This window comes from Hyaena hyaena, unplaced genomic scaffold (assembly GCF_003009895.1).
Source record: "Hyaena hyaena isolate Hyena2069 unplaced genomic scaffold, ASM300989v1 scaffold_215, whole genome shotgun sequence".
Taxonomy (NCBI): domain Eukaryota; kingdom Metazoa; phylum Chordata; class Mammalia; order Carnivora; family Hyaenidae; genus Hyaena; species Hyaena hyaena.
Genome location: NW_024080846.1, coordinates 2,155,374 through 2,227,462, shown reverse-complemented (window position 1 = coordinate 2,227,462; position 72,089 = coordinate 2,155,374). Strand labels below are relative to the sequence as shown.

The following is a 72,089-nucleotide window of genomic DNA, read 5'->3' as shown; positions in this document are numbered from 1 at the left end:
GTGCTGATTTTTTTTTTCTGCCTCTGGCAACTATATGAGAATTGGAGACTTGAGTGAAGAAGAAATCCATTCACTTGTCATCACATAAAACCTCTGTGTTCCACAGAGGAAATGGCAAAATCTCACCCTTAACTGGATCTGTGAATTCTTACAGGGGTTGTAGGGGTTTGGGGGGGTTGAGCAAAGGGTAGAGAAGGTCAAGCTGCCCTACGTCCTGGGATACTTGGTGACCTCACTCTGCCATGTGATGGAATGACGGGTCCTCCGAGGCCCCGTGTCAGCAGGCGACAAAGGCAGAGAGATGGAGCAATGAGTCAGGAGGGACAGGACAATGAAGAGGCCCCCACCCAGGCCAAGACGGAGCCATTCCATCGTGTATCACCCAGAGGGTTCCACTGACACTTGTTCTAAACAACCAGAGCACCGGGGACCTCTGCCTTCCCCTTGGAGCGTATCCCACAGCCTTTGTAATAATGACTGTTTGGAATGATTTTGCTTGTTATTAAGCTCAGCACATTCTGTATTCAGACACTATGCTAAGCACAGGGTTCATTTCTTCCTGCTCCCCTCTCCTGCAAGTGAGTTTTGTCCCGCCCCTCTACCCCCTGCCCTACCAGACTCCTCCCCATCAGCGGACATGGGGAAGATGGCAGACAGAGACTACAGGGCATGCAGTCCACCCTCCCTCCACCCCCCTGCTTATCAGGTCAGATACCTGTGCAGACCCTTGACAAGGCTCTTCTCCTTCTTTCCCAAGTTCTCTTTCGCCCACTCTATCTTCCAGTTTGATAGTAAAGTCCAAGTGCGGCAGCTGCCCTGCGCCTAAGAATCCCTGTATCAAATTCCCTTGAATGTCAAAGTGCCGAGGTCAAGATCCAGAAAACTGGAAACCAGAGGAAATGAGGTTGCTAGGATGCCGGGATTGTTTATGATGCTCTCAGCCTTAATTAGGTGTAAGTAACATCTTGTCAGTATTGTGCCACATATGCTAAAGCTGTCGGGGCAGTTTTACTGAGTCTGACAGCTTAAATCAGAAACAAGAGAGTCGACATGTCAATGATGGGGCTGGACATGATGGATATATTAAGAGGAGTCTGGAAAATTCTGGACTTCATTATATCGACTCCACTTCTCAAAAGTTTCTGTCAAAAGAATCGCAGCCTCATTGGTAAAACTCCTCTGGGATCCGATTACACCCAATTATAGGGCCTCCCACAGCCACCTGGACACAGGAGGATTTCTGCAAGCCAGTTCATTGGCGGGGTGATGAGGGAAGAGGAGAGCAGGGAAATTGCTGATTTTGGTATAATTTCTACAAATAGATCCATTGAGATTTAAGAGGTGCAATAACTTGACATTTTTGGTAAGCTAAAAACTGCTTAAAAATTGGTTTGCGGGTTGTTGCTTTTTCCATCTTGGCCCCAGGCTGTTTTTAAAATGAAAAGAATGGGATCAAGTGCTAAAAACCAAGGCGGAATTGAAGGCAATAATAAAACTTTAAAGATGATGAAGAGGAAAGTGATACTCTTCTGAAAGTGTTGGAGGCGCACTTGACTCAGGATGGCAGGTTTCTCAGGGGGAGGAAACGAGGTGAGGGAGAAGGAACATTTTGCTAAGGAGACTGGCCCATTAGCAGGTTGGTCTGGATTCAGGGCTCTCCTGCCCAGTCCCCAAGGGGCCACCGCCAGGAGTCAGGTGCAGCAGACACCCCACATACTGTCACATCACAAACTGCCACGTGCCTGTCATTTTAAGTGGAAGAAAATGTTTGCTCCCTCGGCCAGCCGTAAAGGAAAGAGGTGCAGCAAGTAGGGGCTTACCTGGGCCTGCTGACCCACACCACATTCCGGGCAAATTAAGTATCTAAACACCAGACCAGGCTCAGGCTCACAGCCTATCTGCAGGGTGTAGGGCTCAGATCTAAAAATATAGCCTTGAGAGTGCTTACAAGAGACTACCTCCTCACCCCCGCCCCTTTTAAGGGGAAGAGCTGTCACTCAGCGGTGTGTGCTTACCTTGCTGAACTACAAGGTTTTAAACCGCAGACCTGCTGTAAAGACTCACGTCTACACAGTACAGTGAAGGGAAGACTCACAAGAAGGAAAAACCTCCATGGATTTCAACAGATAGAACTTCCAGCTTTGCAGTGGGCCTTCTGTCTGGCCATTTGAGCTGACAGTCCACATGCACTTTTTGTGACTTCAGGCAGAATCCTTGTGGCCTCACGAGGTGGACATTGCTCTGGTAGTTTACCACTGTTGCCTGAGTTTTGAAGAAACAAATAAGCTCCAATGAAATGGCTTAGAGTCCGACGGCGGGAAGGAAAAAGTACTCGTAGATTACTTAGTAAGGAAATGATCATGTCTTCAGGTTTGTTTTGTTTTGTTTTGTTTTATGAAAAAAAACCTCACCCTACATTCAGCTGAAAAGCTACGGGTCATTTTTCTTTCTTTCTTTTTTTTTTTTCTTTCTCTGTGTGTTAATGCTAATTGTTTTTCCCTCTGTCTCATACTGAATTGGATTGAAAACCTCTTTCCCAAATCAATTTGGAGGCAATGAATCATCCGCAATGGTGACTAAACTGCTCTTTTATCAGCCCAACAAGTGTATAACAATCTTCCTCCAAATGGCCTTCCCTCCTGGGCCTTTTACAATACCAATGAAAGAAATCAGAAATATATGAGAACTCAGAGCGTCTCATTCCAGATTCTCTGTTCCCATTTTCCCCTTTAGAGAAAACATGAGGTTCCCACGACCATGGAGACTCACATTTCAGGTTATTTATGAATGCTGTAGACCAAGATTATGCCCTATTAAAACTCCTCACTACTTTTCTGGTCTGTCCTCCATCACTTGAGCAAAGCATAATGAATTCACCCAGAACAACACTATTTTTCTGTTGCCTAACTCAAGAAATATCCATTAAGCTCAGGGGCGCCTGGGTGGCTTAGTCGGTTAAGCGTCCGACTTTCGCTTAGGTCGTGATCTCGCGGTTCGTGGGTTCGAGCCCCGCGTCGGGCTCTGTGCTGACTGACAGTTCAGAGCCTGGAGCTTGTTTCAGTCTGTGACTCCCTCTCTCTCTGACCCTCCCCTGCTCACGCTGTCTCTCTCTCTCTCTCCTAGAAATAAATAAAAAAACATTAAAAAAAAATTTAAAAAAAAAAAAAAAAAAGCTCAAAACCCATGTCATGGCCCATGCTCGATTCTGGGGGAAAAGTAAACTGATGCAATGGCCAACATCGATGGACTGTTTACTTTGTCCTCAGCACTGGTCTAAGTGCCTTACAACCCACTTGATCCTCGTATCCAGAGGTAAGTACTATTATGATCACCTCCATTTAATAGATGAGAAAATTGAGGAATAGAGAAATTGAGTAACTTGCTCAGGTAGAGGAGAGGGTTCGTACCCAAGCGGGGTGGCTCCAGGGTCTATACTCTTGGCCACAAAGCTATCCTGCTCTGCCCTGCCCGCAACACAAAGACACAGTCCCTGCTCTCAAGGGAATCACAGTGTGCTGGATGGATGTTATCTAATCATGCACTGAGCAGATACCTACATATAAATGAATCCTGCTGCAAAACACCAAGGCATAAAAGCTCATCAGACATTTGTTGAAGCCACATCTCAGCCAGATCAGGTCTGTGCTGGTTAATATATGAAACACGAAGCTCCCGGAACCCCATGACCTTCTTTTTAGGAAAGCTGCCATTAGCTAACTGTTGCCTGTTCGGAGCTGCCATGGTTTGGATTACATGGATTTCTACTCTGGTAACAAACAACAAGACTGGAAAGCACATCTGTATTTGTTTCCTAGGGCTGCCATAATGCATGGCTTACATGCATTTAACTGCATGGGTTATAACAAGAGAAATCAACTGGCTCATAGTTATGAAGGCTAGAAATCTAAAGTCAAGGTGTGTATGTATGTATGTATCTATCTATCTATCTAACACACATATATGCATACATATATATCTTCTACCTCATTCCAAATAGGATTTGTGGTGATTGCATTTATGAACACGGATCCTTGCAAGTAAATTACAAATTCATGGTATGTCCCTTTGGTATCATAAATAATAATAATAATGACCCTTTATTCCATGTTTAACATGTGCAAGACACTTTGTTATCGATGTGTATTTTCTACTTTAGCCTTTGCAACAATATGGACAGGAAGGAATTATTATGTCCCTTTTACAGATGAATAAACTAAGGCTCAGAGAATTCAAGTAACTTGCCCTATGTGACACAGCTAGTGGGTGGAAGATCTGAAGAGATTGAAACTCATGGGGCTATTGTAGAACTAATCACCCTATAGTCCCTGTGCCTTAACCAATGTGGTCTCATAGAAACCTCGAGCTAAAGGGGACACTTCGGATTATTTGATCCAGCAGCTTCATCTTATTTATGGGAACACTGAGCCACTGAGGGGTGAATCGTGGGGTTCGATGGCTCAGTTGTCAGCAGAGCTGGAAATGGAATTCCGGTCATCCACTTTCACAGCTAATGCTTTTCTACTTCAATTCCAGCCCTTCTGTGCTGTATCAAGATGAAATTTCTTCAAGTGTTTCCCACGTGGATGACTTCCTTCCTCTGTTTCCTGCACTGAAACGGGGTTTTCCTATTTTTAGATTATGTTGGTCATTTCAATTAAAATCAGAGCGAGAGAGAGGGAGCTAGACACCTATGCCAAGGGTTGCCTTCTCTCCAGAAAATCTGACCAAGACTTTTAGAAGAGTTGAAACAAAAATCATTACAGTTCATAAAGGGTTCACAAGGAGCTCACCTGAAAGCCTAATTAATCAGAGCGTGCACGTCCCAAGCATTCAAGTTCATCGAGGGTTTCCTGGACTCTCTTTCTATTGCCATCTCCCAGCTCAGATGCGGCATTCAGCTTCAAGTGGGTGCTCAGTTGATATTTTTGACTGACAAAAGCAATTAAAAGCATAATATGCATTCCTCGCAAACCTTGTTATTATTGTGAAGGTGTTTCACATATGTAAGGCAATTTTAACAATCCTTTTGATTAGTCATTCATGTAACCATTTGAATAAACATTTCAAATCAAGTCAAAACAATCACAGAGGATAATAGCACTTATGGCGTTGCTTAGAGAAATTGTGGCCACAGTGTGTCTTTCCTTTTTTTTTTTTTTTTTGAACTGAGTAAATAAATGTAACTCCCTTGCCTGCTCTTTTGGTCTCAAAGTGCAAAATAACTTGATGTTTTTCCTCTGGGTAACGATGTCTTCTAGCTGGCTATAACAGGAAGGTGGAATGCATCCCCTTTAACAGATGTGGCCTCACCAAGAAAAGGTCGAATTTCTCCAACAGCAGAGGTGAAAAGCAGTGAGTTCCAAGGATCTCTTGTTGGCTGACATGGAGCCCATGGAATGTGGGAGAAAGCCGAATGGGCATATAGAGGCCTGGGCACATGGCTTCCTGGGCTGCCATCCTCAGTCACTCCTATTTTCTCCTGAATGTGTTTGTCAGTAATTATCATCAGTGATTTCCTACTTAGCACATGGTCTGTTAACTAACCTCTATGTCCTCCCCTGCGTATTTGGCACAAAGCCTTCCTCTCTTTCCCTCCCAGTTTCTCCCTCGCCCTGGGACTTCTATTTCCTACCTGATGTTCTTCCTTGGCCTGCCCAGTTGCACAGAGGAACCCCAAGCCTGCCCTCGGGTCCCATTTTCACATTCCAGGCTCACCTTGGAAGCCAGCAGCTGCTAAATATCCACAAGCACCACCTGACAGACCCCCTCGGTCCCTCTCACCTGCCTGAGGCCCACCCTCCTGCCGTCGGGCCGCTTTCCACCCCACCTCACATGACCCTTCTCTGCTGGGACTCCGAGGCCTCAGTCCACTTCTGACGAAGTCTCCAGCATCTTCTTCATCTTAAGAAGAGAATTCAAAATCCTTGGAATGTTGCACAATCCTTCACAATCCAGCCCTTGTCCGTCTCCCCGGCCCTGTCTCATCACCAGGCCACCCACCAACATTCCCACCTGCAGTGTCGTGACCACAGCAGGCCTTCCTGGTCTCCTTGACTATTCGTGTGATCTTCAGCCTGTTTGATTCCTGCCTCCCTTCCTCCCTACACCACCGTGCTAATGTCTGCTGGCCCTTCAAAGATGCCATTAAATACCACCCCCTCTGGGGAATCTTCCCTGACCAGCCTCCATTCCAATCTGGGCTCCATGGTCTTTCACACTTGCAGCTTCTGGTATATATTTCTGCTTGTTCTGCTTGCTGTTGTCAGAACACATGGCTGGCTCAGATTTTACTTATTTCTCTACCACTGCATGCACACACACACACACACACACACACCACGGGACACAGTACATGGCATATACCTACTAAACATCAGAGGATGTGTACAGTCACTCTATAAGTAGTGAACCATCCATTCAAATCCAAATAATTCCAAACCTATGACATTTTTTATTACACAGTGTATCACCAGATAAAAATGGAGATACCATACGCACCAGCAGACCAACCTCAGTCGACATTTAATATACATCATGATGAGAGACTCAGGAGTTTCTACCATTAACAGTTTTATTGACATTTTCTATGGCTTAATCTCACAAATGACAAGTTCTTTAAATATACACAAGTTTTTAAACTTATTTCCCCCTGTGTGGCACTGGTTAGTACCAGCATGGTACAAAATTCCCTTTCGAAGCCAGCTGCTTCCTTCTTGCCAGTGGGTTATGAGGGTTAGGACTTGCTGAGGTAAGTGTGAACATGGACGCAGAGGCTAAGGATTCTAAGACTTCTTCCACACCACCTGCCTTCCTCGGCTTATTTCTGTCACTGATACTACTGTCGAAAGACCAAAGAACTCCAGCGTTGGCAAGATGCTTAAGAACTGGTCCAGCCTAGAACCCTGGTAACCCTGTTTGCAACAGCGAACATTCCAGTCGGAAGTTCATAAGGTTTCACAGACCGGAAACTCTGCAATGTGGTTTGGAAGAACTTCCCAGTGTTTTATCTGTTGTCTTAAAAGAAGCATAAGCTCTATTTAGTGACCAGGAAGCTTCTGTAAAGGATGTGTCCCGTTCTCCAGAAAGCATTTTTAGGAGACAGTAACAGGTGGCAGAGAGCTCTTCTCGTGCTGGACACCAGCCATCTTCTGCTTCTCTGTTGATTAGCTGCCAAGCTGGAGGAGGAAAAAACAGTTTTCTAACCTAGGCTGCTTGTCTTGGTATTATCCTCTGAATTTTCAGGGTAATAGGAAAGAGAAGCACAAATATTGGATGTTTTGACCCATCAGTGGAATTAAGGAGACATTATTTATGTGCATGCTCAAATATTAGTCAAGAACAGTTTCATAATTATTGAAAAACCTTAGATCCCATAATTCTTCCCCTTCTAATGAATGATTTTTTTTCTTACCTGCTTGTAGGTAGATGTGACTTACCTTGGCCATAGTTACATCTTTCCCAAGGAAGGAAAATACATTTTGGAGTCATCGACCAGCTGAATGTTCTCCTATTTCACATTTAAAGCAGCAGCAACAACAAAAATAATCATCATTGCAAGTATCTCTATAGCCTTGACTATGTCCCTTTCTACCCCCCTCCTCTCCCTGCCCACCGACAAGCCAGGAGATAACACATTAAAGAAAAAAGAGACAGATGTCTAAGAAATCCTTTCTTTGAACCTAGAAATGAAGACATGATTTGAGCTTGGAATCAGAATCAAACATAAAGGAGAAACAAAAAAAAAAATTATTTGGTGCCAATAATATGCCAGGTCTTGCAAAAAGAATTTTGTTTACATTTTCTTATTTAATCTCCAAAATAATCCTACGGGGTAGGTGCTATGCTCCTTGTTTACAGATATGGGAACAAATTCTAATCAAGGGGAAAACAGATATTAACTCAGCTTTGATTTCCAAAGTCTAAAATGTTCCTACACCATGTTACCTCCAAAAATAAAAGTACTTTTAAATGGTAATCATCAAAGAATAATTATGTTTTGATGAATTTATTTTATTTGGAGAAAAGCCCTAACATATAAACACATAAGACTGAATATATCTATGGGACTCAACCAAGATTGAATAGAGAAATTTCCAGAGCTACCCTTGTTCTGCACTAAAGTGCTGACTGTGTTTTGAGTTATTTCTTTATAAATAGTGACAATACACCCACCCTGATTTTTCCTGGTCTTCCATCCCACCCACCCAGATCCGGAAGTACTTTGAAGGCAGGAAAGAAGACAGAGGACCAACTTTTGCAAGTTGCTCTTCACTTGTTAACAGCTTTTTCTAAACAACTACGATGGCCAATGAGAGCAACTTAACAGGATTTAAATAGCAACTTAATAGGATTCAAAATTGGAATGGGTGCCCATTAATATCTGCGCTAAAATCCACTGAAGAACAAAACAAAACAAAACAGAACTGCCTTTGTGCAATGTATCCTAGGCTAGGCAGTTAACCCAAAGCTTTACCACGCTGCCTCCAGACAGCAGAGGGCGCTAAATGGCATGAAGACTAGTCAAAGGAAGAAGGAAATAGTACTTAGGGTCTGTACTCAGTAGTTCTGATGTTAGCAGCTGCTGTTCAAGTTACATTTACTGCCCTTAAAAAGAAGTAATATCGTAGTCTAATTCTCAACATCCCTTACACAACAAAGAACACTTGAAATATGAGACCAAAAATGCTTTAGGGTTTGACATAATTAAATATGCAGCCATTTGTTCTGAGTAATACATTTTATTCCCTGTAGTAAGAGCCGCTGTAAAAGAAGAGAAATACTAAAGGCATTTTCATGGCTCAGTGATTTACACAGCCCCCCACCTTCAGTCCAATCCGGAAATTCTATCACGGAGCTGTTTACCGTGTAGGAAAAAAGAAGCCAGCTAGCACCTGTGTTGAAATTTGGAAGGTAGGCACACTTGATAAGAAAGAAAATGTGAAAGAAAATTACATCATAGTTTTGTAAGCTGTTCTATTAAATTTCTCAGGGAAAAAAAATTTCTCAGAGACTGGCTCTGATTCAGTTCAGCTACTTCCTGATATGCTTCTGGGTTTAGTTTCTATAATAACACTCCATTTCCATAGCATGCCTTTTGTTTAAAGACCTCAGAGCACTTTTAAATGCATCATCTCCATCCTCCCAATATTTTCCACGAAGTGGGTGGGCGTCTGTAGGTGGGCTCATGTGTCTTTCCCTGATGAGCCACCCAGGGTCCCAGCTCAGGGCTCTAGCCACTGGTCTAGACAGTCTCTCATTCAGCAGTATCATCTGCACAACTTCATGTCCCTGCATTAAACACTTTTTTTAGTTTATTCATTTATTTTGAGAGAGAGAGAGAGCACGCAAGTCAGGGAGGGCCAGAGAGAGAGAATCCCAAGCAGACTCTGTGCTGTCAGTATGCAGAGCCTGATGCCAGACTCAATCCCACAAACCACAAGATCATGACCTGAACCCAGATCGAGACTCAGATGCTTAACTGACTGAGCCACCCAGGTGTCCAATACTTCTGCATTTTTAAACCTATGTTTTCCCCCAGATAAACCCAGAGGTATTAAATCCCCAGGAATTCTGATACTTCTCAGATAGGAACATCCACAAAAATTGTATACATAGGAGAGTAAGCGTCCATTCATTCAGGAAGATATATTGAACACCCTATGTATGCCACACATTGTTTTAGGCACTGCACAGGGACAAAAGAGAAACAAAAATCCCTGGTCTTTTGGAGCTAACATTCTCATGGGGAGATGGACAATATGCATAGAAAGTAAGTTAATTAAATGGTGTCCCAGAGGTGATCATGGAAGGAAATAGAACAAAGTAAGGACAATTGAGAGAAAAGTGATTTGTGGCTGGGCGGTGGCCAGGCGGGGGGCGCCGGGGGGGGAGTCATCTCTGGCTTCACCAAGAAGGTGACATCTGAGCAGAGACATAAAGCAGTGAGCTAGGAGGTGACCTGGGGCAAAATGTGCCAGGCAGGAAGAATATCCTTGTAAGAGCAAGGGGATGAGACTTGGCTGGTGTGTCTGAGGAGAAAGGAGGGGGCCAGTGTGGGTAGAGGGGAACAAGCAAAGGGGACAAAAGTAGGGCATGACGTCAGAGAGGCACCCGGGGTGGGGGCGCTTGGGTGGCTCAGTTGGTTGAGCATCCGACTTCCGCTCAGGGATTGAACTCACGGTTCGTGAGTTCGAGCCCTGAGTCAGGCTCTCTGCTGTCAGCACAGAGTCTGCTTCAGATCCTCTGCCCCCCTTCTCTTTCTTCCCCTCCCGCACTCCCTCTCTCAAAAGTAAATAAGTAAATAAAAGAAAGGCACCCAGGGGTAGGACAAGCAGACCTCGGAGGACACGAGGACTTCAACTTCTAGGCCAGAGAAATGAGGGAACATGGGAGGCTTTGGGCATACAGCCTAGAAGAATGTGTGCCACCTTTCAGAGCAAGACAGGTTTTCTTTCTTCAAAATATAAAACTATAGCAATATATCGAATACACATTTTTTTTTGTTTTTTTTCCCCCAGATTATGTCTGTGAACCGGGTTCCCAGGGCTGCGCAAAGTACAGGCTGGTTTGCATAAAACGATAGAACTTTTGTCGCCAATGGGAACGTATTGTCTCACAGTTCTTGAGGCTCAAAGCCCAAAATCAAGGTGTCAGCAGGGCCTCGATGGTTTGAAACCACAGAGGGGGGTCCTGCCTTGGCTCTTCTTAGCTTCCAGTGTTTTGCTGGCACCCCCGAGTTCCTCGGCCTGGACCTGCAGCCATCGGTCTCTGCCTCTGTCATCATGCGGCACTGTCCCTGTGTGGCTCTCTCGTCTTCTCGTAAGGACACCGGTCGTACTGGGTTAGGGGCCCACCCGACTTCACTATGACCTCATCTTAACTAATTCTATTAGCAATGACCTATTTCTCAATGAGGTCACGTTTTGAGGTACTGAAGGTTAGCACTTCAACATATCATTTAGGGAGGAGGACACGATTCACCCCAGAGCGCTACCCTTGCCCCCCAACAATTCTGAGTCTGACCTCTGGGTTGCCCACCTGCCTAAAGAGGATCGGGTCCTCATCTGGGGGAATGACAGACAAGTTAGTGAGCATCCACTGTGGAAAACTAGTGCTGAGAATCGCAGCAAAGGATTAGGGATGGTACCAAGCACCTGATCGCGAGAAGCTTACCCTTCATTCTCAAGACCCAGCCAGGTGTGGACTGCTGCAAAAGTCCAGCTGTGCTTCTCTTCTGGACTGGTCCTTGCTGTGAGTGTCTGTGCACACACGTGCATGTGTGTATTTGTGTTTGTATATGTGACTGTTTGGGGATGTATATGTGTGTCTGTGTGTGACTGTGTGTGTCTGTGGTGTAACCATGTGCATCTGTGGTAAGTCAGGGTGTGAGTATTTGTGACCAAGTACATGTGATTGAATGCATTAGTAGGGGGTATAGGTTTGTGTATGTGTGTCTATGTCTGTCAGTCTTTATGAATGTGTTTATACACATAAGGAACAACGCCCCCGTTGAAATCCTAGATGCTGTATTAAGCACAATGAAATACCAACAGTTATGGATTATCTGGGCCCATCAACCCCAAAGTTGCTTCAACTTTCCAGAATCCATGGGTAGTTACATTCTTTTGCTGCTGAGAAGAAAGCAACCCACTGACTTTGCCCTCTGCCCTGAATCTGGAGGGAGAAGGTCAGGACCATTCTTAAAAGTCAGTCCTTCTAAACTCACAGCCCCAGTGATCATTTGAAACAATATGGTAGCAGGAAAAAGAAAAGGCCTGAGCAGAGGCTTCCAGCTTACCAGAAGAACCCAGAAACTTCCCCATCAAGGCTAGCTAATTGGAAAAGGAAAGAGAAGAATGACTGGCCTAGGGTAATCAAAGCTCTCAGGAAACAAAGATAATTTATGAGAAGGTACTCAAGAAAGGGAAATGTACTATATAAAGGTGGGATATTTTTGACTTTGGACATCAAATTCTCAGTGAGGTAGCCTAATAAGGGGAGAAAACAGGCCAGTGCTCCATGATTGATGTGGGAAAAAGAATGATATTCCTTTCACCATAGCACTGACCAGAGTGCAGAAGGCCAGGTGGCCTGGGTGGCCGGTGCCAGCATCCATAGTCTCATGTTTGGTATCATGGAGAATTCTTCCCATCAATGTCTAGTTGTAACTCATAGAGCCAGAGCACCATCTAAGACCTGTAGAGCCAATAAGGAGTTTAAGGGCATCGTGGAGAATCAACCCCACAAGAACATTAACTAACACTTAGTGTGAACTATGTAGTAGGCCTTGTTCACAATACTGATCTGATCTGCAGACAATTTATGAGGTCAAGTGATTGGTATTCCCCTTTACAGATGAAGAAACCAACATTCAGAAAGATTAAGTAACTAGCTCAAGGTCAACAGCTAATCAGTCACAAAGAAACCACTAACCATTTCTATCCTCCAGAGGTTGGCTCTATTGTAAGTTCTCTTCATTATCTTAAATACTAGACTAGGTTACCATTCTTCATTCCTGGCAGCTAGAGAGCGTGGAGTCTTTGCTTTAAAAAATGTTCGGCTCTAGGGGCGCCTGGGTGGCTCAGTCGGTTAAGAATCCGATTCTTGGTATCGGCTCAGGTCATGATCTCAACGTTTTGTGAATTTGAGCCCTGCATTGGGCTCAGAGCCTGCCTGGGATTCTCTCTGTCTCCTACTCTCATGCCATATCTGTCTCTCTCAAAAATAAATAAACTTAAAAAAAAAAAAAAAAGAACAAGTTCAGCTCTATATCGTTGCCGTGCATCTGGGTAAGGTTGGATTGGAAAAAACTCGAAGTTACTCAACTCAAATACACCCCAATATCAGAGCTGGAGAACTTACAGATGAGGTATGTTCTCTGAGACAGGGCAGAGAAGATGAGCAGCTGGTTCTGCGGAATTCGACAGGTAGGCTTTGCATTACCATCAGTTTCGTGATATCCCACAAATTATTTAGCCTTCCTGACCTAACTTTCCTTATGGGAGATCTGAGGAGTTTGGGATAGACTGCATTCTGCCTACCCTCTAGGATTCTATTGCTGTATATTAGGAAGAAGTGTCATTAAAAAATATATATCAAAGGTACTCTCATGAGGACCTAGGATTCTCACGGAGCTTTGTAAACAAAAACCAGTGTACAGTTGTCAGGCATTATGATAATTTTATGGCTCTTATAAACCATAGCCAGGAAGCACTTACAAATTTAACAGAAGCAGCATCAAAGCCCTGGTTAGGTAAATCTTACCACAATCTTTGGTAATAAAGAATTCTATTTCCCTAGGGGAGTAAAGGAACAACCCAGGAATGCTAACTCCCATGGTCTGACTCAGTGTGCCCCCATGCTGCAGCCATTCAGAAAGGATCCCTAACACACACACACCCCCCACTAGCTGTGCGCCCCTCCCTTTCTCCTTCATGCTGATCTCAGGACCAATCCCCTCCCCCACCCAGCCCCTTGCATTCAGCCTACAGTTTCTAGGATAGCCTTCTGAGCTTATGATCTCAGAGTACGAAGACAGACGGGTGTGGGGCCACGTGAGGATTCCAGCCTCAACAGGAAGCCGAAAACAGGGGCTCTTCCCCATCTTCTTCCCAAACTGCCATTCCCTCAGATATTGTGAACTCTACTGGGGAAAAAAAACAAAACAAAAAAAAGCAACTAAAAGAGGCAGCCTCATCAAAAAGAGGGAGATTTATGAGATTGGCGCCTGCAGAGGCTCTCCTCCTCTTTCCGTGGAACCATCAATATTCCCCAGGCTGCGCCCTGCAACATCCAGAGCTGAACTCTGTGTTCTGAGGAGCTCCTGTCACCACTCCGGCTTTTCCTGGACTCCCTCCCCAGTCTGTGCTCCCAGACTCCTCCTCTCCTAGCTGTTGTTTACAATGAGCTACCTCCTCTCCGTAAATTAAGCCCTCAGCAGTCTCCCACTCTTAGAGGCCATGTGTTGAGCCCCATGAGCCGACTTGTGGCATTTATTAGCGCAAGAAGGAAAGTGCTTGCCTCATCAGAGAGAGCAGCTGGAGGTAGAGCACTTTCAAAGGCATGTAACTGACCTCTAGCTCAGCTCCTGGATGCCTGGGTATTGCAGACTCAGATGATTCTCTCCCTCTCTCCATCTCCCTTTCTCCCTCCTTCCCTCCCTCCAGCCTCCACCCACTCTTTCCAGTGGAGTCCTGACCTTGCGAGGCCCAAATCCCCCCCATCCATCTCCTTACATTGTGTCTCTCTGGTGAACTCAGGCTGGGAGATTAATTGCCGCTATCACCCCTCATCCATCACACTTCCCAAAGATTGTTTTGACATCTAGTTAATTTTTGGCTGATGATTTATCAAATTCTTATTACCGTGCTCTGAAGGGGCTCATTTATTGTGTTGATTCATGGTAATGATAAAGGGGAAGCATTTTGAATTTTAACTACATTTCCCTCATGCTTCTTCTACCCAGTGTAGTTAAAAAAAAAAAAAAAAAAAAGGGAAAAGAGGAGGGGGTGCAAACTGTAGCCAGGAAACTCTTAAACAATTCAAAATGTGAAAGAGAAGGCAAAGAGGAGAAAATTCTTCCATTACGTGAGCAAAAGCCAAAAGTCCAAAAAAGGTTATATATGAGTGTGTGTGTGTGTGTGTGTGTGTGTGTGTGTGTGTGTATGTATATATATTAAATATAAAGCATTTTTGGCATCTGGGTCTGAACTACCTTTGGAGAAAGCTCGCACCCCCAAGACTCTTAAACATTTATTGGCCTGTAATATTACCTAAATGTCTACTACCATTTTATTCAAAGAAAACTTAATGGTAAATGATTTCAGTCATGTACCAGTAGAAATGTAAAATGAGTGTCTTTGCCAGGCCAGATGGCCATCCACCTTTTAAAAGTGCAGAGAGGCTTTCCTCTGCCACTCAGGCCACTCCCCAGACCTCACAAATGCCTCATTTGCCACTCAGCTTTATTTTATAAATCCAGATGGTAGGAAGGAGTCCAGGGCCAATGTCCACACTTTTCTGGGCATGAGAAGAGCTGGTGTCTCAGGGATTGAGCCGAGAGGTGACAGAGAGTCCCGAGGGAAAGGCACTCAGCTACAGTCACAGGGGTGGCTGTAGGGGTCGCAGTTAATCTGGACAGAAGGACTAGGGAGGGCCCTGCCGTGTCACCCACCTGGAGGACACACTCTAGGCCATATGCTTCCAAAAGCAGGATTTCTGACCAAAGAAAGGGAAGAAATATGAGAGAAGTAAAGATAGACTAACCCTTTCCATCAGGAGTCTCCAGCAGGAAGGAGCCAGCAAAAGAACTCTGCGTACAGGCTTTCTGGATCTAGAGCAGACTGCTCTTCAGTTTGTCTTAGTGCTGAGATTGAGTTATGGATGTGCCCACTTCACCCTTTGTCCACATACCACCCACGATGTGCCCTGAGTCCCTGTATGGCCCACCTTCCTTCTGGAAGTGTCGCAAAACCCAGCCCATCACTGCAGGAGGTCAGGATCACCCCAAAACCTTTAACCCAAGGGTAGACATTGCTGGCCTGCACAGAAGCATTAAGGGGTTGTACAGGTAAAAAACCATTTGGTGTTGGGGCGCCTGAGTGGCTCAGTCTGTTGAGTCTCCAACTTGGCTCAGGTCATGATCTCGCAGTTTGTGGGATCGAGCCCTGCGTGGGGCTCTGTGCTGACAGCTGGGAGCCTGGAGCCTGCTTTGTATTCTGTGTCTCCCCCTCTCTCTGCCCCTCCCCTTCTCATGATCTGTCTCCATCTCAAAAATAATAACTAAACATTTAAAAAATTATAAAGGGGCACCTGGGTGGCTCAGTCGGTTAAGCTTCCGACTTTGGCTCAGGTCATGATCTCACAGTTCATGGGTTCAAGCCCCGTGTTGGGCTCTGTGCTGACAGCTAGCTCAAAGCCTGGAGCCTGTTTCAGACCCTCCCCTCTCTCTCTGACCCTCCCCTGCTCACACTGTCTCTCTCTCTCTCAGAAATAAATTTAAAAAAATTAAAAAAACTTTTTTTAATTATAAATAAAAAAATGATTTGGTGTTTAAGATAGTGAGGATAGAAGCAGATATTAACTACTTTCCCTCCATCCTTACAATTTAATTGGGCAATTTTCTTTCATTTTCCAATTTTCCAAAAAATACAATTCTTTGTCTTTTGAAAGTACTAAAATTCATAAAGAAAAGAATCCAGGCCTAGAAATAGATTTAATTACATATCTATTATATATACATATATATGTATGTTTAGACATATTTTTATAAATAAAATAAAAGTATAGACCAAAACCCTAAAGTAGACAAAGGCCATTGCAGTCATAAAGGCTAGAGAGATAAAACAGAGGCAAAAGCAGTGGAGATTGAAAGGAAACCATTCATTTCAGATATACTAAAGTCACCAATGGTAGGTGCATACATAAAATATATGTGTGTCTAAACATACATATATATGTGAGGAAATAATGGAAATTATGTCAATTCTAATTAAAGTAGCTACTTCTGGGGTGCCTGGGTGGCTCAGTCGGTTAAGCGTCTGACTTTGGCTCAGGTCATGATCTCACGGTTCGTGGGTTTGAACCCCACCTCAGGTTCTGTGCTGACAGCCAGCTCAGAGCCTGGAGCCTGTTTCAGATTCTGTATCTCCCTCTGACCCTCCCCTGCTTTCTCTGTCTCTCTCTCTCTCAGAAATAAATAAAACGTTAAAAATTTTTTAAAAAATAAATAAAAAAATAAAGAAGCTACTTCTTTTTTTGTCATATTTTAATTTACATTTTATCAATTTGATATTCTTTTCCAAACATTTTTAACTTTACCTTAGTTTACTAATATATTAACTGATAAGTTACTTAAAATTTTCTTCTAACACTTAAAATATCTATTTTACTTTATCTCTTCATTTAACTTTGTATTGTGGGTATTTACATCTTCTCTACTTTTCTTGTTCAGTCTTACTAGAGGTTCATCTACTTTCTTAACCTTTTCCTGTCTCAGTAATGGCCCCACCATCCAACTAGCTACTCATTCTGGAATCTTCTGTACCATCCTGGCCTCATCTGAGACCTCACATGGTTCCATCTACAAGTCACAGGCATCTGACTTGCCACCCCCCTTCATTGCCCTAGACATGTCTTTCTTGGACCTTTGTCACCCCCATCCATAGGATCTGAACCCATGGGATCTGTCACCCCACTTTACTCCCCTCTTACCACCCTGTGACCACCCTGAGCTCCTTGCCATCTTCCTACAGGCCAGCAAATCCCTCTCTTAGAGCCTTTGCCACAAAGGCTCTTCCCCCAGATAGTAAAATTGGTATTTAGTTTTTTAAATCTTCTCAAATTCCATTGCACACCCCAGTCTTCCATTTCAGTAAACTAGTTCAACTCCTACTTCACAATGAAAATAGAAGTCAACATAGTCATGATGTAACATGGAGTAGGAGAGAGGGAACCCTAAAAGGTACCACAGTTGGTTGTTGAAGATGGGCAGCCAGGTTGTGGTTCATGCTCAGGATGGGAACCTCTGGGGTGGGGGTGGGGGGACGGTGGGCACACCAAATGCTGCCACTCTTTGTCTTTAGGAATCTCTTGGGGGTGCCTGGGTGGCTCAGTTGGTTAAACGGCCAACTTCAGCTCAGGTCACTATCTCATGGTCCGTGAGTTCGAGCCCCATGACGGGCTCTGTGCTGACAGTTCAGAACCTGGAGCCTGCTTCTGATTCTGTGTCTCCATGTCTCTCAGTCCCTCCCCTTCTCTCTCTCTCCAAAATAAATAAATATTAAAAAAAAAAAAAAAAGAATCTCTTGGTCTGGTAGCCTTATCAATGGTTGACCCTAGCTTTCATGAAGCATCTTTCTGCTTTACCTTTTAAAAGGTACCAACCACATATGGAGATTGTGCTGTAGGAGCAACTTCTCTGCCCCCCTTTCCAAGATAAGACCACTGCCCAGTCCCCCCACCCCCAACACAAACACACACACACATACACACACACACACAGCCTCCCTCCATCATGTCTGACATAAAGCACATCCCACCCGGGCATAGAATTTCCTCACTTCTGCTCTTTCCCTAAGGAAGTTCACCTCTGGGCTCCCCACTGTCATCCCCAAAACCTCTCCCCATAGGCCCTTTCTCTCATCAGCATTAAACAAGGTCAAGTTGGATGCAGCACAGACATAAATATAGCTCCTTGTCCTTGTGGCTTCCGCCCTCTCTACCTGCACCCTATTCACAGCCAGTGTTCTCAAAAAAGTTATCTCGTTGTTGTCTGCACCTCCTCACCTCTGTCTCACCCCTCCATCTACCTGGGTCAGGCTTCCCCTCCCACTCCATCTAACTAGCTCCTGCCCAAAGCCTGACCACCTTCACCTTCTTGTCTTCTTGACAGCTTTGGAATGACCAACCTGCCCTCTTTCCTGACATGCACACCCTGCCCCCAACCTGGCCTCCTTTCCTCAGTGGCCAAGGGTGGAATTTTTAAGGAGTTCACTGCTCTTACCCTCTCCCACCTCTCCCCATTAGATCTTGAATGTTTCTCCTCCCCTGGATTTCATGACTGCACTCTCTTGATTTTCTTCTTACCTCTCAGACTTGTTCATAGTATTTCCTCTTCCTCAGCCTGCCTTCAGCATCCCTTAATGTAAATGTTCTCCATGTTCTGGGATCAATCTTCTCATCTGTAAAACCTCCCTGGGTGACCCCATCCTGGCTCTAGGAGTCATTATACATTGATGTCTTCTAAAGAGAGAGAGAGAAGGGAGAGAGAGAGACAGACAGACAGAGGTGAAAGAGGAGGTTTCCCTCAGATCTTCCTTCCAAATTGTAACCTCTTTCCTGATAGGAGGGCAATAGGTACTTCAAACTCTGCATCCCACCAACAACCCAAGCCTAGTCCTTCCGATTCTACCTCCGTGAGCAACACCACCATTCCACCCAGTGGCCCAAACAGAGCTGGGAATGTCTCTTTGGCTCCTTATCTTCCCTTTTCTCCCCTTCCCCTGGCACCCACCATTGGTGACTTTAGTATTTCTGAAATAAATGGTTTCCTTTCAATCTCCACTGCTTTTGCCTATTTTATCTCCCTAGCCTTTATGACTACAACGGACTTTGTCTACTTTTGTCTTTTGGTTTATACTTTTATTTAATTAATTAATTTATTTATTTATTTATGTTTTAAGTGGGCTCCACACCCAGCATGGGGCTCAAACTCATGACCGTGAGATCAAGAGTCACATGTCTCTACTGACTAAGACAGTCAGGCACTTCTGGCTTATACTTTTAAAATCCATTCTCCACATATGCCCATGTTGATTTTTAAAATATTTTTCTGATTACAAAAGTCATACATCTATTGCAGAAAATGTTAAAACCACAGAAAGATAGTGAGATAAAAACTAAAATGGCTCATAATTAAACTTTCTAGAGGTAATCACTGTTAACATTTCACAATATATGTGCATGTGCCTTTACATATGTGTGTGTGTTTCACAGTTTAAAATAAAATTGAGTTCATATATTACACAAATTTAGATACTACTATTCTCCATTAAATAATTTACCATAAAAATTTTGCATATTAAGTATTTTTTCCTTTGCCAATTTCTTAGGTAACATAAAATATCATTATTTTAATGTGCATTTCCTTGGTGACAAGTTAAAAATAATTTCATATGTGTATTAGTTATTTGAATATACTTTCCTTACTGATTGATTCATAGCACTTAGACATTCTGCTTCTGATGTTTATTTACTATTGATTCATTTTGCATAAAACTTGATATGGATGTTATGTGTCTCAAACATTTTCCAGGAATTATAAACTTCCTTTTAATTTTACAAACTACATTTTAGAATATTTCTAAATTTAATGTCATGATATCTGGCAACCTTTTCTCTTATAGTTTTTCCCTTGCTTTAATGCTTTACTTCTACTCTTTCATGCTCCCCAAATTTCTATTGGAATTTTTATTGTAATTACATTAGGGTTATAAACTGATACTTTCTATCAGTTGAGGGACACAGCATGCATCCATACTAATTAAAGTCACCTTTCATGTCTTTCAGTAACACTATGATATTTTCTTCATGTAAATTTTCTGTTTATTTCCCTGAAATTGAATATACTCCTGATGCTATATGAATGGGATTTTTCTTAAAATATTTTCTAGTAAGTCATTAGTGTAGAGTAAACCTATGAATGCTAGTATATTTATTTTGTAACTAGCCATCTAATTAAATACTCTAATGCTAACAGTTTTCCAAATCCTTCTTATATATTTTCCAGGTTATCAAATATATAATCTATGTATTACATAATTTTCCCTCTCGTTTCCAACATATAAGTCTCAGATTTTCTTGTCCTATTTTGGTGACTCTTAGAATACTATTAAATGATAATGCTGGAAGCCAGTATGTCTCATTGGCCTAGACTTATATGAGACTGTCTATAATGTTTTATTATTTAAATATAATCATGGCTCTTTATTTAGTATACCTGTCATTCCTTATGTTAAAGTACTTCATACATCAAGTTTAGCAAGAATTATGTTTGTAATTAATCAGGAATGAAAATTAAATTAAATTCAATTATAAAATCTTTTAGGGCATCCTAAATATTTAAAATAGATTACTGCCTGGATGCCTGGGTGGCTCAGTTGGTTGGGTGTCTGACTACAGCTCAGGTCATGATCTGTAATTTGTGAGTTTGAGCCCCACATCAGAATTCCCTGCTTCGAATTCTGTGTCTCCCTCTCTCACTGCCCCTCGCCTGCTCATGCTCTGTCTCTCTGTCTCTCTCTCTCTCTCTCTCTGTCTCAAAATTAAATAAACATTAAAAAAAATTAATAGATTAATGCCAAAGGATCTTTGTATCTCTTAAATAATCCTTTTTTAGCCATCCATAATCATCCTTCAGCATTCTGTTTGTTACAATTTGCTAATATTTGAAGGATTTTTGCACTTCTACTCCAAAATAAGGTTGACCTGTGGCTTTTATATCTAATGTATTAACTGTCACGTTGGGTTCAACACTATGACAACCGGTCCATTGAGAAGATTTCCATCTTATCCTGTGCTCTGAAATGGACTTAAATAGCATAAGAAGTATTTCCTCCTTGGGTATTTTTTCATAAAATATTTTGGGGAGATAATTCTTTTATTAATTTTGCAAATGTATCCATACTTATTGGTTATTTTCTAAGTGGTCTGCATTTGTAGATACTATCTGTTTTTCATTCAATTCTAAACAAAAGTTGTTTTTCTTTTTTCTTCTAATGTCCAGGTGATTCATTGTGTATATACTTTTATTTGAATTTTTTATTTTTGCATCATGATTAGACAGTGGGGCCTGTTAGATTTCTAGTCTTTCGAATTTACTGAAGATTCCTTTGTAGCCAGGAGTACGATTAATTCTCATAAACAGAGCATGGATGTTTCAGAAGAAGACATATTTCTATTTAGAGGGTACGTGATTCTGTATATGTTAGGAGATATGACATGTTTCATTAGATCCAATGTCATTATTTACTCAAATTTTGTTGAACTTACATGCTGGATCGTGGACAACACCCTTGAGAGTACTGGGCACAGCTGTGTGTTGTACTTACCTTTTTTTTTTTAATTGTAGTGATCATTTTCACAGGATTCTAGGAGGCAGAAACTAGACCTGCAGCAGTACAACTCCATTTTACCCAGAAGGTCCCAGATAAATCTTTCTAAAATGCAAATCGCATAATACCTTTTTGTCTAAATACATATATTTCTAAATATTCCATTTCCACTCCCCAGTCTCCATCCCTTCCACTATCGTCCTGGGGATAAAGCACAAACTCCTGAAAATGACCAATAAAACTCTTCAAGTTCTGCATCTTGCTGGCCCCTCCCTCCCACTTTCTTGCCCCTCCTCGTAGACTGATCAGTTCACGTTCCATGGTGAAGCCATTGACTTTCTTCTCTTGTGTCAGGGTTTTTGTACCTTCTATTCACAAAGCTCATAACATATTCCCCACCCTCCATGTTTATTTACTTGGATTCAACTTATCCTTTAAGACTCTGCTTAAATACTGCTTCCCACCCTGGGCCTGAAATGAAGTTTCTAGCTCCCTCAGTATTCCAACTTGGCCCTTGTTGCTTTGGTTTGTATATCTTGGGATTGCCTCTTTTTCTAATTAGTCTGTCCCCAAAGATTTGGTGACTTGCTCAGCGCCTAGGGTAGTGCCTTTCATGAAATCCATGTTCCACAGAAGTGTGAACAGGGTCATAGCTACTATGTGAGTTCCGGTCTCACTGTTTGTGAGTCTGTCTTATCACCAAGGACTGGACAGAACTGAGCTTTGTAAATAATAATTGTAACTGACATTTTTAAGTACTTTCTACTTTTCAGGCACCAAACATAGGTGTTGTTATTCAGTGCCGTCTTTGTGGGTGTGTGACCAGTGCAGTTGCACGGGACACCAGGCTCAGTAGGGGACTCCATGTTTGCAATGCTCTGTGGCCAACACCTCAAAATCCATGTCTTGTAAGTTAAGCCTGATGAGGCAATGCAGCATGTACTGGTGGCTGTTGGAGCCTTAGCTCGTGCATGGTCATGCCTCCTTCTGCCCCCCACACCTCTACAGGATGGGAGTCTCAGCCACCTGCTCCCCTCACTTACCCAGCGAATTCTGCCAGCCTCTGACCCTGGGTGGAATCTGAGAACAAGCAAGGTTGGGGTGCCACATCATGGGGCAGGGCGCTGAGCACATTTGAGGGTCTACATTGCCCCAGGAGAATCTCTGAGGAACAATGTTCTCAGAGTAATGTCTGAGGAACAACAGCATTAACTGTCTAATGAAAAACACCATAACAGGTTGATAGACAAAGGAGGGGAAAAAAGGAGGGAGGCTTTTTTCTTGTGATTTTTTTTTCAAAAAAGGGCCTGTCTTGCATTTTCGTTTTGCACAGGGGCCTCATGAATTATGAAGCCAGCTGTGTTGTTATTTTTCTTATTTCAAGGATAAGGAAATCAGAGCCACTTCAAGTCTTACATGGCAATTCTGTGAACATGAGAAAGACATCTTTGGGCAGACCAATTAAAACACACTGTGTAAGGCACAAAACACACAATCATCTATCTGTAACGACCTTGAGGAAGTTGGAGATAAAACCTACGCAAGGTAACAGGGTTCCCAGAGAGTGCATCAATATTTGCACCCATACATTCTGGCCTCAGTATCTGTATTCCAAACAAATATGCTAGTTCCCCAATTTTGCATGATGAAAAAAATATTTTTCTTTTTTTTTTAATGTTTTATTTATTTCTGAGAGAGAGAGAGTATGAACAGGGGAGGGTCAGAGAGAGAGGGAGACACAGAATCTGAAACAGGCTCCAGGCTCTGAGCTAGCTGTCAGCATAGAGCCCGACATGGGGCTCGAACCCACGAACTGTGAGATATTGACCTGAGCCAAAGTCAGACACTTAACCGACTGAGCCACCCAGGTGCCCTGAAAAAAATATTTTTCTAAGGTATCTTTGAAGATTAAACTTTTAAGGCTTTATCTAATACCCTGAAAATCAGAATGTCTAAGAGAGAGGTCTAGAAAGCAAACTACATTTTTAAACAAGTACCACAGGTGATTCTTACAGTCTCAGAAGCCAGAGAAATACTGTGACACTATACAAATTCTATAGCAACTGAGTCTGTAATTTGCGAAGGACACAACAAGAAAGTAAACAGCAGATCTGATTGGCAGCAATGTGATAGAGAAAAACCCCAGCCAGCAGCAACATTATGTTCAAATTGACAACAACAAGTTTTGTTATTGTTGCTGTTGTTTTCAGTGTACTTTATATTTACTTTATTTTTGACAAAAACCCCATCCTCATATCCATAACACAGTAATTTTGATCCAAATGGAAAGGAATGAGAAAAGGATGAGAGAGCTTCTCCTTAGGCCCACAATTGGGTTTTTGGTATGAAATTGATCCTATCACCATTAAATACTAGAAAACTTGACGAGTAAGTGAAATAACTATCATCAGACAAAATAAGACAGGTAGTGTCGGACTGCAAATCCTAAAGGAAGAGAAATATTTGAGATGAGACACACTGGCAGTTTTCAGTGCGGCACTTAACAGACCCTCCCGAGCAACGTAAACAGAACAAGCAGAACGCTGGGCTGAGGAGACCAGGACTGGAGTTCAGAGAGGCTGAGGCAGCTTGCATTTATGAGGAGGAGTTCCAAGAAATTACAGAGAAATCAACATATGGGAACTAAGGAGTCTTTGGCTCATTCCAATTTGCACACATGTGATGTACTTATTATCAAAGTCAAGGCAAAGAACAACTACTTGCAAAATGAAACCTGAACAAATACTGAAGGTCACAAAGGGTCAGGAGACTTTTGAGTTAGAAACAACCAGAATAAAAGAAGCTTCCTTGAAAGCCCAAATGATTCGGCAAAGATGTCAGAAAGCCATTGCTTACAGGTAGGATTACATCAGCCCTAGTATAAAGACTGCTTTAGACATACCGTAAAAGATATAAAAGATATAGATATAGATGCGGATATAGATGTAGATATAGATATACATGATATACACATAGATATAGATGATATAGATATAGATACGGATATAGATGTAGATGTAGATATAGATATAGATATGGATATAGATAAAATAAGAAAGCCTCAAAAGGAACAAAATGATCTACAAGTAAAATTAACTGCCTGTTAAAACAAAACTCAGAATTCATTAAAAGAAAACACATACAGGCATTAAACAATGCAATAATCACAGTGTCCATCACCTGATCAAAATTGTTAACAAAGAAGAAAGAAAAGTGGCCCATTATAATGAGAAAAATTAACTCACAGAATGTTACAAATCAACAGAAGCATACCTAGAAATATAGAGAGGATGAAATTAAGAGACAATTGTTTGAAAATAACTATTAAAAGTGTGTTTAAGGATTTAAAGGAAAACATGGACATAATGAGGAACAAAATGGAGACTGTAAACGATCCCAATGGATATTCCAGTATCAAAAGTACTATATCTGAAATTTAGAATTCACTGGAACTTAATATGATTAGGTGAAGAATAAAAGATAAATACACCTAAGGACATAGAAATAAAGACTATCAAAACTGAAGCATTTAGGGGAAAAAAAACCTCACAAAATGTTATTGGAATTTCATTGTCTTTGAAAAGATATCAAGTGGCCTCTATATGTGTGATTGGATTTCCAGAAGAGATGGGAGAAGGAAGCAAAAAAAAATTATTTATAGAAATAACTAAATGATTTCTATATTTTATGAAAAAGGAAAGCTAACAGATCAACGTTTCTCAAGAAATCCCAAAAGAATAAATACAAAGAAAGCCATCCTACAGTATACCATTAAAAATGCTGGAAAGTGTTGAAAATTCTTTAAAATAACCAAAGAACTAAGAAGGGAGCAAAGATGAGAATATCAACAGATTAATAATAAGAATCAATGCAAGCCAGAATGATATTTGATAAGGACAAACAACATCAAAAACAAAATGAATGAACAAATGAATGAACAAAACTTGTCAATCTACAAATCTCTGTTCAATGAAAATATGCTTTAAAAATGAAGGCAAAAATTAGAAACTAACAAAAACAAATTCCTTAACAGAAGAATTACACTACAAAAAATATTAAAGGTTATTCTGTATATTGAACAAAAATAATTCCAGGAAGAAATTCACATTGACACAAAAGAATACAATCTTCTAGAAATGGTTAAGTGTGTGGGTGAATATGAAAGCCATTTCTCATTACCTATTTTTCAAAGGTAATTGTTAAAAATTATAAAAATAACAACAGTGAGGTATTTGTAACATACAGAGAGGTCAAATATCTGACAAAAATAACACAAAGAATGGGTAATATGGGAATATACTGTTTTTGCTAACAGCTTTTTTGAGGTATAATTTACATAACATACAATTCACCCATTTGAAGTGTACAATTCAATACATACAATTCTGCAAACTGCACCACAGTTTTTTAAAGTTTTCATCACCTCAAAAAGAAACATAATTTGTAGTTTTCCTCCTCCCCTAATCCAGCTCTAAGGAAACACTAATCTACTTTGTGCCCCCGTGGATTTCCCTATTGTGGACTTTCACATGAGTGAATTCAGATAGCATGTTGCTTTTTGTGAGCTGCTTCTTTTCCTTAGCACAATGTTTTTAAGATTCATTCATGATGTAGCATGTATCAGTACTTCATTTATTTTATCACCAAATAATATTCCATTGTTTAGATAGACCACATTTCACTTATCCATTCATCAGTTCATGGGAATTTGGCTTGCTTTTCACTTTTAGACTATTATTAATAATGCTGCTAAGAACATTTTGTATAATGTTTTATGCAAACATATGTTTTCAATTCTTTTGGCTCTATAAGCACTGACACAACATATGCTAATTCTATGTTTGACCTTTTGGGGAACTGCCAGACTATTTTCCAAAGTAATTGTACCATTTTACTTTCCTGCCAGGAACATATGAGAGTTCCGAAGACTCCAAACCTCATGAAATCTTGTTATTGTCTGTCTTCTTGATTTTAGCTATCCTGATAGGTGTGAAGTGGTGTCCTAATGTCGTTTTGATTTGAATTTCTCTGATGGCTAATGATGTTGAACAACTTTTAACATACTTATCAGTCATTTAAAAAATTTTTTAAATATTTATTCATTTTTGAGAGACAGAGAGAGACACACAGTGTGAGTAAGTAGGGGCAGAGAGAGGTAGACACAGAATTGGAAGGAGGCTCCAGGCTCTGAGCTGTCAGCACAGAGACTGACTTGGGGCTCAGACCCACGAACCGTGAGGTCATGACCTAAGGTGAAGTTGGACGCTCAACTGACTGAGCCACTCAGGTGCCCCATTCACTCATTTTTAAATTTTAAGAAGTGTCTATTCATATAATTTGCTCATTTTTTAACTGAATTATTTATCTTTTTATTGGTAGTAAGGGTTCTTTTGGAGGTATGCTTTTTTGGTATCTTGGCATTATTACATGAAATAGTATGGTATTATTTGAAAATAAAATGGTATAAGTTAAAGGTGCACATTGCAAACTATAGAGTAAACATAAAATGAAGCTGAATAGCTAATAAGCCAGTAAAAAAACCATCAAACATAATCAATTAGCTCAAAAGAAAGCATAAAAAGGGTAAATAATCAAGAAACAGAAGAAAAAAGGAAGATGGCAGACTTCAACAACTTTAAGTGTAAATTCAACTTTAATGAGTGCCTAGGTGGCTAGGTCTGTTATGTGTCCGACCTCAGCTCAGGTCATGATCTCATGGTTCATGGGTTCGAGTCCTGTGTTGGGCTCTGTGCTGACAGCTCAGCGCCTGGAGCCTACTTCCAATTCTGTGTCCCTCTCTCTCTCTGCCCCTCCCATACTTGCACTCTGTCTCTCTTTCTCTCTCAAAACTAAAAAAAAAAAAAAATTAAAACACTTTTAATAAATAAAATAAAATAATGAAGTCATCTTGATAAATACATTAAATGAAAAAGTTCTAAACATTGCAATTAAAAGGTAAAGACTGTTGGAATGCATAAAAAGATGCAAGAGTTAACTAGATATTGTCTAAAAGAACCATAATTTACAAATAAAGGGTTGGATGAGCTAAAAGAAAAATGATGGAAAAGAATGTTCAAACACTGATCACAGTAATACTGAAATGTTTATATTAGTATAAAAGTAGTCTTCAGGGAAAAAGAATATTCCCAGAGATGAAGAGGGGAATTTCACAATGCTAAAAGAGTAATTTCATGAAGGTGATGTAATAATAACCCTAAATTTGTATGCTCCAATGACAGAGCTTCAAATATAAAAAAAAAAACTGATAATACTACAACGAAAAATAGACAAATCCATAATTATCTATGGATCATCAATAATTCTCTATCACTAACCAAAAGAACTAGTAGACAGAAGAGCTAAAAGACTTAAACTATACTATCAATCAACTTTCTAGAACATTCCACCTAAATAAGAATAAATATTCTTTTCAAGAGCACAAGAAAATTTCATCCAGGTAGACCCTTTGGTAGGCCACACAAACATCTCAGGAAATGTAAAAGTTTTGAAATCCTATGAAGCATGTTTTCTGACCATAAGGCTGATAATTAAAAATCAATAACAAGTATAATTGGAAATCCACAAATTCTTGAAAGTCAAATGGCACACATTAAAAAGTAGATGAAATAAAAAATTGCAAGGACTATTGGAAATATTTTAATTTAATTTAATTTAATTCAATGAAAATGCATTCTCACGGTGCAGGTATTGATATTAATAACAGAGAATGCCCGGTTCTTACAAAGAGCTTGTAAGTCATCATTCCCTTCCTTATAACAAGAAAGAACTGGAAAACCTACAAATGAATGACTTTTCTTGGACCCATCAGAGAACTGAGTTTGCAGGGCAAACTGCCACCCCCAAATTTACAGTGACAGGAGAATTCAGAGAATCACAACTGAGATCTATGTACCTTGAGCAGAAGCCACTGGAGCCATTAACTAGTAGAAACACTTTAACAGTAATTTTGACAAATTGCTAGAGACTGAGTGTAGACTAGTATAAATACCAATTCCTAGGGGCTGTGGTCTGAGGCCCCCACATTTTTGTGGCTTGTTAGCTCCATGAATTCCTCCAGGTTCTCATAGTCAGGTGGCTCTGCTTGGAAAAGATGACCAATAATCACTGTGAAATTGTCCAGGGAGGAATCCATAACACAGACTATGCCACAGGTGGAAAGACCTTGCCAAAGCTTATCCCACCTGGAGGAAGGATGCTTGTTATACTCTAGCATCTGTCCTCTATCCTTCCTGTCTCACCTAGGGAGAGAAGGAGAGGGCAGGGAAGTTAAGACAAACCAATGAGGATCACAGCTCAAGGACACAGGCCCACTGAAAAACAGAATCTTAACCATGAGAGTATAGAATGCTTCCTCAACACCTTACCACAGCACCATAGAGTTCCAGTGTAATAACAGTGCATTACAGCTGAAAGAGTTGCAAGACCAGACTCTGTCTGAGGAACAGTAGAAGCGCCAAGACAGTAGGGGAACCGAAACAAAGACATTCAAGGAATTTGAAGTCCCTGGCACCTATAGCTAGAGCACACATTAAATACAGCCTGATTAACATACAACCTCATACTAAATGCCTATTTACCTCAGTCCCTATTACCTGATACTGCATGTTCTGTTTTCTTAATGGTTTTTAAGTTCATTTATTTATTTTGAGAGAGACAGAGATAGCATGAGTGGGAGAGGGGCAGACAGAGAGGGAGAGAGAATCCCAGGCAGGCTCCACACTGTCAGTCCAGAGCCCCATGTGGGGCTCTAAACCACAAAACGGTGAGATCGTGACCTGAGCAGAAATCAAGAGTCCGGGTGTTTAACTGACTGAGCCACCCAGGTGCCCCATCATTTTCCATTTTCAACCAAAAATTCAAAGCATGCTAACAGCAAGAAAAAACACAGTCTGAAGAAACAGAGTACATATCAGAACCACACTCAGCTATAATTGAGTTAGGATTATCAACAAGTAATTTAAAAGAACTATGATTAATATGTTAAGGATGAATGACAAAAAAAAGTAGACGACATGTGAGAACAGATGGGCAATGTAAGCATAGAAATGGAAACTCCAAAGGAAAATCCGAAGGAAATGCTAGAAATCAAAAACATTGTAGCAGATATGGAAAAATCCCTTGGAGGGGTTTATTGACAAGACGTGGCCAAGGCACGTATCAGTGAGTTTGAAGAAAGGTCAATGATAACCTCACAAACCGAAATGCAAAGAGAAAACAAAGAGGGGGGAAAACAGAGATCCAGAAACAGTGGGACAATTTCAAAAGGTATAATATATGCATAATTGGAACATGAGAGGAAGTGAAACAGAGTAGAATATTTGAAGTAATAATGTCTGGGAACTTTCCAAGATTAATCACAGACACCAAAGCAATGATTTAAAAAAGCACAGAGAACACAAAGCAGAGTACATAAGCAAACAAACAAAACAAAACCCCACGCAGGCAGATTGTATTCAAATTCCAGAGAACCAAAGACAAAGAGAGAAATCTTGAAAGATGTCAGATGGCAGCAAACATCTTATGAATAGAGGGATAAAGTACAAATTTCAGTAGACTTCTCTTCAGAAAGCAGGCAAGCATGAAGACAGTAGAGTGAAGTATTTAAAATGTTTGGGAAGAAAACTCTAGAATTCTTTGTCCAATAGAAATGTACGTTAAAAATGGAGCAGATACAAAGACTTTCTCAGACAAATAAAAAATGAGGGGGCACCTCGGTGGCTCAGTTGGTTAAGTGTCTGACTTACCAGGTCTCAGCTCAGGTCATGATCTTCTGGTTCATGGGATCAAGCCCCTCATTGGGCTCTGAGATGACATATGGAAGCCTGCTTGGGACTCTCTCTCTCTCTCTTTCTCTTTGCCCCTTCCCCACTTGTGTACACAATTTCTGTCTCTCAGAATAAATTAATTAATTTTTTAAAAACTGAGGAAATTCATCACAAGCAGATGTGCCCTGTAAGAATAGTAAAAGAAGTTCTTCAGGGAGGAGGAAAATGATATAGGTCAGAAACTTGGATGTACATAGTCCATTCAGGCTGTACCAAAATACCACAGACTGGGTGCCTTATAGACAACAGAAATATATTGCTCACAGTTCTGGAGGCTGGAAGGCTAAGATTAGGATGCCAGCATCATGGTTTCTGGATGTTGGACAAGTGGTATTTCAACAACTGGACATCCATGTGCAAAATGAATAAATGAATGAATGAATGAATGAGTAAATGAATGAATGAAGCTAGATAGTTAAATAAATAAATAAATAATAAAGGAACCTGTACAGACACCTAAATCTTCACAAAAATAAACTTGAATGAATTATAGATTTAAATATAGAATGAAAGGGGCACCTGGGTGGCTCAGTCACTTAAGTATTTGCCTCTTGATTTTGGCTCAGGTCATGATCTCAGATGAGATCAAGCCCCCACATCATTCTCCATGCCTTCTTGGGATTCTCTCTCTCTGTCCCTCACTGCTGCTCATGCTCTATAAATTAATTAATTAAAGTTTAACTTAATTTTATTAAGAATTTAACATTTCTCAGGATTCCTGGTTCCAGTTAAGTGTCCGACTCTTGCTTTTGGCTCAAGGCATGATCTCACGGTCATAGTATCAAGCCCAGTGTTGAGGTCTGTGCTGAGCATGGACCCTGTTGGGAATTCTCTCTCTCTCTCTCTCTCTCTCTCTCTCTCTCTTTCTCTCTGCCTACCCTGTCCTCAAAAGTAAATAAATAAACATTTTAAAAAGTTTTCAAATTTCTCTGTGAAATATATGGGTCAAATTATTCATTTAAGAAAATACACAGTTAAGAAGATCATAGACAAGCCATAGAATGAGAAAAACCATTTGCAAAACACTTATCACATAATGGACTTTTCTTCAATGTAGGCAAAAACACATAAAACTGAGCTATAAGGAAAAAATTAAAAATGGGCAAAAGATCTGAACAGACAACTCACCAAAGAAATACAAATATGGAAATTAAGCACATAAAAAGATGTTCAACATCATTTGTCATCAAAGGATTGCCAATGAAAACAATAATGTGATACCTCTGCCTACCAATTGGAAAGGCTAAAATGGATCAAATAAATTTGATAAATACCAAATGCTGATGATATTGAGGAATAATAGGGACCTCATTAACTGCTGGTGGGAATGCAAAATGGGACAGCCACCAGCCACTTTGGAAGACTGTTTGGAAATTTCTTACAAAACTAAACGTACTCAAGGCACCTGGGTGGCTCAAGTCGGTTAAGCATCTGACTCTTGATTTCAGCTCGGATCATGATCTCACTTTTCATGAGTTCAAGCCCTGCACTGGGCTCTGCACTGATGGTGCAGAGCCTGCTTAGGATTCTGCCTCGCTCTCTCTGTGTCCCTCCCCTGCCTGCTCTCGATCTCTCTCAAAATAAATAAAAATAAACTTACCAAAAAACGTAACTAAACATACTCTTACTCTATGATCTAGTAATCATGCTCCTAGGTGTTTACTCAAGTGATTTGAAAACTTGTGTCCATACAAAATCGACACACAGAAGTTCATAATGCATAACAAACTGGGACAGTTTGCAAAGGGAATGTTATTTAGTGATAAAAAGGAAAGAGCTATCAAACCATGAAAAGACGTAGAGTAGTCCTAAATGCATATTGCTAAGTGAAAGTATTGGTCTGAAAAAGCTACAAACTGCATGGTTCAGTTCTGTGACATTCTAGAAAAGCCAAACCTATAACAATAATAAAAATAAGAGTTGTCGCTAGGGTTTCTGGAGAGAGGAGTGTTGGGCAGGTGAAGCACAAGGCATTTTTCAGGGTAACAACATGATTCTACATGATACTTTAATCACGGATACATGGCACTACGCAATTTTCAAAACCCAGAGAACATCATAGCACAAAGAGGGAACCTTGTAAATTGAAAAAATAATAAAAATAAATTAGGAAGTCAGAGGATCCCAGGATGGAACGCAGACTGTGACAAAACAACACGACTATATTACAAATATGTGAAACAGTCTTGATTGAAGGGATAGTGGGAAAGGCACTGGCATAAATAACTTTGGAAATGTGTGAAGTTTGTAAAACCAAAGGCAAAAGGAGCTGTACATAAGTGTTTACTCTAGTTGATAAAGTTTTCCCTTGGAGTTAAAATTCTCCATGGAGAATTATATTTTCCCATGGGTTGAAATTCTGATATTGCTTATCCATGTAGAGTGAAACTGGACAATTAAGTAAGTGGGTGGCGGATGGAGGGATTTAGACTTCTCATTGCTGTTGTTGGAGCTTTCAGATAAGCAAGGAAAGGAGGTTAGATCAACCCATGTCAGAATGGATTAGAGTTGGAGCCATCAGGATGAACTCATGTTTAGCTTAATATAGATACAGACGGTTACATAGGGAAATATTTATATTTATGTGTGTATGTAATGGCTTGATGAGTATCTTCCCTAATCCTGAGAATGTGACCTTATTTGGAAATAGGGTCTTTGCAGATATAATTAGTTAAGGATCTCATGATGATATCATCCTGGATTTAGGATGAGTCCTAAATCTGATGGCTGTTTTTTTTTTTAATTTTTTAACATTTATTTATTTTTGAGAGACAGAGAGAGGCAGAGCATGAACAGGGGAGGGGCAGAGAGAGAGGGAGACAGAGAATCTGAAGCAGGCTCCAGGCTCTGAGCTGTTTGTCAGCACAGAGCCCAATGCAGGGAACGAACCTACAAATGGCTGATGTTTTTATAAGGAGAGAGGGCACAGAGAAACAAGAGATGAAGGCACTGTGAAGACAGAGGCAGAGATTGAAATTGTGCTCCCACAAGCCATAAGATAAACATAGACACCAGAAGCTTGAAGAGACCAGGAAGTATTCTACCTTATAGCCTTCAAGGGCAGGATGGCCCCGTTCACACCTTGAGTTTGGACTTCAAGCTTCCAGGCCTATGAGAGAATATATTTATGTTGTTTTAAGCCACACATTGTGTGGTATTTTGTTATGACAACCCTTGGAAATGAATACAGTGTGTATATGTGTCAGTATATATACATATATATCCTTGCTCTGTCAGCACAGGGTGCAGTGTGTGTGGCTAGAAGAAACTGCATCCTAACAGCAACAAACACACTAATACCTAGATCTTGGTTTCTAATACTGTTCCCCAATAAAAAGAACCAGAACTCCTACAGGAATGGCTCATTCTAGGATGAGGACAAAAAATATATATAAGATGAGCCTAAGGAATCTTGCAGTGCCAGAAATTAAAGAAGTACTCAAAAATCTAGAAACAAAATGATAGCCAACACACTGATGGAAAGAAAGGGACACAAGTTCCAACTGAAGTAGCTCCCAATGGTCAGCGATGGAACAATCTGACCAAGAAAATAAATAATTATTGGATTATAATGCAAGGTAGAAATAAATATCCCTGAGTCCATATTGATATAAATAAATGATTGAATAAATAAATAAATGGGGTGGGGAGAGAAAGTTCCCTGCAGAAGAATTCCAAATATTTATGTAGACAGTCTGTCTTCAAGGAGGTGGGACATAGTTTCCTGTCCTTAAGTGTGGGCTGTGCACAGAATGAAAGCAGGGAAAGAGTGACGTCAGAGCAGATAAACCTGGCAAGCCCTACCTCAGCCAGCTGATCAAGGTCAGTATCAGCAGTGGTAGCCATGCTGATGGTATGTACCCTCAGTGTAATGTGCTGAGGATGGCACTTTACCTCTGTGGTCTTCCTCCCACTAATATGTAATTCTTGTCCAATCATGGGGAAAACATCAGACAAATCCAAGTTGAGAGAAGTTCAACAAAATACTTGACTGGTTTTCCTCAAAACTCTCAGGGTCATCAAAAACAAGGAAAGTCTGAGAAACTGTCACAGACAAGAGGAGTCTTAAGGAGACACAATAACTAAATATAACATGGTATCTAAGATGGTGTCCTGGAAGAAACAGAAAAGACATTAGGAAAAAATTAAGAACTCTGAATAAAGTATGGACTTAGTTCATTAATTTTAACAAATGTATCATACTAATGTGAGATGTTAAAAGTAAAGGAAACTGGGTATGGGAAAGATGGAGAAATCTCTATATCATCTTCACAATTTTTTCTGCAAGTCTCAAGCTGTTCTAAAATGTAAAGATTCATCTAAAAAATAAGTTATAAAAACATGCACTATGCGTCTATAGCAGTGTTTAGAGGAAAATATGTAGCTTTAAAATGCCCATATTTAATTTTTTAACATTTATTCATTTTTGAGTGAGAGAGATAGAGACAGAGTGTGAGTGGGGGAGGGGCAGAGAGAGAGGAGGAAACACAGAATCCGAAACAGACTTCAGGCTCTGAGCTATCTGCCCAGAGCCTGATGCGGGCTTTAACTCAAGAACTGTGAGATCGTGACCTGAGCCAAAGTCGGACACTCAACCAACTGAGCCATCCAGGTGTCCCTAAATGCCCATATTTTTAAATTAAAATCAATGTAGCTTGAAAAAAAGAGCCCATTAAATATACAGTATGTAGAAGAAAAAAAAGAAATAATAAAGGCTAGGGGCACCTGGGTGGCTTAGTCGGTTGAGCGTCCGACTTTCGCTTAGTTCATGACCTCGTGGTTCATGGGTTCGAGCCCCGCGTCGGGCTCTGTGCTGACTGCCAGCTCAGAGCCTGGAGCCTGTTTCATTCTGTGACTCCCTCTCTTTCTGACCCTCCCCTGCTCATGCTGTCTCTCTCTCTCCTAGAAATAAATAAAAATGTTTAAAAAAAATTAAAAAAAAAAAAAGAAATAATAAAGGCTAGAATAGGAAATATTAGAGAAAAATCAATGAGACCAAAACATGTTTCCTTAAAAGAGCAATAAAATTACATACTAATCAATAAATAAAACAAAACATAAATTCCAAAGTTAACAATGAAAGATACTATCCTCTTAAGAGATAGTAAGGGAATAAACCAAGAAGTTTATGAAAGCATGTCAGTCTAGAGTGCAATAAGTGGAAAAAATTACTTGAAATTTACAAATTACTAGAACGGATACAAGAAGAAATAGGAATTTGAAATAGCAGTATGTCTAATAATGAAATTGACCTAATAATTAAAAATCATCTAAAAAAAAAACCCTCAGATTATTTCATCAGTGAATTCTACCAAGTACATTCTAGGGAATAAGTAATGGAATATCATTCAATATATAATATCTCCCAGAAAATGGGAAGTAACACTTCCCAATGCTGTGAGATCAGCATTACCCTGAAAATAAAATCAGGAACAATAAAATAAGAAAATAATACTACAGGCCATTCTTGATATAAATAATTTTCTTCATGAATATAGACACAAAATTTTCAAACAAAATATTAGTAAACCTAATCCAGCAATATGGAGAAATATAACACAAGATAACACAGTTGCTTCATACCAGGAATACAGAGTTTTTTCAATGTTCAGAATTCTGTGTGATTCATCACATTAAGACAGATGAAAAATCATAAGATTGTCTTGATAAATACAGGAAAAACATATGACAAAATTCAACACCCATTTATGTTAAAAGCCTGTAAGGAAAGAAGAAATTGAAGGAAACTTCCACAATACAATAAAGAATGTCTATTAACAACGTGTGGCTAAAGTCAATTGAACATTGATCATTCCTTGGTGAAGAAAAAAATGTTGGGGCACCTGGGTGGTTCAACCCATTAAGCATCTGACTTCAGCTCAGGTCATGATCTCACAGCTCATGAGTTCGAGCCCCACATCAAGCTCTCTGCTGTCAGCACAGGACTTGCTTCAGATCTTCTGTACCCCCCCCTCTACCCCTCCCCTACCTGTTCTCTCTCTCTCAAAATAAATAAATAAACTTGAAAAAAATGTTAAAATTCCAATTTTCGCAATTAAAAAAGAGATAAGCAGAGATAAGCAAAGAAGTTGATTTTGAAACTATTATTGATTAGTTGGCTGACATAAAGCCAGAAAACTGAAATTATAATAAATTCCCATTTGGGTATAAATAAAATGTTTAAACAAAAAATAAGTTGGTTAGTTTTAAAGCATCTACTTTCAGTTTTTCAGTATCTCAAATACTTTAATGTTCTGGGGGAAAAAACAGTTAAAAATGCATTTAAAGAGATATGACTTCAGGTGATTCTTTTTCTGGTGCTGGTTCTTTTTTGGGGGTGTTTCCCCACCCACATGCCCCGACTGGCCCTCAGGTGAGTATTTAAGGAGCCCCTGCACTGCACTGGTCTCTGGGCACCTCTATCCTTTCTCTGTGTGCCCGGCATGCTCAGCTGCCTTCGCCTCTCTGGACCCAGCTCTGTGTCTTCAACTCAGGAGAACACTAAGCTCTGTCTGCCTGGGCTCTGCCTCCTTGCTGAACAGCCAGCACATGGTCTCCCGGGGTAACGATCGATTGGAGGCCCCTTAGTCACTCCCAGTCTCAGGATCACCCTCCTTCCTTTCCTGATGCTCAGTGCCCTGAGGCCTTCTTCGGCATCCATTCTAGGCGATTTCTCAGTGGCTTCAGGGGTGAGAATAAGCCTAGTCCTTGTTACTCCACAACTTGACTTTTGATATAAGCACATTTACTAAGATTTTGCTTACCCATGTGTGCTTTTTGACTAAGAAATAGATTTCCATCCAAGGCATTTCGTTTATCTCACTTATTCCACCTGGAATTTCTATGTTTGGTGTGAAGTAGTTGTTTTCTTTTCAGAGAGAGAGAGAGAGTATTGCTCAAGCGAGCAAGCAGGGAAGGGACGGAGGGAGAGGAAGGGAGAGATTTGTAAGCAGGCTCCATGCTCAGTGCAGAGCCCGATGCAGGGCTCGATCTCACGACTGTGAGATCACGACATGAGCCAAAAGCAAGAGTCAGATGCCTAACCGACTGAGCCACCCACATGCCCCTGATAGAAGTAGATTTCTAACTTTGTGAACTGGGGTTAAATGGAACTGGATAACATTCTAGTTCTGCCTCTAGTTTACCTACTGTGTGACCCTGGGAAATGTGTTTCCACTCTCTGAGCCTCTGTGTTCCTGCTTGTAGAAAGGGCATAATAGTAACACTCATCTCATGGTGTTCTCACTTAAATAAAGTGGTATCTGTCATTCCCCGAGCACAGTGCATGCTATTAAGCAGGAGCTCAGAAGCTTTGCTTCCTTTTCTGTTCTCCTCCTAACAACGCGCGTTATTTTCTGTGACTTATTTATTATACGATAATTTGTTTGTTTGTCTTCTTAATATACTGTGAGATCCATTTTGTTTTGTTTTCTGATCCATCTCCAGAACAAAGAGCCCAGCCCACTGCAAGTCTCTCTATAAATATTTGTTGACTTGCTAGATGAGTACCTCCTCCTCCCACCCCCTAGCACTCATCTGTGCCAGCTAATGGATGCCTTGTTAATTAATGATTACTGAGAACAGCTGTAGATGTAGGACTGACGTCATTTTATGCACAGTTTCTGGAGGAATAAGCAAGGGGCCAAAGTTGTAAAGAAACTTCCAAAGTCCCTGACACAGAAAATGCCCTAAGCCCTGCCAGCTACCACCTCACATGCACCATTCGTGGTATCTGAACTGCCCAAATACCATCTGTCCCCTGGAATCCCTTTCCGATTCTAGAACTGAACAGAGTAGCACGTCAAATGACCTTGGCTAAGCTCTTCACGGGACGGAGTGTAGTAGCCATGTCTTTCAGGGAGACAGTTGTGTGTGTATTGCATCTGGGCGGCAGTGGAAAAGTATCAAAGATCTATAAATGGGTTAACACCTCCCTTCATGCCACAGAGGCCGGATTACAGGACTGTCTGAGCCCTTGCTACTGCATGGAAAGCAGTCACTTCCAAATAAGGAGCAACTTAGAAATGAAGGAGAACATGGGGGATGATAAACGATTCTTTCTTCGTTAAATATCAGCTAAGAAGCTGGATTGGACTTCTGCCTATCTCTCAACACTAAAACAGAGAAAGAAATTGATGAAAAAAGAGCGAGAGAGAAAGGCAAAACACCACCAACAGAGCTCCTTGGGCTCGGATTGGCTGTAGCATGAGTCATTCGTTTTCCCGAGGAATGATCAAGAGTGTCATTAGGATGCATTAAGCATCATCTAACAGGGCATGGGGAGTGCAGGGGGAGGGCAGGCTCTCTCTGCTATTGCATAATCGATGCAGATGACTCCAACTTGCTCACCGAAGAGCCTCAGCCCATTAGCGCCGGACCTGTCTCTCCCATTCAGGGCTTCACCTCCTTCCTCACTCAGCTCCTTCCTCTGGGGATGGAGACCTAGTCTCAGAGCAGATAGGGAGCCTCAGGCTTCCCAGGACAACCGCATCGTTCTCCTGGGCGCTTCAGACTTAGGGTCGACGGGAGGGGAGGCAGAGAAGGACTGAAGGGCCTTTTTAGCACTTCTTTTACCAGCAAATTATTTGGGACCTGGATGTCAGGCTTGGCTTTCGCGTCCTGTCCTTCGGGCCGCCCCTTTCTTTCAACCTCCTGGTTAAATCCCGCCCCACAGCGCCCCCTGCCGGCCTCAAGCTGCCTAGTCCCTGCCACCCCTCAGCCGGCGGTCAGGCCCCTCGGCTCCCCTCCCTCTCCCGATCTCATTTTCTGTCCCTTTAAATGAGGTCACCCTGACGGAATGAAGGACACGAGGCTCAGAAGAGGTCAGACATTAGCACTGCTATAACTGCACTACTGCTGGAACTGGGCACACCCATCCATCACCGGCCCCACCACTCCATTAGGCCTCTCATGAAATATGCCCTGCTCTGAATCGCAGAGCCATACATCTCCCGGTCTAGACACCTTCCTGTTGTGTGAAGATCAATGCCGCTCGGTCATGCATCATGTGTCATCCAGTAGCCCTCACTCTAATAACCGTGTCTATTCTCTGGTCTGCAGTATAAATTACGGCACTGAGAAAGTACTATATTATTCAGCAACCTTGGTCACTAATGGATTATTGGGTTTATTGGTTGATAATGTGAGCTCCCTTTCTTTCTTGCTTGCATCCCCCCCCTAATTTTTCCCATTTTTGGCTGAATCTCACTTTTAAGTATTTATTTCTATTTTTATGTTATTTGGCTCAGCTTTGAGTGACGGCTGCTTTCCACTTCTGTCAACATACTCCTGGATGAAACCCCTAAAATGAAGGTCCTCTAAAATAAGCCCAATTAGAAAGAATTTTCTGTGGTCACCTATTAAAAAATGAACTGCGTCCAGTAGCAACGGTCTAGGTTTCTATCTTCTGAGGTTTCGGTTAAGGTGCCTTTTCATAGAAGGGCAGTTTTAGAGATTCAAGTTCAGTATGGGCACGCAGGCCAGGGCTCAGTGTCACAGGCCACGTCCTGTCTTTCTACACCTTTGATTGCTTTCATCTGCCAGTGCCAAGTGCTGACAGTTACTACCATAACACTGGCTCTCAATGTTTCCTCCTTGGATAATGGGTGAGGGAGGCAGAGCTCCAATGGACAGAAAGAAGGAAAACACAACTCTAGCAAAGAATTCTGAACCCAAAAGTTTACCTTCTGAAGCGTACTAGCTCAAGGTAAGAAGACGCTTTTCAACTCTCCAGCTTTATGAGAGCATGAAAACTCTAGGTTAAAGAGTCATAACATTTCGTGAAGAAATTATTTTTCACTTGAGAGCTGTCCAAAGATAGGCTAGGCTTTCTGGAAAAAGAAAAGATTCCTTGTCACCAGAATTCAAGCAGAGGGCAGCCATATGCAAAGTGTAGTATGAGCCGGACACTCAAACATCTGAGGACAGGGTAGCAGATGGTGTTTCAAATCTCGTCCAGACTTCAGGTTTGGTATTTGTATGATATGTATGGGAAGAAGCATTATACTGATAAATAATTAAGGAGAAATAATCTTAAGCAGTAATAATTACTGGGGAGATTAGGTCAACCGCAGAGGTTGCAAAGACCCCCTTTTCACACATTACTCGGTATCTGGGCTACAGGAAGTCCACTTGGGAAATACTTGTCCTAACGCCAGTTTTCTTCATCTTCTGCTTAGTTGTGCTTATGAGCATGTGCACCAGTTCAGAGTTAAGACTCGTGTGGCCTTCGAAAAGGAAGGTGTTCATCTGATCCGCAAAACTTGAATGACCTGGCCGCATTTCCCAGATTCACCTGAAGCCTGTGTCCCCTTGCAAAAACCTTTTTTCTGACCTCACGGTTTTTTCCAGCCCCTTCAGCTCACAGCCCTGGGGTCTGAGGAGCCCAGCACTGGAGAGCCAGCTAGGGCTCCACACCACTTCAAGGCCTGAGAGTCTAGACATGTTTGATTTTTACATTGCTGGCCTGTGTTTTTTGTTTGTTTGTTTTGTTGTTTGGGTTTAATAGGCTTTTTTTTTTAAGAGCAGTTTTAGACTTGCAGAAAATTTGAGAACCTATAGAGAATTCCCATTTACCTCCTTCCTCCTCCCCACCCTTGTTCTCCTATTATTTTTTTTTTAATTTTTATAGTTTTTTTTATTTTTGAGTCGGAGAGAGACAGAGCATGAGTGGGGGAGGGGCAGAGAGACGGGGAGACACAGAATCTGAAACAGGCTCCAGGCTCTGAGCTGTCAGCACAAACGCTGACATGGGGCTTGAACCCATGAACTGTGAGATCGTGACCTGAGCCGAAGTCAGACACTTAACCAACTGAGCCACCCAGGAGCCCCCCCGTTCCCCTATTATTAACATCGTGTATTCGTTTGGTGCATCTGTTACAATTAATGAGCCAATACTGATACATTATTATTAAGCAAGGTGGGTAGTTTACATTAGGCTTCACGCTTTTGTACATTCTATGGGTTTTGACAAATATAGCGACTGACCATTAGAATATAGTACATAATACCAAGCATCACAATTTCTGGGTCATGTGGTAAGAATATGTTTAGTTTTGTAAGAAACCAACAAACTATCTCCCAAAGTGGTGTTTGCTTGCACTCCCACCAGCAATGAATGAGAGTTCCCGTTGTTCCACATCCTTGCCAGCATTTGGTGTTATCACTGCTTTGGATTTTAGCTGTTCTAAGAGGTGTGCAGTGAGATCACATTGTCATTTTTAATTTGCAGTTTCCTGATGACATATGATGCTGAGCATATTCTCAGAGACTTAATTGCCATTGTTGTTTGTCTTTTTACAATCACTGTCCATGTTAGTGCCCCTTCTAATCAGGTCCAGGTCTCACCTTTGGGAAGCTAGCACCTGAAGCTGAGAGAGGACATTGGTGCGAGAGGGAGGGGACAAGGAGAAATGCGTGGGTACCTAACACGGGTGGGACAACTTGCGGAGATACTGCTATCCCCTTCTTATAAATCAGTAATCTGGGGGTGCCTGGGTGGCTCAATCAGTTAAGTGTCTGACTCTTGTGTTTGGATCAGGTCATGAGTTCCAGCCCCACATTGGGCTCTGTGCTGACAACGTGGAGTCTGCTTGGGATTCCCTCTCTCTCTCTCTCTCTCTCTCTCTCTGCCCTTCCCCCTTGCTCTCTCTGTCTCTGTCTCTCTCTCAAAATAAATAAACTTAAAAAAATAATAAGTAAGTAATCTTAAGTTCAAATCGAGTAATTTACCCAAATTACGGGGTGTCAAAGAACTAAAGCTGGCCTTCAGGCTCACGCTTGTCTTATTCTAGGTCCATCTACCTTGTAAGTTGTGAGGCCCCAGCACAGCTGTCTTTGCCTGCCCTCACACCCTCTTCAGGGGTGCCGGAGGTGCCCCTGAGAAGGTGGCAGGTGCAGACAGATGGTATGGAACCCAGAATGTGGGGCACTCAGGGTCCGCAGATTCCCATGCTGGAACGGGGAAGGGAAGGCAACCAGCTTGTAGTTTCTCGATCGCATCTCTGAGCAACTAGCCCCTGGAGGCTGGTCCGAAGGGCTCCGTGCTAGGGTGAGGGGGTAAGCTGAAAAATAACATGGCTTTGCCCATGCTTCTCCCTGCAAGAAAGTCAGCACTCTGATAGAGTCTGTGCTGTCTCCCAACCCTCCAGGCACAGGACACTGCCCATCCCCAATCGGCCCTGAAGTCACAAAGGCAAAATATCATTGCCCAAAGAAGAATCAACAAGGGCTGTCTTTGGTCATCTGAACGAACCTCCTCAGCTGGAAAAGGAATGGTCTGGAAAACCCCTGAGGGCTCCTGAAAGAGGAAGACAGCTTGCCGGACTGGTGTAGGAAACAACCACAGCACCCAGGGCTCCCCAGGGAAGAAGGACTCCCCATTCGCTCCCGCGGCTCAAGGAGCCAGGCACTGATGTGTTGTTTTTGCCAACATTGTGTTTCTCTAATTAGAAGATGTCGGAGTTCTTCAATCTGTAGCTCGGATTTGGGGGGATTTCCTGAGGAAGGACAGGTATACCTGTCCAGTGGGAAGACCTCAGGGCCAGGGGAGGAAGAGAGGGACCCTGAGGACCCGAGTCCTAGCGGCCCCACTCAGGCATTCCAGAGGTCTCTGATCACAGTCCTTGGGCCTCTCTGTGCCTCGGCTTCCCCTCCTATAAAAGGCAGAAAACCAGCACTGCCTAAGTCTCTCTCTGGCTCTCCCAAAACTACACAGTGTCACAATGCTTGCACTTCTCGGAGGTGACAAACAATGTCAGTGGAAACTACTTCCTACAGGGGAGCAATTTCTGTTTACATATGTGATGCCCACCCCCTGCGGAAATACTGGCCGCCCTGTGGCCTGGCTGGGTTATCAGGAGAATGTCACAAGGTATGGTTTCCACCCTCTGCCAAGGGAACAGATTTGCTGCCTGCTCTGAGGACAAATCCTTTACCACAGGTAAGCCCTGGCATGGGTTCTTGAAGGAAAAAATTTAAAAAAAGGAGGGGGTGGCTGGCTCTAAATCAGAGCCTGAGAAGCAGGGTTAAGCAATTAAAGCAAAACAACCTGGTTATGAGCTATAGAGGGATGGGTCAATGTGAAGCCTCTATATTCTCCTTAATCTCTGCCCCGGAAGGAAACAAATGAATAGAATCATGTTTTAGTAAAAGTAGAAGCATAGGAAGAATTGGTGACAAAATGTCCCTGGTACACTTAAGCCACAAAATGAACTAGACATCTGGGCATGGAAGAGCGTTGCTGGAGAAAGCCAGGAAAAACCAGGGCGAACAGTGTGTGTCCCTTTCGCACACCCATGCCACCTGCTACGAAGGGGGCCAGGTTTCCCCTTGTGGAGCCCCAAGACGATGACCAGGAGGAAAGGGGTGTAGCTGGGGGGCTCTCTCACGGATGCCTGGAACTCCTCAGCAGCTGTCCCCATAGCAGAGAGAAGCAGCCCCCTGAAAAGGTGGGGGTTGAGGGTCCTTTAGTCCCACCCACCCGCCGCCAGGTACACCTGTCTTTCCTCCTCACCACGTCTCCCAGCGCCACCCCTCACGTGCATCAATGACTGGGGGGAAAAGCCAAACAGACCTTGGAGGAAGACAGATGAAGCTTTAGGAAATCAAGAGCCTGACCAGACAATGTGGGTTCATCAATATGTTTCTCCACTACTCAGGAATGAGCTAGACTAACTTATTTCGGAGCGTGGGGCTCGAAAGGAGCTGGACCTGGGGAAAATGAGCAAGAACCCGGGGCGGGGATGAAATCCACCCAGAGGTGTATGTTTTTTATTAGTGTCTCCAAAGGAAGGAAGCAAATTCATCTGCAGAATCCGCCTCTTAACCTTCAACCTAACAGGTTGTACTTGTTACCTTGACCGTGTGGTCCACCCAGCGCACCTTGGCCCACAGCGCGGCCTGCGTGATACACACAAGGTATTGACTGCTGTGCTAGTAAGGAAGAAAAATGACCCACCTCTGCTCCTCCTGCCTCCACCCAGAGCACATTTTTTATGGCTCGCATGCAGTCAGTTCACATCTACGTCAGAAAGCCTGAGGCAAACTATTCACTGAACACTCTGGGTTCGAAACCTTGGTTCTAAAAATTCCCGGCTCAATTCTGGATCACAACATTTTCCCTGTAATTAAACTTTCTCAGCGTGCCTGGGTGGCTCAGTTGGTTGAGCGTCTGACTTCAGCTCAGCTCACGATCTTGTGGTTTGTGGGTTTGAGCCCCACTTCAGGCCCTGTGCTGACAGCTCGGAGCCTGGAGCCTTCTTTGGATTCTGTGTCTCCCTCTCCTGCGCGCGCTCTCTCTCTCTTTCTTCCTCTGAAAAATAAATAAACATTTAAAAAAATTAATTGAGGGGCACCTGGGTGGCTCGGTCAGTGAAGCATCGACTTTGGCCCAGGTCATGATATTGTGGTTTGTGAGTTCGAGCCCCATCGCAGGCTCTGTGCTGACAGCTCGGAGCCTGGAGCCTGTTTCTGTTCCTGTGTCTCCCTCCCTCTCTGCCCCTGCCCTGCTCTCCCTCTGTCTCTCTCTCTTTCTCAAAAATAAAAATAAACATTAAAAAAATTTTTTTAATTAATTGAACTTTCTCTCCTACAAATTCCCACCCTAAAAGGTGCTATTTCTATCACGTGTCTCAGAGAAAAGGAGTCAGGCCACCGGATGGACAAAAGTGTGTGTTGGGTTCATATCCCCCACAGACTTCACGTGGTCTCCTTTGCCAGGTTAGCGCCCATATCCCAGGACTAAATAAATAATAGAAGTAACAACATTTGGATAAGTCCTAAGCCTAGAATACTGAGTGCATACACACACACACACACACACACACACTTAAACCTCTTTTTCCAGAAAAGAACATGATAATAAAGACAGGTATTTCAAGAAAACTATCCCGGCAACCTTGCAGCCTTAGGTTATAAAATGAATCAGGAATGTAAACTGGAAGTGCGATTGCCTCTGAGAGGTATGTTTTACAACCAAACACTTTGTCTTGTCATCCATTCCTGTCCCCAAGTTAGATAGACACGAGGTGCTCTGGAAAGCACGGAATTCCGGAAGCTTTGGACACGGCTGGCCTGGATTCTAATCCCAGATGTGATCATTATAATTGTGTTCCCTTGGGCAAAAACCTTGAAGACCTTCCGTCTCCACAATTGTGAAACAAGGATAGCAATGTCTACAATTAAGCTATAAGGCTAAATAAATGGTTGCTGTTGGGATGATAATGTTAATTATCACTATCATCATTAATAGCATCACTGTTAGCTATAACACGCTTTCAAATGAGAGAAAAGGAGGGTCGCAACTGAGACCGTAAGGAAATGGCATAGAAAACAGGATCTCTTCTCAGAGCTTGGACTTGCTTCCGTTCATTTTAATCTCTCAGAAATCAACCGCAAGATTGGAGGACGGAACACCTCATAAAGAATGTTAATAAACAGAACTCTAATTTCAAAATTCACACAAATTAAACCAAAAAATGCAAAAAGACATAGAAATACAGAGGATCTCCCTTAGTCAATGCTGCCAAAAATGCTATTATGTATTCACCCAACTGGAGTTCCTTCTAACAAACTGCCACTGAGCATATGGCTACCTTGGGCATTTTTTCATTATCCCAGAGTGTGTCTACAGTCCCATGTCGGTAAACTCCATCTGTATCTCTGTCAATGGAAGAAATTTCCATCAGGAAATATCAGCAGGAATCAGGGGAAAGACCTTTCCAATTTACTGAGATCGAAGGAAGTGACTGCAGGGTTCCCCTCTCCCGCCTCCTCTTTTCCCCAACCCCAGCCAAAAAACGTCTTGTTTTCTTTCCCAAAGATTATCCCATCACCCTCCACAGCCTGCTCAGGGGGAGTCTCTGGACGCTCCCCAGGCACATGGCGCTCCACATGACGGACAAGCTGTATTCTGGGTCACCGAGGCCCTTCCACTCCCACGTGACGGGAAGTAAGGGCAGAGCAGGTGAAAATGGACGCCTCCGCCTCGTGGAAACTGACCCCAAGGGAATGCACGAGAAACGGCTCTGCGTGTTTAGTTGTTGAGGCTGGTGTCGTTTTCACCTCTTCTTTCTGCACAGCACCCATCGGGGAAAAAAATCGGGGCAGGTCTGAACACCAAAGGCAGCGCGATGGCTATGCCTCTGCGGGCAGGCGGGCAGGCATGCTCCGGTGTGGGTTCCGGGACCAGACAGGGGGGCGGAGGCGGTATGAGAGAGGTAACTATGACGACACTTCTTGAGGTCCCTCCTGTGTGCGGCATAGTCTGCCCACTGATATTTCGGCTGCATGTTGTACGGATTGACCCTTCCTCCCACGCTGCTTCCTCTAATAATTTAACTATGGACTTAAACAACCAGCATGTCAGCCGACTACCTTAAAGTCTAGTATTGAATAGACGGTACTTTGAGAAAATAGACTTAGGATGCAGAACTGCCTCCCTCCCGGCTCCCCTCACTCTCTATCCACTGAACACGGGGAGAGTGGGGACTGAGGCGAAATGGATTGTATATTGACATTTCCAGAGATGGTTTCTCTGTATACACGTATGTCAATTTATATGATGTATTTATTTTAAAATTTACATACACATGGATTTATATGAAGGATCTACTTAAGACCCCAATTAACCATGTCAGCATTAGAGCTTTCCATCCACCTGAGAAAAATGCTGTGGAAAAACTCTCACCATTTTAACAACGCCATTAATAACCCAGGCCTCATTTGGGTGGCATTTGCGAAGAGAGTCTCATTGATTGAAGGCCCTCCAACCAATTATCTTTGGACTTCATAGGACCCATAAGTAGGTGAAAACTGATTGCACTTCTCCTGGAGCCAATACTATGGAAAGAAAGATACTTGGAGTTGGCTTTTGCAAGCTTATCTAGTTGAAAAATATGGAGCCCAGAGACAAAGTGACCTAGTCAGTGACAGTGGGGGCGGATGTATCCACATCTGTAAGTTACCAGCAGCAAATAACGTCGCAGGTGTCAGCCCCCACTATGGCAGCCTTTAGCCTATGAACGGGGAGGAGGGTAGGAAGAACCCCAAGCCAAGCCACACCGAAGATGCAGCTCAGCCTGCACAGAGGCATAGACCGAAACCCTGACTCATCACTGTCCTGGCCCAAAGCAGAGCACATTTTTCCTCATTCCCTCAGTCATTTTGGCTGAATAACATGAAATCAGTCACTCTACCTACCCAGATACCCATCTATGTATCTGCACGATCTGCAAGATGAGAGATATAAATGCATTTCATTTTTATTTACTCAAATCCTGCTCCCATTCTGAGGTCCGGCTGTCCTGTTTTGGAAATAACTTCTCCTTCCTCTGAACAACCACAGTACCCTCTGCCTACAGCCTATGATACATGAATCTATCTTTCTATCTTATGTTACATATTCATGTCTTACTTCCATCTGTAGAATATACCATTTCTTGAGGATAAAGATCTGTATTCCTTCTCTCTGTCTCTCTCTCTCTCCACAGCACCTAATTTTGTTTATCTAGAAGGTGCCCAGTAAATGGTGAACAACTGATGGATGAATAAATAATTTAGACTAAATAAATACAAGGCTTCACTTGTAATATAGAAAAACCTGTGTTCCGTTCATGCAGGTAAGATGTGCGGTACGATAGAGAGAACTTGGCCGGGGCGTGCGTGGAAAAACAAATATCAGGAGCTCAGAGAGAACAAACTGCAAAATTCCAAGCTCTCTTCTATCTGCAGATTCCCCTTCTCCTGAAATTACTTCTTGCCACAATGATATAGGGTTCACACTGCTCACTGGGATACACAATCCATCTTTCAGAAGCCCATAGTCACAGGAAAAAGGGGAGAGGAGGAAAAACAATTCCCAAGTACATTTCACCGTTGGTTTTGATCCCCAGCCAAGGCCTTCCACCTGCAGAGATCTCCTAACTATCACATTCCTACTGCTCTGGCCGATAACGAAGATAATTGTTTCATCCACTTTGTCAAAGCTGAAATGAAAAGAGGGCAAAGCAAAATGATGCCGTCGTAAATCACAGGGCTGAGACAGGAAAAGAGGGACAAGATAGCGACTTCATTAAGGGTTATGTATTGTGCCATTAAGTTGGCGGGGGGTCACCTTTCATGTCACACTGGCCTCTGTGATGCATTGCCAGCTCTTCTTTCCAATAAAATTAAACGGAGATGTAAAACTGATTAGGGCCATGTTTGCTTCAGCCCGTGGCAAAGGGAATGGTACAGGGAATAATTGATATAAGATTGCAACTGATGCATAATGGCAGCAATTTCTCTTCCTGGTCATTTCATTGCTGACCTTGCCCATTAAAATAAGCCCAGCTGCCTCAGAGAAAGAGACACTTCATTTCCCATCACCCGACAATCCTACGGCAGCCCCCCGTCCCCCTGACCACTGGCCCTCACCAAAACAACAGAACTAGAAATACTGCGAGCTGGAGTTTGGGGGGAGTAGCTGGTTCTCATGGTTGTGCATCGTGGAGCCTCAATGCCAATGTTAGCATTGGTCTGAACTCCTTGACTTCCCAATGGGCGACAGACGATTCTCCATCAGCTTTTAGACACTGCCATGCTGAAAAACAGATTATTGGCCTGCTTGGTCTGAGCCTCGGACTAACAACACCGGGAACTCCTCTGTGTGTTCTCGGTCATTGCTGAGATATGGAAGCTGCTGTAGACCTAAGAGGGACTGACTTTATCCTCACAATCCCAAATTCTGCCTTAACAATGTTTTATGAACTCAACAATGTAGACAACCTCCGTGGGACCCATTGTTCAGTCAACAAACAATTACAGGGGTCCATTAGGCACCAAGCACTGTGCTATAACGTTGAGAATAGGGTGGTGAGCCAGGCAGCCATGCCTCTGCCTTCACTGCTCTCACAGTCAGCTGGTACTTTCCAATGGACTAATAGCCATAGTTCCCATTGGGTTGAACGTTTACTATGAGCCAAGCGTGTTCTGTGTAATTTACATCTATTAACCCACTTAATCTTTGTAACAACAAGAGAATGGTTTTTACTTGATCTCTGTTTTACAGATGAGGAAACGAAGGAAGACAGAAACTATGTCCTTTGCCCTGAGGCACATGAGGCCTAAGTACTGGAAGTGGGATTTCAGATGCTATGAGCTGAAGTCAGGAACAAAGCCTGAAGGAAAATATCTTCTATTTTCTGTTTTTTCTCTGTCCTCTCCCACCCCTATCAAGTCTCTGAGGTATTTTATTCAGCCTTTGAGAAGAAAACATATGTCTTTATCAAACGGAACTCCATGCGAGGTTTCTGTTATCCTATAGATTAGGGAATTTCCAATGGGAAAATGCCATTTCTATCCCAGGTATAAGCATTTTATATCATGTGATCTAGGCTCTTATAGAGTTTTCTTCCTCTTTATTTCGCTTGATGTCTGAGGTTGGGATGTTATGGTATGTATGGGAAAATGGGCAATACTTATCTACCCAGCACTCAAGCTCTATATCCGAATCTACTGTTGGCATCAAGAGGATGTAAAGTAGTAGAGAAAAAAATACTGGCAAACGGGGCATCCAACAACTTTGGCCATGGCTGTGATCTTCCCAGCGTTACTGGCTCTGCCTCCTTGTTCTCAGCCTTGCAGAAGGAGAGGGGACAGCAGGAGTCTATGATCCTCTTGCCATCGTCTTGAGAAATCCCGGCAGTGAAATGCACATGTCAGTATGACTTCATTTTCGTATTCACTATACATGTGTGACCTCATTGTCCCAGTGACCTCCCCAACCAGGGAAGGAAGACCTATTTTTCCCAGACTCACTTACCAGACTTTTGCAACCTTGATCTGTCTGTTTATCTGTCTGTCTGTCTGTCTGTCTTACACCACTTCCTCAACTCTGATGGAGTCCAGGGATTACAGCAACGCTGAGTGGGAAGACTGAAAATGACAAACAACAGACCCTCTGCCAAAAAAAAAAAAAAAAAGAGAAAAAGTGATTAGACCAGAAATTGCCTAAGTTAAACCAGACTAGTTCCACCTACCACATCTAACCATGACCCTGCCCCTCAGGAAGGAGGCAAAGGCTTTGTAGAAAGGAAGACGGGGACTGTGCACATTTCCCTCTTGATGACTCACACACTGTGGAACGAGAGACCCCAGCCACCCACCCACAGACAACAGATGAAAAACACACGCTAAGCAAGTAGAGGCCTCCTCCTCCTCAACCTCTCCTGCCCACCACCTCTGTCTCCTGTGCCGGATCCCAGGTCCCTGTGCCGGGTAGCCCAATGGTCAACTTTGTCAACGTAGGAGTGAGGAAAGCAAGACATGGCGGCTGCAGCGATGGGATGCCACTGGATGTGAACTTCCCCGTGGCTCTGGGTTATTCCACACCCAGAGACAAGGAGGGGAACACCTCTTCTTCACCCCAACCACTTTAGTAAATAATTTTTCATTTACATGGCATGTCAAGGCTTACACAACACTGCCGTCATTAATGAGGGATAATCCCTAAGACACTTTCATGAGGTGAGTGTTGTGATCCCCCCACTTTTCAAACAAGAAACCCCAGGCTCAGGAGGTCCTGAGGCCATGCGGCACTGAGGTCACAGAGCTGCCCTGCAGGGCTGGATGATTTGCCTCCAGATGAAGAGAATTCCCATGACTCCACGGGAGAAAAAGCAAATTTGCCAAAACACAGTTTGCGTGGTAGCTATCATGTCACATCCGTCTCCCTGACCTGGTAAATGGCCAAGGAGACAGGTAGGAGACTCGGCCTCCCACCCCCACCCCACACCCACCTTTAATGTTCTCGGGAAGCTGGGGCATGGCTCTCTTACCTTCTTCATGGGCTGGCAGGACCCACCTGAGGCACACCGATGGTAATGCCCACAGCCGGAAGCTGCTGAGGGCTACTGGCTTACATTGCTCCTTTAGAAGAAGTAAGATGAGTGGGAGACACCGATTGTTAAGATCTTCATTAAGGAAATGGTAATTTTCCTTACCTTGAAGTGGGTCCTGCACAGAGCAGACCGGGATTGGGCTCACTGCCTCACCTTTCATGGAATGGTGGTGTCAAAGGATAGTGGCTTGGCCAGTCCAGTTGATACTTGTGTGAACAAAGGGTGGTCTCGTGACCAAAAAAAAAAAAAAAAAAGTTCAAGGAAGAAAATGCCTAAAATTGGAGAATTCATCTGAACAAAACAGATGGGAGCCTCATGACAAGCAATGTCTTAAAGGAAAACAGACTTCTATTATTCAGTCAACAAACACAAGCTTTAGCTCCTAGCAGTGTACTAAGGCTGGAGGGAATGGAAAGATGAACGAGATGCTCCTCTTGCCCTGACAGAGTCCTACTCAGTGTCCCTCGATACCTTCCAGGAGAGAGTTACTGGACCTCTGTCTTGAGCAGACGCCTACCCCATGCCTCCTTGTGAAAGCTGGAGCCGGAAAGAGTGCAGAGAAACAAACCAGATTCTTCACAAGGCCCTTCTCACCAATATTCCCTGAGCCAACATGGCGCCCAACCCCTGCAAACCACCTGAGAGTGCCTTCTCCTGGGGCCTTATTTAATTTGCCTACAATGATGGTGATCCATCAGACCAGACTACTGTGCCAGAATTCAGGCACTGCATTAGCCAGCTGTGTGCTGTCCACAGGCCACCTCCCCTCCCAGCCCTCAGTTTCTCCTCAGGGCCAGACCTCCATCAAGTGTTTCTGGTTATGTTCCCTGTTGCCCTAAGATTCTATTGAGGCCTAACAACATCCACCATGGCTTGTGAGGAGGCTGAGGGGTGGGCTCCAAACCTCCCACTCAGTCCGAACAGACAGCCCTACTTACCTCTGTTCATCACACTGGGTAAGCTGCAGCTTGCATTTGGAGAAAGGGATTTTTTTGGTAAAACTGAAACAACTTTTGAAAACCACTGAGGAGATTATCTGAGGTACTTTCCAGAACCTGTATCTTGTGACACAATCATTTTCTGTGATTAAAGGTCGACTCATCTAGGATTCATTCTAACGGCCAATAAGAGCTCTCCAAACTTCCCTTTTACGTCCTTCCTGGGAGTGTCCTTCAGGGAGAACAACAGAGTCAAGCCTTTCAGTCTCCTGACCATATAATTAATGACTATTTACCCATTTGGCAAATATTTACTAAACAACTACTATGTGCCGAGCCTTGCGCCAGCTAATGAGTTAGCTCCCTCCCTGGCATCAGGTGGTGTGGAAACTCCCCACAGTCTGGGCTTCGGGTCAGACTGACCTGGGCACCAGCTCTGGCTCATTATCGGTGTAACCGCAGGAAGTGGCTCAACTCTTTCCGAGCTGTAGTGTCTATAAAAATAATGTTGTGACATTATTGCTAAAAGTACAGCGTAGTCTGTGTGAAAACATCTAACACATAGCAAGTGCTCACAGAATGTCCATGATTAGTACCATGTCCATGGAGTTGAACGGCTCATTCTCTCACCAGAACTCCTCAGTGCTCCATAAACTGGCCGCTCTGATGCCAAAGGTAGCCTTCCACTCCATCCTTTTCCTTCCACCAGAGGGATCTTGCTCCATCCCCTGAATTCCTATTCATGCTTTAAGGCAAAATTCAAATGCCATCTTCCCCGTGAAGACTTTCTTAATTCTCAGAAGCAGAAGGAAATTTCCATATCCCCAGTGCGTACTTCCATTTTCCCAAGGCAGCACTTAATGCCTTGTATTCATTCATCATTCAACAAATATTTGTCCAGTGACTACCAGGTGCCAACCCTGTCCCAGGTTCTGTGTTGTGTGTCCTTCTCTACACCCAGAGAATTTGGGGGATCAGGATCCTTAAATCATTCAGTGCCCCAAGGGGCTTATCCAAGGTGCTTCATATGAGGTTTCTCTAAGAATGTGTAACAGGTGACTCTGTAGCTCTGCTTAAATCTCTAGATGGACAAGAGTGGAGGTCCAAGAGGCTTCCTCAGACTGTGTGCCGAGAATCCACAAAGACAGGCTGACAGAATCTTGGGTGGACTCTCCCAATCTGTCTGCTGCCTCATCCCAGTCCTCAGCTCCATGCTCTCTCTCTACTACATGTATCTGCTGTTAGAAACCAAGGCCAGGGGCGCCTGGGTGGCTTAGTCGGTTAAGCGTCCGACTTTCGCTCAGGTCATGATCTTGCAGTTCGTGGGTTCGGGCCCCGCGTCGGGCTCTGTGCTGACTGCCAGCTCAGAGCCTGGAGCCTGTTTCAGTCTGTGACTCCCTCTCCCTCTCTGACCCTCCCCTGCTCACACTGTCTCTCTCTCCTAGAAATAAATAAAACATTAAAAAAAAAAAAAAAGAAAGAAACCAAGGCCAAAAAAAAGAAAAAAAGGGAAAGCATAGAAGAGAAAAGAAGACATAAAGAAGACATGGTTGTATTGTAAAAGCTAATAAAATGCTTAAAGTTGGAAATTCAACAAACTGCTAGAGGCCTATGGAGACTTAGAGAACCCTGGGAAAATGTCACGTACACACACACACACACCTGGGCCCTGCGACCACTTCAGCCGCTCGGATCAGGCCCATGGAGAAGCCCCCAGGAATGGCTGTGGCTCCAGACTTTTTCCAAGAGGGTATCAGCAAGGATTTATGTTTCTGCTCAGGCCCCTCTCACCTTGTAGCATCTGGAAAAGACGTCCTAGAAGCCAGCCCGGGGCCCCAAGGGAATAGCAGCAAAAGTGGAGAAGGAACAAAGAAGAGCTCGCTGATGGGCAACTGGCCTCCTCCCAGGAGGGCTTCCTCCTCTCATGCTCCTCTGCCATTTAAGGCAGAGCCAAGGAACAGAAGAAAAGGGAAGGAATTAAGTGGCTGTAGCGTTAAAGTCACAGAATCACATCATCAGCTTGTAGCATTGTCCAGAGCTGGTAGGTACAGGCGGAGACATAGGTATAGCATCTGGCAGGATCACGAGGCTGGTGCAGGTCCCAGGTCAAAGGTCAGCTCTTTCAGAGGGCCGTGGTCCCCGGGGAAGTGGTGTGCACACCCGTTGCCGCTGGACGTGGGTGTCCACAGCCCTGTATGCCCATGCAGTCAGAAGGTATTCTTCCAGGTTTGCTGGTTTCCAGGGTCCTTCGAAGCTGAATGACAGCTGGTGGTGAGTTAGGGAGAGCCAAAAAGGGGAAGAGGAATGAACCAAATGTTTGCAAGATGGCTTGAAGCTGAGCAAACACAGAACCCCCAGAGCAGCTCACCTTTGCCCAAGAAAGATGTCTCAGAAGAGCAGCCATCGAGGGAGACATTGGAGAGCCATCTGAGTGCGCAGAGGAGTGGGCGCAAAGAGCTCTGTACCCGTACCTTCTAAGGGTAAGCGCTGCTCGGCAGAAGACTCTTGCCAAATCCTTCGAGTCAAGGATGACATCTGTACTTCTCACCCAGCACAACGCCCAGTGCAGAGCTAGTGCTACGCAGGGACTTGAATGAATGCATGCATGAATGAATGAATGAATGAGTGGGTGGATGCATGAGATCAGAATGAAAGATGTTCTGGTAAAAAGTATGAGGGCAGGAGTACTTGGGTGGCTCAGTTGGTTAAGCGTCCGACTTCGGCTCAGGTCATGATCTCCAGGTTCATGGGTTTGAGCCCTGTGACGGGCTCTGTGCTGATAGTTCAGGGCCTGGAGCCTGCTTTGGATTCTCTGTCTCCTTCTTTCTCTGCTCTCGCCTTGCTCACACTGTCTCTCTCTCTCTCTCGAAAATAAATAAATATTATGGAAATCAACTTGACAATAAACTATTTGTAAAATAAATAAATAAATAAATAATAAATAAATGGAATTAGGCTCATAAAAAATTTTTAAAAATAAACAAAATTTTAACAAATAAATATTTAAAAAATGTAAATAAAGAAAAAGGATGACAGCTGAATAGGGAGTGGAGAAAAGAGGAGGTAGAAGGGGCCAGAGGAGCTGGGTTGGCTGAGCTGAAATGGCACATGACAGTCACTTACTGATTAGCAAGATCCTGGGGGACTTGCAAGACCTAACACAGGCCTGTCTTCAGGGAGCGTCAGACCCGCAGCAGAGGCACAACATGCATACAAATCATGGCGAACAAAAACAGTGGTCACAGCACAGATAAAACACTAGCAAGGGGACCTCAGTAAAGAAACAGCTGGGGACAGAATGTAGGCGTCAGCAGGAAATCTCCCCCAGTTGTGAGGGCTAAGGAGATGCAAAGAAGCCCAGCCGCCCCAGTGGCCCCGGAGAGAAGCCTTCTCCCCCTCAAGCTGCAGGAGGGGTGCTGCAACCCGGGCTTCCCCCCTTCCCCACCCCCCTTCGTCTGTCCGCCTCTCCCTGGGCTCCCTTCACCCACCTGCTCACCCTGCCAACTCAGAGAGAGCGGGGCAGGGATAGCAGAGGGATTTTTCTTAATGTCTTTCTATAGATGAGTTAATGTAAAGGCTTTCCAACACAAGCATGTTTTTCTGTTCCTTCTCTCTGACCTTGGCATTTTCTTTCTCCATTCCAGGCTCGGCGCTGTCCTGTGGCCAGGTTTGCCTCTCATTTGTCAATGTTATTATTGAATTTTCAAATGCCAGTAGTACACATAAATCAATGGCTTTCTTCTCCCTACTGGCATCTCCCTGCCACATGTGGTCATTCATTTTTTTAATAAGTCCTCCTCTCCTTTCACCCATTTATAAAAATGCATCTTGTTCCCCCACCACCGTCCATCACTCGGGGAGCCTGGCTATTTGTTGCCCCTGAGTGCTTATTCATCAACGTTTTCAAAAGCAAAATCACTCTTCGCCTCCTGCCCTTATTGTGCCATCAATCTTGACCAGGGGATCAATAAACTTCGCTTTTGCAATTTCCCTCCCCCCCGCCCCTTCCTGAGCTGACTCTCTCCAAAGTGCAGTCTTTTTATTTACATTTTTAACTGATCATCAGCAGAGGGGGGACGGTGGTGTCAGGGAGGCGAAGGGCTTTCATTTGCTCCCGAGGCAGCAATAACCATCCATGCATCGGTCATTTAACACGGTAACCCAGCGAAATTGATACTCGACTCTTCCCTGCCCGGGGTCCACCCACGTAAATCATAACCTGGGGAAACAAAAGCCTTGCCTGAGCCGTGTATCTTGCAGCCAGGCAAGCAGGGGACTAGGTGGAGGGAGTCACCGCCCAAGCCTCACTGGAGGAGAGGCACACTGGTTTCCAGGAATTTCTTAGCCTATTTTATACGTGTCAATGGACAATTAAAAGGGAAGGATCTAAAGGGGTAAGGAAAGCGTAGAGAGCTGAGTTTAAAATGGGCAGATGTATCAGACCCAGCTGACCAAGGAGCCTTGACTTGACTGGTCCACTGAATTTCCTCTAGGTTCATAGACATACCCTAAGCACCCAGGGCGCCAGCCCATTCTGTTCATGCCTGCATGGAAAGAGTGATCCTCAAATCTGAGGGCCACATGGGGCAGGGGAGCTGCTTAGGAAGTCAGAGGCTGTTTTTGACTCCACTCTAAAAAGGACTTCCTCAAATCTTAATTAAAACACAGGTAAGGGGGTGCCTGGGTCGTTCAGTCGGTTAAGCGTCGGACTCTTGATTCCGGCTCAAGTTGTGATCTCATAGTTCATGGGTTCAAGCCTTCCGCAGGGCTCTATGCTGACTGTGTGGAACCTGCCTGGGACTCTCTCTCTTTCCCTCTCTCTCTGCCCTTTTCCCACTCGCGCTGTCTCTGTCTGTCTCAAAATAAATAAATGAACTTTAAAAAATGTAAAACACAGGTAAGATAAGAAGGATTACACGACCCAATCGTCAGTGAAGATTCAAGCATGGTGTGCACCGCCTCGGTTCTCCCACTACCGTTTCAACTATCAGGCTGCTCTGGGGCTTCTGGGGAATGTGGCTGGTGAGCCCTGCCAGGGAGCTTGCAAGGTAATCACTGTGACTGGCACCGTGTTCACTGGGCCCTTCCTCCTGCACCTGGTTCCTCAGCCTAATGAAGAATAGCACGGGCTAAAGGAAGTCAGGGAAGGGAATTTCCGCTCCTCATGTCTGCTCTGCATCAGTGTTTTCCACACACTATTAGGTATTGTAGTACGTAATACTAACCGAGTTTCCAGGGGTCATCTGACTCTCTCCAGGGAGGACCTCAAAGGGGCTCATTGGGGACCACCTCCATGTGATCAAAGGATTGGGTCACAGGAATTTCAGGGTCCCTGAGGCGAGCAGCCCCAGAGTCCCAGCATCTAGGTCCCAGCAGGGCTACCAGAGAGAGCAATGCATTGGATGCCAGACGTCGAACCCCAAGCTGAGGTGGGGCATCCATTGTTCTTGGGGAAATCCCTCCCTTTTCTGAGCCTCAGTTTCCCCACCTCCAAAACTGAGGAGTTGGACTTGACAATGCCTCCTCTAGATGAGAAATTTCTGTAACTCAGTGCTTTCCCTGGATTCTCCATGCCAGCCAGCAGCCTGCAATACACAGTGCCGACCAGAGGGTGGCACTGCTAGAAGCCAAGTCCTAACTGTCCTCAGCTCTGTGGGACCCAAGGGGACTTCTGATCAGAGTTTGTAACAGGCACTTGACAAATGAGTGCTGACTTCCCTCTTCAGTCTCCTCAGCTATACTAGAGGAGTAATAAGGTTGGTGAAGACACTGATTTAGGGGCTTTAGATTTGTGAATTCATTTTTGTTTTTTTTGGGTTTTTTTGGAGAAGTAAAAATTTTAAATAAAAATCTGCAACAGATAAAATCCTCTGCACCTAACATTCCATTGGAAATTTCTTGTTTGGCAAGATTCAAACCCTAAGGAAAAAAAAAATGACCATAGGCTTTCACCATGATGTCACAAGGAAAGGACATTTTAACCCCCCAGACTCCAATACCACAGATCACTCTGTGGAACAACCGAAACAGCCTATCCACCTATCAGACTCAAAAAGACATACTGTCTCTGAGGAGAGAGGGGAGTGGTAGCGATCACACTACCCACCGATGAGCCCCGTCTATGCAGTAGACAGCTCAGTCATTGTCTATGTGTGCATTACCCTGTGTTCCTTTTTTTGTTGTCTTGTGCGTAAATTTCTGTCCCTTCGATAATACTATGGATTCAGTAAGTAGCGGGGTCCTGTCATACCTTGGGTTTTCCCTCCCCCAAGTAGAATTAGTCTTGTTACTTGGGCTGTGCCTATCTGAGAACTGAGGGTGAGCTCATTCCCATGGCTGAGCTGAAACAGATGGTAAGTGTGAGCTGAGGTGGAAGTAAGTGATGGGCTCTTGGGGTCACGTCAGTGGAACCCAATGGGACGTTGGGGGAGCCAGATCCAGAGCTCTGGGCCCCCCCCCCCGGAAGCTTGCTCAGCCACTTCCTAGTCACCCCGGAGCCCACAGCTGCAGAACGTCTAGACACAGCTTGGAGGGGTGGGGGGGCGGTGAGGCTGAGGGCCCTGGAGGAAACAGAGGCTCTGACCAGAGACTTCTAGAAACACCACCGCCTGTCCCTCGCTCACCTCGTGAGGGTGACGTAACAATAAACAAGGCTTTCAAACAATTAATGCAGGCTCCAAAATGGCTGACCTTAGCGAACGCGGCAGAAGATGCTGGCTCATCAGCTCTGTGCTGTTCTAAGTTAAGCCCAGGAAAGGCACTCTACAAATACACAACTTTGCCTGAATGCTCTCCAAGCTGTCAATCTCCAGGCGCTCCAGGGCCCAGGCACCAGGCTTATGTAACTTCAACTGTTTTGCTAATAGGCCAGAAATAAACAATGAGTGACTGGTCATTTTTAAAAGCCAGCTCCCCTGCAAAGGGGAAGGGAGGCGAAGCCAAGGGGCCGAGGGAGGAAGTGCCTGCCAAGTTAATAAATACAAACCCAAATCTCCAACATTTTGTGGTTTGACACTTAATTGATTAACTAATTTGAGGCAACAAGATTTAGTGTTCCTGCAGATTAGTGTCGAAGGGGTAATTATAGCGAAAGCTCCCATCTCTGAAGAGCGTGGCAGCACCAACTCCACGCAGGCCAAACCTGCATTAAAGCCCACATATTACAGCCGATAGATACAAAAGGTTTTTTGGAACAAGTCCCTCTTCAGCTCTGCGTGCTCGGATTGCTCTGGAAAGGTCATTTGGCGCCTTATCAGCATAGACAAAATCCCCTGCCTGTAATATATGTGTTTATTCTCAAATTAAATATATTAATGTATTATTTGTTCTTAAAATGTCATGGAATAGATAGCGAGCTTAGCCCTCCTGGCAGACCTTTGAAGCTTAAAGAGTAATGTAATAATAGTACATTAATCCATAGGCCGTTCAGTCATCTCCCTGAGGAGGTCCCAGACGCTGCTACATGCGCTGCACAACGCGGGATTTGCTACCCGTGATTGTTAAGAGTCCATTTCTCGAACAAGGGGAGGCTTCGTGGAGGGGCCTCTGCTGAAGCTGGAAAGGCACGGCCCTTCCTTTATTTACGTGGAGTAATCCTACCTTGGACTTAAAAACCAGCAGTGGCCTCCATGCCCCGGGGTTAAAAAGAATTTCAGGGCAATTGGAGGGTAAGCCTTAAGGAAAAGGAACTCTATTTTTTCTGTCAATCGCCTCTGGCCAAGTCTTCCCGGAGAAATGGTTTCTGGGCAGGTCTGAACGTGCCCCGTGCTCCTAGCTAGGGGAGAGCCCCAGGACAGGTAAATGCAATCACAGTTACTGCAAGTACACACGGTGCTTAGGTGGGGCCTTGGGGCAGTGGGTGATGCCGTTGCCCAGTGTTGAGGAGGGTGGGGGGAAGGAGGGTGGCAGAGACTTTGAAACCCAACCACACTTGCATGTGCTCCAGCAAACAAACAGATACACACACACACACAAAAACAAGTTCTGCTTAAGTACTCCTGAAGCGATTTTACCTCCATCCTTAGCCTACTCTGGTTTTCTTAGTTCTGGCATTCATGGCCCCAGTCCTACTGGACATTGGACTTGACTCCAGTTTCATCCCAGCTCCCACCTAATCCTAGCCTGACAGTTCTCTTTTATATATTTGCCTCCATCCCTGACCCTGGACTCCTGGTCTGTTTGTCATGACTCCTCCCGGCTAAATACTGCTCTCCCTTCCTTCTCTGGTTTGACTATTGGCCTTATCCATACTGAGTGGTTGCGTTTTTTTAGATCAGGCTCTGTGGAAAGTGACAGTGGGATGCACGTATTTATTAGGCTGTGGTCTCTGGCTATCTCTAGAGACAAGGAAGCCAGGAGGCATGATTGGATAGAGGAAAAAATGGAGTTGAGGTCTCAACCAGTCCTGGAGCTCTGGATCTTGAACGACACTTGAGGACTGTGCCAAACTGAGGCAAAGAAACCAGGCTTTTCTGTTGCTGCACTAGTGAGTCACTAGTTACCCCCCTGGAGAAGGTGTGACTTTGGGCACAGCAGTTCTCCACTGCCCAGGGTAATTCTCTGGGACCATCCACTCACAGCTGTGAGCTGTCAGCAGCCGGTGCTCCAGCAGCTGACAAACGGATGCACTGGGTCTGAGGGAGGGCACTTCCCGCGAGAAGCTTCTCAGCATTCACTCCACGTGGTGTTCTGTGGGTCTCTCCGGACTATACTTGCACCCTTTCCTGAGAAATTCACCTCCTTTCTACACTAACCAATGGGTCCAGCCCTCTGCTGCCCTCTAGTGGCTACAGATTCAACTACCCCGACCCACATGGCCCAGCGCAGGTCCCCGTTGACCTGCGTGTCTCGCAAGTTGATGAGCGCCAAGCTCTTCTCACAAGAAACTTGGCACTAGCAAGACACTGCAATGTCACTGGCACTGAATAAAAAGTGTCATTTTACACTTTTTTTCCTTCTACTCCGCCTGCCACTAGGTCTTCACTTCCTTCAGTCTGGAGGGCTTTGTGGTCTTTAAGAAGCTCCTGAGTAAAATAAAATACCCTTAGGACTCTTGGCAACATCTTCCATTATTAAATAACTCTTCGGTAGTAGCCATTGAAAGCAAGGTCTTTCAGGGAATAGAATGTGAGATACAAGAGAAGGATCAAATATAGACATTCACCATCTCAGTATTGCCAAGAGCTGCCCAAGGAGACTGGATGACATTCCCTGCTTTGCAAGGTATGGGAACATAGTTCTTCAGGATGGAACGAGTGTGACATTTGAAGTCACTGGATCTTGCCTCCCAAGTCCAGACCCTGCCGTTCACTGACTATGTAGTATTGACTGAATCACTTATCTAAGATCCGTTTCTGCATCTGCAGAATATGCTAACGCTGACCCAACAAGTTGTTTGCAAGAGATTAAATTAGGTACACATGTCAAAGGACTTCACAAAGCATTGTGGCATTGCTAGTTTCTTCCAGAGACCAATTTTAGGACATTTTCTGATGCACCCCACAAGGTTCCAGGTTCACTGAATACTACAGATCCCAAACTGTCATTCCAATGGCTCTTGGATTCATGAGAGGTCCTCCGGTGAGGAAAAAAAAATGATTTTTAAAAAATGTTTATTTATTTATTTTTGAGAGAGAGACAGAGCATATGTGGAGGGAGGGGCAGAGAGAGATGGAGACACAGAATCCAAAGCAGCCTCCAGGCTCTGAGCTGTCAGCACAGAGCCAGACACGGGCTTGAACTCACAAGCCTGTGAGATCATGACTGAGCCAAAGTCAGATGCTTAACAGACTGAGCAACCCAGGCACCCTGAGGGGAAAAAAGTGATTTTTTAATTTTATTTATTTAAAAAAAATTTTTTTTTAATGTTTATTTATTTTAAGAGACAGAGAGACAGAGCATGAGCAGAGCAGAGGAAAGGCAGAGAGAGAAGGAGACACAGAATCTGAAGCAGGCCCCAGGCTCTGAACTGTCAGCACAGAGCCTGATGTGGGGCTTGAACTCACGAACTGAGAGATCATGATCTGAGCCAAAGTCAGACGCTTAACTGACCGAGCCACCCAGGCACCCCAAAAAATGATTTTTTACAGCAGTGACTAAAATACCTGAAGAACAGACAGTTATGAAGATAAATGAGTAGAAAGATACAAACTTTACAATTAGCCTTACTATATCTTTGTTTATTCACAAAGTTACTTCATGGTGTGGAGGCAAAAGGGAGCGATTTGGGGACTGGTATGGTGTTCTACAGTCTTCCGGCAAGTATGTCAGCTGAGGCTGAGACAGGTGCACTCGTGTCGGAGAGGCTCGCTTTCCTCAGCGTGTGATTCCCTAAATGGAAGGCCAGCTGCACTTTTTTTACTGCAGGAGAGATTTCTAGAACACAACTGAATCATCAGATTATTGAGACATATTGAGAGAATGTTTTCAATCAATAACAGATTTCAAACAAGTGAAGCCAGTGATCAAATTAGGTGCTAAGGACTGGGTGTCTGGAGGTAGAGTTGTTACTGAGACTTCCTGAGGAAAAACCAAAGTCACAGCGGCATTCTCTCTCTCTGACAGAGTCAATACACTAAGGAGATATTGTAACCCTCATACGCTATCTTTGTGAGAAATTTTGTAAACTAAGTTTTAAACTACCTCTTGAGTTTTCTCATGCATGTGTAAGCTTCTATGTCCACACCTACATATATGCTACCTCACATATATCACATATATGCTGAGTACTTAACCAATAACAACACATATTAGGAGCACAGGCAAGAATTGGGAAGCAGGTAGAAAGATACCTCTGTAAAACTAAAATACGTATTGCAAAATCAAGCTTTTAATGGGATTACATGGTGTCTTACTCGGTCTAGATATTAGAAAGTTGGAGGGAGAATAAAGTGAAAAGCACCAAGAAAAATAAGAAACAAAAAAATTTGTGTGTGAGTGTGAGAAAGAGAGAGAGAGAGACCCCAGAGTACTACTTTTACTGAAGAAATGAAGAAATGTCTTACAGCTAGAACTTACGTGCACATTTCATACAGAAGTGAATGAAAGACTAAATGCTGATATCCATCTGCACCGAAGTCCACACTATGGCCCTTGAGGTTCTTCTTAGAATTCCCCAGTATAGTAAGCAGTCACAGAGGAAGAGCAGACACAGGAAATGACATTATTCATTGAGAGATAAGAAGCCGTTTTTGTTGATTTCACAGATCATGGAGTCAGATTCCTAGGGTTTGCCTTCCTAACGTCATCTACATTGCAATTTTCTTTCACAGCCAATGGGAAGTTATGTGGGCACGTGTCAAGTATCTGGAGGCAAATGGTGAAAGGCACTATCTTAATGGATTATCTCCTTTCTAATGTGGACAGCGTGGGGACCACCTGGAACACGAGAGCTTCCACCTCCATGGCAATAAGCAAAGCCGACTGCCGTAAAACGTTCTGGGGGATGTTCGCCCACTTTGCCCCGCGTCACCTCCACAGCTGTGGGGACTCCAGGAGGCTGGACTGAACTCCAGCGGAGGCGGGCCAACTGGAAAGTGGACCTTATTAAAAACTAGAGAACAGGGCAGCATTAGAGGGGAAAAAATGATAATGTTTTCTTTTCCCCTTCGGCAGGCCTTTCTGAACCTGGACTTTGCATAATAACAGAGACTCCAGGGTAATCTAAACCAAGGGCGATCATCCAACTCACCTTACTAGCCAAGCCTGAAAAAGAGCTGTCCAGAAATAGCAAGATGGCAGCCCTGTAGCCGGTGGTGAGAAGTCTGCTTGATGGCCCAGGGTGGGAGAGAAGTCCTTCCCTCCCGAACCCTTGTTCGTGGAACCATAAAGGTCACAGAGAAAACAGGCTGGGATCCTTTCCTCCTGTTCCTGTAATGGTATTAGCAACGACTCTTTCTTACTCAATCGCACTCCCAAAGGATTTTCAATAAACTTTTTATGTGCCATAACTGTTACATTAAATAAAGCTGAAAGTATTGAGTAAACCGACTGTAAATCACTTTAGATGCCTTGGAATTACATTAAGTGTGAGAATTATGGATCTTTTGCTGCTTGCAGAAACAGAGAAACGACAGAGCCAGGGAGTTTTATGCTGCCAGCCTTTTGAAGATTTTTTTAATTATTTCTTTATGCTCCATGACAGCCATCTCTTGTAAATGACTTGTTCAGGGGCAAAGTGGGAATAAGGAGGAATAAGGGGCGCAGTTGGGGTGCAGGTAAGAAGGAAGACATACTCTGCCCTGAGGAACACAGAGAGAGCCCTGGCTCTTCTCTCTCTTTTGGTCACGAGAGGCTTAAACTTTTCTTTCTTTCTTTTTCTTTTTTTAATTTTTCAGGTTTGTATATTTTTAATTAAATGGAGACAGACATGGTCCAAACAGATTTTGCAGGGTGTATGTGCGGGGTCATGAACATGTTCTTTTCCTGGATTTCCAAGGCCTTTTCCATTCAAGTCTCACAGCTGTTCTTCTTGTGAAGTTAAAACCCCTGCTTTTATGGCATTCGTGTTCAACAGTCTTCCTGGGGCCCCTACAAGGTCAGATCTGTGTTTTAAAAGGACTTGTCAGACTCATGAAAGCAGAGGAAGTTTGGAGAGCTTGTTGATAAAAACAGAAACCTCTCAGACTGATATTCCCCAGCACCCCTTTTGATGTCAGAGCAGGTTTGGTTTTGTTTGGAAGAAACCATTAAGGCTGCTGTCCAACTAGCCCGAGTGGTTTCTCCCAATGACCAGGTCCAGCGACAAGATTATAATCCAGGGCTTGTGACATCAAGGACCATTGCTATAGTAATCAACATGGTGCGGGGATTTAGAAGCAACTTCCTGTCAGGAAGAGCAGAGGCTAAAAGAAGGCATCATACCTCCAGGCCAGAAGTGGGTGTGGCTGATGAATCATTCATGGAAATTCACACAGACTAGAGGAGGGGGTGTGCAGAGAAGAAGCCTGAATTTACATTCCCAAATCTAACAGTAAGAAGCATTAGAAGCCAGAGGATGACAGAACAAGAAGCTAACCTACAACTAATTATCTCACCTGGGCTGCCAGAGGGCTTGTTAATATGGTGTAATCTGTTACTTAAAAAATTAACAGAGGAAAAGTTCTGCTTCAGCCAGTTAATTGATAGGCACTTATTAGGGACCAGGATGATACCCCCATGATCTGGGCTCGTAATCTGGCTGGGGGACAAGAGAGTTACACGTTAGATAATGGAGAACAGCTGGAAAGGCTACATTCGAGGTGAGGAATGGGGATCCTAAGTCATCACGGTGGTAAGAAATTAGGCAAATGAGACCGGAGGGAGCAGAAGTACTGGTAGGTGACACTGATTCTGTGCTCAAAGGATGGACTGTCGCGCTCTTCGAGGGAAGGGTGGTCTGGGCAAAGGAGGAAGCCTGTGCATGACCATGGGACGGTGTGAGACACAGCCAGGGGAAGGAACGGGGCCAAGATGGTGGAGAGGGTTGGGGGTGTGCCTGGGGCAGGTCCTGTAGCCTAAATGTATGGGGCTTCCTACAGCATAAACAACCAAGATGACTGTGTGAGCTTCTGGGCACAGCCTTGCCGCTGACCATGGCACCATTTGCTCCAGCTTCAGGAGTGGCATCTGGCCCCAGCAGGAGGGTAGGGGTGAATGGCAATGGCTTATGTAGGACAAGCTGAGAGGGAATGCAGTGCTGGGAGGCTGCAGGGCAAGGAGGTGAACAGAGGGGGCGATGCTGCCTTCCAGGGGGTGCTCCACAGCCGGTACCCCTTGGAGGCTGTGCAGCGACACCCCAGTTAGATCATGGAGAGTCATGTGCCTGGAAGCACTGGCCTGGGAACCCAAAGACCTGGGGTTTGACTTTGACCTTGACACTGATTATGTGACTTTGAGCAAATGATTTCACCTCTCCTGACCCTAGGCCCTCATCTAGGGACTGAATGTCTCACATATACGTGAGACAACGTATGTGAAAACTCCGACACATACTTATTGGGGCCGACTCTGGGCCAGGCACTGAATTGGCTTTGGGGACAAAAGGGTGACAGTAATGGTGGGGTTACATCAAAGCGGGAGCCATCGCTCCTGCATCAGTTTAATACATTCATATATAAGCATCACAGAGGATAATGAAGATGGCTGGGGGACAAGCCCAGGGAGGGGGATGGTGGTGACAGGGTGGTGGGGGAAGGTGGGACAGTGCAGCACAGGCTATCAGGGAAGAGCCCTGGGGAAGGAAGCCACATCCAAGCTGAGATCTCAGTGGTGAGCAGAGAACACACCCAACAATCTAGTTGATATTTACGTCCCCATTTCCCTTTCTAGGAAGTCATTCCAAATACTTGCTTTAGTTCCGTGGTCAGTGCTGTCGACTCTGTATATGAATAGCACATTTCACATTCGGCTCTTACTTTAAATACATGATGTTATAATTACAAGAAACAAAAACTACGTTTTTTCCCCCAGGGGAAGCACCTCACTGGGCATCTGCACTTGCCCGCCTGAGCACCTCTCAGCTGTCCTGGAGAAGCAGTGAGGAGGTGGGGAGAGCCAAGCCCTGTCCCCCAACAGGCAGAAAGCCTGGGCAAAACAGCACACTTCGCTGAGCCACGTTCTGATGAGGAAATCGTTAGCGGAAAAAACTCCCAACGGGAACCTCTTCTGTTTTGCTGATCTTGTAAATCGTCTGAATTCAACGTGTCACAGGCATGTCTTACAATACACAAGATAATGCCCAGATTTTGTAGTGCAAAAGCGTATTAACCTTTGTGTACTCTAGCAGGGTTCCCACAAAGAACGTCTGGTAAAAACTGCGGGGCTCATGGTAATTGCTTGCCATGTGGGTAAATGATCCAATGCTGTGTGAAGATAAGGAGAAACTGCTGAAGGCAAATCACCTGGGTTTTATTATGCTCGCCCTAAAAAATAATTAGCATGGCCTATGAAATCATACTGTGAGGGGCTGCTGGTGCTTTTTCTTTCTTTCGTTCGTTCTTTTTTTTTTTTCTTTTCTTTTTTTCACAGAGGGAAACTATAACCTACCTAGGTTTTCTCCTTACAAGGAGATTTAGAGTGTGTGTGTGCCTGTGTGTGTCTGCGTGTGGGTGTGGGAGTTTCTGATAGTCAAAAAGAAATGAAAATGTTGAGGTTAAAATAAATACCACATCAAAAGTAACAAGGAGAACCTGGTATAAATATCCTGTGCCGACAGCTATTCCACTCACCCCACCCAAGCCAGGGCAAAGCCGTACCCTCAACAAATATAGGCTCTAGCCTGAGGATACTTGCCCCTCCCCCATCCACTCCCATTTGCCAGCACATTCCCATCCATGAAGGAGTGCTTCCCAAGGTCCCATTTTTCCACTGACCAGAACAGGGTCACCAGAGCCACAGCAGGTGTCCTGGCCATCACACTTCAGTCCCCTTGGGCTGGCCCGGACCAGGAAGCAACCTGAGAGGTCAGCATCTGGCCTGGTTCTTTTTGGAAGTAGGTACTGGAGAGTTAGAAAATATTTTTAGTTAGTTCGTTTTCCAATCCAAAGAGGGGGCAGAATATGCATATCTAAAGTATAAACATCATTTTTTTAGCAGTTTATTTATTTGTTTTGAGAGAGAGACAGAGAGCCAAGCTGGGGAGGGGCAGAGAGAAAGAGAGAGAGAGAGAGAGAGAGAGAATCCCAAGCAGGCTCTGCACTGTCAGCGCAAAGCCTGATGTGGAGCTCAAACCCGTGAGCTCATGACCTGAGCTGAAACCAGGAGTCGGATGCTCAACCAACTGAGCCACCCAGGAGCCCCTAATTTTTTTAAAGTAGGCTTCATGCCCAGCATGGATCCCAACTCTCAATGTTGGGCTTGAACTCACAACCCTGAGCTCAAGACCTGAGCTAAGATCTAGAGTCAGACACTTAACTGACTGAGCCACCCAGGCGCTCCTAAACATAATTTTTCAATTAAATAGAAATAACTTTTCTCAAAGACTCTACCCTTACAGAAATCTTTTCTTTTTTAAGCACATAGATCAGATTTGAGATCATGCGTGTGATAAGCAAGTCATGTTTTGATTTAATTCCCTAAAACGTCTGGACATAAAAATCTCAGGAGGAGACCGTTGGCAAAGTAGCACTGAGTGTCCAGTCCTGCTGCTTTTGAAGAGAAGGAAGGAAGCCGAACCTGGTTTCTAGCACAGCAGAGGTGGGAGGCAGGGGAGGCCTGTCCATGCTCCTCAGGGTGACCACAGGCCGAAACAGCACACGGTCCAAAACTGATCCCAGAGCTGGCTGACTTTGGGAGAGTCCCTGAACACCCTTTGGCCTCAGACATGTGATATTTGACATCTGTACAGAGCACAGGAACTTGCAAAGTGTCTCCCCCACCCCCACCGCCTCCCCCCTTCCCTCTCTTTGCTACTTTCAAGCACCCTGGGAGATGATATTAGTCAGCTAAGCTGCCATCACAAAACACCACAAACCAGCCAACTTCAACAACAGAAGTGCACTTTCTCCAGTTCTGGAAGCCAGAAGCCCAAGATCAAGGTGCCGGCCAGTCCAGTTCCTGGTGAGGGCTCCCTTCCTGGCTTGTAGACGACCACCTTTCTCTGTGTCCTCATGCGGCCTTTCCAATGAGCATGCACAGAGAAAGCACAAGGTCTCTTTTTCTTCTTCTTGTAGATCCACCAGCTTTATCACATTAGGGTCCCCCTTTGCCACCTTCATGACCTCACCTAAACTTAATTACCCCGTAAAAGCTCTATTTCTAAATTCGGTCACACTGGAGGCTCACACTCTTAACATAGGAATTGGGCGGGGAGCGGGGAGACACAATTCAGTGTAGAGCAGAGATTAAGCTCCTACCTTTATCCCTATTTTCCAGATAAGGCAAAGTTCAGAGTGGTGAACTGACTCGCCAGAGATCAGCCAGCAAGAAGCTGGTAAAGCAGGGCCCATGTTTGAGGCTCTCTGCACCGCAGTGCTTTGTTCTAGCTCAACAATCGCATGATCCTGAGTGGTCTCCAGTGATAAAAATGTGGCCACCTTGTCCTTTGGGTCAAGGCAAAGCAGTCCCAGTTTACCCCTGTTCCAGGCCCAGGATGACAAGGTCTAGGAGAGCAAGGTGACAGGGCAGCTCAGTGCTCCCCTGTCTCTCAGCTGGACCCTGTAGAGCACCCTCCCCCCCACCTCCTCCCTGTGGGGGACCTGAGCTCCAGAGTTTGCCTTTACAGCTTCAAGCCTTCCCTGCATAACCCAGAGAGAGCACTTCTTCAGGGCCGGGCTGATAATTTATTTAGTTTTGCTAAGTGTTCCCTTACAGGGAAAGAAAGAGGGGGAGGGGTGAAAAGGCAGATGAGTCGCTGTCTTTGAAAAGCCGACTCATAAATGTTCAGGTACGTTCCTTTTTCTGTCGGCTAAGCAGCTTTCCCAGCCTAAAAAATAATCACACTGCAAGCATCTCCCAGGTCTTGAGAGAGCAGACGTATTTTATCTCTCCTCGGTGACGGCTCTGAGCAGCTAATGCTCTTGCATTTTAAGCTTGAATAGATTTTTGTCCAAGGCAGCTATAGTTTGTTGCTCCTCCTGTAAAGGTCTTTGTAGCCTTAGAAAACAATCTTTCAAGCAAGGTGAAGGCTTCTTCTGTCTCAGGCACTTCACCGGGTGTGGAAGATAGTATTATCTGGCTACCCAGAAGACATTCTCAAGAATTTGCTCCTTTGCCCTTATCCAGCCTCCCCTGTAGCAGGGGTAGCTTCATGTCTCAGTTCTGACCAGTGCTATGAAAGGTGATGTCTGCTGGGCCATTATAGGAAAAGCAGAGCTTTCTTAAACAAATAGAACCTTATCAGGAGAAAGCCTGTTGTAGCCTGATCTTGAATATGGTTGGAATGCTTGGATGGCGGCAGCCATCTTGCAACCATAAGGCACCAAACACAGAAACAAAAAGCCATATTCTCAGCATGGCAGAGTAGACGGAAAGAGCCTAGACTCTTTTTTTTAATGACAAACTTACACTGCTGAATTAACTATGAAGCAGCTGTCTTTGGAACTCCCTGTTAAGTAAACAATAAATGTGTTTGTGTCATAAAGCCACTGTTAAATGGGATTCCGGTTACTAGAAGCCAAAAGTATTCCTAACTAATACACTAGAGCACAGAATTGGTAACTGATGCCAGGGAGAGTTCACCTCAATTAAAAAAAAAAAAATTTAAAAAAAAAAAAAAGGAATTCATTCTTTTCATAGGGAATCTAATGCCAGTTACTGCCTATAAGGGAAGCAGACAGTTCATTTACCCCTGGATCAAGACAATGCAGCCAAACTCATCCTCTCTGGTCCGTTTTGTGATGACATCAATAAAAGTCTTGAACTGAATGGTTCTTGGGGATGACACCATGAGCTCACCTTGATGGGTCTTAGGAGGAAATTCCCTACTACCTTCATCATCATGCCTATCACAGGGCTGTTGCTGAGAATGTTATAGCATCTTCTGTGTGATGGTCTGGGTATAATTCCTTTTCTGGTCTTAGTAATAGGAACAGTTGTTCCCTTGCCAGGCTGAAGAATATGGTTTACTGGGTCTCCAGTCATCAGGCTACCCTCACCGCTCTCTTGTTGGGCTATAGCTAAAATCCTGGAAGGGGACATTCAATCTAAATTATTTTTCCAGGAGCCACCTTTGGCTGACTGTGGGTGACACCATTCTCTCAAGGTTGAACTGAGACCCCTCAACTCGTTTCAACTCCCAGGTGGTGGTGAAGGAACATCTTTGGCGATGGTGACCCTTTGAGTTAAAGTGACAGGGTGCCAACAGGGAAGGAGGCTGACTGCCCATGTGTCTTCCGGGGAGCAGGCAAGGGAAGGCCTCTCTGTGGCAGGAAACATGGAGATTGTCACGGTGCTCAGATAGCACTGGGTGCTAACAAGCTGATCTGATGCTGGACAAGTGGACACCACAGCACGTTTGTGCTGAGACTGAGTCCAATAACTCTTCTTGCTGGCTCGGGCTCCGAAGATATCAGTTACCTGTGGCTCATTTGAATAACAGTAATGCTGTTATTTGTCACCAGTATTGTCTTCATTGTTTGCATTAGGTTCACCATAGGGTGTGTGGAAGAACGAGGGCCCCTCTGAGCTGTAGAACTGGGAGAGCCCACTCATTTGACAGATGAGGAAACTGAAACCCAAAATAGGGAAATGACTAAAATAGGGTGGAAAGAGTCCATGTCTCTGACTCCCAGTCCAGTGTTCCTTCCACCGATGGGCTGGGCTGAAGAGTGTCACTAGAAACAAATTCATGAAACAGGAGTATTTGGAATCCTGTTTCCACTCACCTCCCCATGCCAGAGGCGATAGGGGGTGAAGAGCGCTTCCCCTTTATGGAGTGAATGGTCCTCCTCTTCCGATTCCTCCCTACTCCCTAATGTCCTGTTTTTCAGCAATCCTGACTCTGCTAATGTCAAAAACGCTTCTACCATATTGTCCCCATTTTGTCCCATTGCTTTCTCAATGCATTATATGAAGGACATGGAGAGGCACCTGGGTGGCTCAGTCGGTTAAGCGTCTGACTCTTGATCTGGGCTGAGGTCATGACCTTATGGTTGGTGAGATTGAGCCCCATGTCAGGCTATGTACTGACAGCATAGAACCCATTTGGAATTCTCTCCCCCCACCTCAAAATAAATGAATACACTTTAAAAAATAAATAAATAAAGGTCAAGGAGACTGATAAGAATCATAAGATATCATATCCAAAAGACTATAGTTCTGTGTAGGGATAGGAAGGTTACTTGATGACGAAAGAGACAGTTTTTGCAAATATGATAAGGACTCTGTGCTTTCAGAACA

At 43.8% G+C, this 72,089-nt stretch overlaps 1 long non-coding RNA gene across 2 annotated transcripts; it reads right to left on the bottom strand.

The window, feature by feature from the left end:
* Positions 1–44,735: 44,735 nt before the first annotated feature.
* Positions 44,736–52,342, bottom strand: LOC120238653. Of its 2 annotated transcripts, XR_005530288.1 has the most exons (4): positions 52,275–52,342; positions 51,439–51,563; positions 50,259–50,396; positions 44,736–44,768 (listed from the first exon to the last, which is right to left on the bottom strand). It is a non-coding gene; the product is annotated as an uncharacterized LOC120238653 (long non-coding RNA). The 2 variants fall into 2 exon arrangements; XR_005530287.1 differs by lacking the exon at positions 52,275–52,342 and having other exon boundaries at positions 51,439–51,676.
* Positions 52,343–72,089: the final 19,747 nt, after the last annotated feature.